This window comes from Oryx dammah, unplaced genomic scaffold, assembly GCF_014754425.2.
Source record: "Oryx dammah isolate SB20612 unplaced genomic scaffold, SCBI_Odam_1.1 HiC_scaffold_2, whole genome shotgun sequence".
In the NCBI taxonomy this organism is placed as follows: domain Eukaryota; kingdom Metazoa; phylum Chordata; class Mammalia; order Artiodactyla; family Bovidae; genus Oryx; species Oryx dammah.
This window is the reverse complement of record NW_024070186.1, coordinates 173,129,540-173,201,628: the sequence shown is the minus strand read 5'-3', so window position 1 is coordinate 173,201,628 and position 72,089 is coordinate 173,129,540.

Sequence of the window (72,089 nt, the reverse complement as noted above, 5' to 3'; positions counted from 1 at the left end):
CCCAAGCAGCCTTCTCCTTTGTGAGATGAACTTGCTTCGCTCACGCTGGTTTAGCACAGGGAAACATTTTCCTGGGGCTGGGATGGGGCTGGAGCAGGTGGGGAGACTTCCAAGAAAATGTAGCAGTTGGGATAAAGAATGAAATGAAGACTGGAGCCTTTTTGGTGGATGCCTTTGTCATGTTGGGGAAGACCTGGGTTTCTACCCAGAATTTGGTAGTCAACAACCTGGGCCTCAGTTCACTCATCTGTAAAGTAAGAGGGTTGGGCTTGATAATTTCTAAGAACTCTTTCAGCTTCAAAATGTCTGTGATTATACAAATATTTACCAAGGGCAATTTTCTAACATTAATACCCAGAGGGAGCACTCGTGTCCTCATCATATTTACTTGAATAACTTGCCTTTAAGAAATACCATCACACTCCTGGTAACCAGACCTTTTCCTCTGTATCTGCATAAATACACACATACATTTTTACATAAGTGGTATCATACTGTAGATTTTCTTCTGCAATTTCCTCCCCCGCCACTATAATATATACTGAAAAGCTTCTATATCAGTACATAAAATTAAACGTTACTCTTTTCTACTGTTACATAATAGTCTATCATATAGATACACTATAAATTATTTAAATACATCCCCTTTGATGTAAATGCAGGTCCCTTCCATCCTTTTTTATTAACAATGCTTCATTGAATAACCGTGTATAAACACCATTTTGTTTCTATGCGGCTATATCTATAAAGCAAATTTCCAGAAGCCAATTTGCTGGGCCAAGGCTATGGGCTTTTGTAATTTTGGTAGATACTGACACATTTCTCTTCATACAGATTATGCCGATTTATCCTCCCATCAATAATATATGAAAGAGCTTTTTTTCCCCTCACACAATATATGATCAACCTTTATAATTCTTGCCACTCTGATAAGGTGAAAATGGCATCTCATTGTAGTTTTAAGTGGCATTTCTCCTTGGTGAGAAAGTCAGCACCTTTTCTTATACGTAGGAGTCCTTTGTGTTTCTTTTGTTCAGAACTGTCTCCTTGTAGGCTTTTGGAAGGAGATGCACTTAGATTATTTTTAACAGATGTTGTTGGATTTGTCTGATGGAGCCACTGAACGCATCACTCGGTTCTCTTTGTATCAGTTTCTGATGTCGCCTATAATCCCTTGAGCAGGTGGGGACACCCTCAGCCCAGCAGTCCACCCCTTTATAAGAAGCTTTGCCTTTGGGTGGACTGCAGCAGGGTGACTGCCAGAGTGGCCTCCTCCAGCTGTGAACTGGCTTGTATTTGCTAGGACAGCACTGGGGAGATGACTGTGTTCATGCTCAGTTGCTCAGTTTTGTCCAACTCTTGGTGATCCCAGGGACTGTAGCTCTCCAGCCTCCTCTCTCCATGGGATTTTTCAGGCAAGAACACTGGAGTGGGTTTCCATTTCTTTCTCCAGGGGATCTTCCCCACCCAGGGATTGAACCTGCGTCTCCTGCTTGGCAGGCAGATTCTTTACCACTGAGCCACCTGGGGTGATGATAGAAAGCACCAAAGCTTCACTCTGAATTCCCCATGCAATCTTGTCTCCCAAACTCTAGAAAAGACCACTTTCCTCTTTTGATGAAGCCTGTTTCTTCATAGTACATTTTGTTATCATTATGGATTTTGTTATTTTTTTTCAGTTACCCATGTGTATATATTCTTTTTTTGGTATTCTCTTCCACTATGATTTATCATAGGATATTGTGTATAGTTCCCTGTGTAATACAGTAAGACCTTGTTACTTATCCATTCTCTTTATGAAAACTTATATCTGTTAACCTTAACCTCTTAGTCCATCCATCCTCCAGCTTCCTGCCCCCTTGGCAACCACCAGTATGTTGTCTGTGTCTGTGATTCTGTTTCATAGGTGGGTTCATTTGTATCATATTTTAGATTCCACATATAAGTGATATCACGTGATATTTGGCTTTATCTTTCTGACTTATTTCAAGTAGTATAATATCTAGTTGCATCCACGTGGCTGCAAACAACATTATTTTATTCTTTTTAATGGCCAAGTAGTACTCCATTGTGTCACATCTTTATCCATTGACCCACTGATGGACATTTAGGTTGTTGTGAATGTGGCTAATTGGCTATTGTGAATAGCGCTTCTATGAGCACGTCTTTTTCAATTACAGTTTTGTCCGGACATATGCCCAGGAGTAGCGCCGCTGAATCACATGATAATCCCATTTTCAGTTTCCTGAGGAACTTCTATACTGTTTTCCATAGTGACTGCACCAACTTACATTCCTATCAACAATGTAGGAGGGTTCTGTGGGTTTTGTCATTAAAAAAAATAAACTTGCTGTCTTTCTAGAAAAAGTCAAATGCTGACCACTTTTATCATTTATTGACATCAGTTTTTCCATTGGTGGTAACGGTGACAAATCTCTTTTCCTTATCACCTCCTTTGTCCTTGCTTTTCAAGGTTTACACATAGAGAGAGATAGAAGGAAAGCCAGATTTGGCTGTGAGCCTAAGGTCACACTCAACAGCACAGTTAATCAGAACCCTTCCTCAGCCAGGGGTAAAGAAGACACTCTGCTTAGATTGCCATATGACCTTAGTATCTGGTGCAGATAGGGTAGGGGGGTCCCTGGAGAAAGAGAATCAGACATAGCTTTCTCGACATAAAGGAAGCCATTTTAGGCTGAAGCCATTTTATATCTGTGCCTGGGCATGGGGCTCACCCTTGCAGAAGGACAAACCTCAATATAATTTTAAGGGAAGAAAAAGAGTGGAAGAACAGACAGCTGTTACCAGGCCAGGGAGATAATGTAGCTGTGTGTGGGGGGGCAATATTTCAGTTGTAAAGGCTTCCGGTTCTGTTTCAATGGTAAAGATGACCCCGAAGCATATTCTTGAGCTGTTTTGCAGGACCCTGATTCCCTTGAGCACTCAATCACCAGACTAACTGGAACCTAAGGAGGGATAATGCTAACCTTGGCTGATGCTTCTGACTTCTGTCAACTAGAGTTTGGACTTTGTGGAAGTTTGCCCCAGTTCTGTGCTGAACTGTCCTCTGCTCAAGACCCTCATAACTATGCCTGTACTCTTAGATGAAAACTTCCCCAATTTTGTTGTTGGGGAGACACTGCTTTGGGAAATACCCCAGGTGTTCTCTTGCTGCAAGTAATAATCCTTCCTTCTCCTGCTCTTTGGCTTGCTTGTGTATTTTGGCTCTGCACCCACCAAGAGGTGAATCCAGTTTTGGGGTAATTTTAGCTAGCTAAATCCTAGAGGGAGGAAAATTTGGACTTAGCCAAGTTCCAGACTTTTTCATGCTCCAGGTTCTGTGTTAGGGATGCAAAAATGAATTGCCCTTAGTCTCAAGTAGCTCAAATGTCAGAGCAGGTCAATCCATTAGCAGATATTAATATATGCAACCATAGTGTGGTAAGTTCCGTGGTAGGAAGAAACTCTTCCCAATCTAAGCCAAAGAAGGATTCTTGGAGGCAGCCCCTCTTGGTCATAATGTTAGTGTGAATTGACAAGACCATGATATGAAATAAGTGGAGAAGATAAATAAAAAGATGTGTGTATGTGTATAATAGAAAGTGATCTGGTGTTTCTAGAGGAGAAAGTATGTCATGGGTAGTGGTTGAAGAAGTAGCCAGAGCATGGTGAGGCCTGTTTGCTCTCCAGAAGCCTTATGATTTACACACAGGTTAACAGCAATCCACACTAGGCTCATCCAGAATTACTAACTCAGTGGCTCTATGTGCACCCCTTTCTCTAGCCAACAAGTGTGTGAAAAGATCAGGTTTCCTTAAGAAACCTGGACTCATCAGGCTTGGAGCCTGAAGAGGAGTTGAGGACAAAGAAAGACAGTCCAGCAGCAGATATAATATCCAAATAGCTCAAACTCTTTACTGTGGAGTTGAATCATCTGTGTATTTTGACTTAATCTAATTCAACTCTTCATGCTCAGCAAAGAACATGAGGAAGTGAGATGGAGCCAAGCAAGGGAGTTTGTGGGCACAGTGCAAATGGTCCAGCAACTTCATTTTCCACTCTCAAGAGCAAAAAGGGCATGAGACGAGAGGACTCACCTTCATGTCCCATCACCAGGCTCAAGTTCCCACATAACTCCCATGAATTTTGGCACTAAACACAAGATAAAGGGCTCACCAATGAACTAGTGAATGGCACAGCCATCACTGGAAGGAAGGCTGGCCAGGTTGGGCATGCACAAAACCCAGCATATATGCCACTTTTAAGAGGTAGTTATTGCTGTTCAGTTGCTAAGTCGTGTCTGACTCTGCGATCCCATGGATTGCAGCATGCCAGGATTCACTGTCCTTTACTACCTCCTGGAGTTTGCTCAGACTCACGTCTGTTGATATGGTGATGCCATCCAACCATTAAAATGAGGTCATTTCAGCCCTAATCTAAGAAAACTGATGATTTTATAAGAAGAGAACATTTGGAAACAGACACACACTGCAGGAAGCTGATAGGAAAGATACAGACAGAACAACCGTCTATAAGCCAGAGAGAGACTGTAGAAGAAACCTACCCTACCAAGACCTTGACCTCAGACTTCTAGCCTCTAAAACCATGAGGAAACAAATTTCTGTTGTTTAAGACAACCGGACTGTGATACTTTTTTATGGCAGAGCTAAGAAGCTAATACATTTTAGGCTTGGGCTTGTCACATTCATTATGACTGTCCCATCTCTCTCCAAACTGTTCAAGTCCTGTACAGAAAGGGAAGCCACTCACAAACATGGTGCATTACTTGCTTTGGTCAAAAACAACTTCTGATGCCACTCACTGTTTATCAGAGGAGTGTGGAAACAGGGGCCATGGGAGAATCAAAAGCAGAGATAAACAAGATGGATTTGAATTGGGGATAGATCACAGCAGCATCGATATTGAAGATGGATTGAAAGAGGGCAAGACTGGAAGTGGAGAGCTGTTAACAACCTTTTTTTTGTGCAGTAGCAGCAGGGTGGAGAGTTTGGGGCAGGTTTGATAAATATTTAGGAAGGAGAATAGTATGTAGTATTGACTAATAGGATGGAGAATGAAAAGAGGGAAGCGAGGTGGATGATTCCTGTATTTCTAGCTTGGGCATCAAGTATATGGCAGCTCCATCAGTGGAAAAGAACTCTAGGAGAGTTTGTTTGCACACAACCTCATTTCAGAGAGAACTAAAGTTTGCTTGCCCAGATACTAACCATGCCATCATGAAGATAAGCAAATAAGGAGAGTGAATCAAGGACCAGGTGAAAGTAGGAAAGAGAAGATGAAGACCGGAGCGAGGCTACTATGCAAATACTCACCCAAATGTTTTAAACACTTGCCAGAGAGGGTCTGTATGTTTTGTGTTAACCCAGTGAATGACATTATTCACAATTGTAGGTTTGGTCAATGCTGTCCACCTCGTCTAAGCATCTGGAGTCTGAAAATTCTACCTTGGTGTGAAAATCTGGCTTTTGGTTTCTGGGTGTTTAGAGGCACCAGGAGTATGGGGAGAAGCACAGCTTGAATCTTTGGAGAGTCCATAGAGAGAGTGTTCAAAACCCATGAGGCATCCGCAGACTTTCCCTGGGGCAGGGTGGCATTGGGGTACTGAGTCTGGAGACTGTGAACACAGGGTATCTGTACTTTGATGTAACCATGGGAAATCTGCTTATTTGGGAAATATGACATGGATGTGTCACATGCCTTCCATGATGCCACTTGACTGATTTGCATAGCATCACTGTTTCTGCTATGTGGATGTGCAGGTTATATAAGCAGTCTGGCAGCTTAAGACTTGCTACTGTCATTTCCAAGGTGGCAGATGGTTCAGAACTAAGGGGACCTTTCCTGCAACACAATTGAGCGTGAATGCATTGCCATCCAGGCACATCTCTATTATCCCTTCACAGCCACACCTTTGAAATACACCCAACCACCAGTCTGAAAGCTCTTGGGTTGGAAAAGGGAAACGGCTGTCCCTGGGCTCTGTTTCCTAGAGAGTCTGTCTTCTGTCAAATGTTAAGGGTGTGTTCAACAGGTTCATGTTCCTGCTGCCTGTGGGTCCCTTTCTCTATTGCAGGAGGGACAGGAGGGACTTTTGAGAGTGGATTGTACAGAGTGGCGATTGACACTCATATTACTCGATATGATTGGGTCCAGAACTGGTTGAAGCCTGATTTGTTGATCTCTGCAGCTCATGAGTGCATGTGTGTGTTCGTGCCTTTGTGCACATATGTGTGTACATTTGCGGTTGACTTGCTTTGTTCCCTGCCATGAATATCTGTTGCTGCTGCCTGACCACATTTATGCCCCCGTCTCCAGTGAAATCACCTTCTCCTACTTTCAGTCCAGAGGTGACTCAGGTCATTGTCTTCCACCTTCCTGCCTTCTGTGACCTGGTTCAGGGGTGGACACAGGGCTTCATCCAGATCACAGAGCATATTGGCACTTTTGGTGGAACTGTTGAATAAGAGCTGTGTTCATTGCTTCTGGGGCTGCTGATTTAGTACAGTATAAGCCTGGAGTTGCTGGCCACCATCTTTTCACCACATGGAGATGGCCCATATAAGGATCAAACCAACGCAAGGGAAACGAGACCTGAGGTTTGGGGAAAGAAAGCCTATATTGAGCCAAAAGTGAAGCCCGATGACATGTGGGTGCCCTAGAGTCCTAAACCAACAAATTTATCATATCATTGTTACTTTGCTTATTTCAGTTTTATTTCTGTCACTTGCAGTTATACATCTTACCTAAGACAATCTCTCTACAATTTATGCCTAACAGTTTCTAGATAGGATCCTAGCTAGAATATTGACACATTTAATTGTAGGCATGTTTGGGGCATCCCCTGCCAATCCCCACAGATATACAAAGTTTAGGAAACTTATGTTGGGACTTAAAAATAAGGGAGGGGCTTGGACCTCAGAATTATTGATACTCTTTCTGCTCCATGATATCATTGTATTTATCCTGCTTGGTCCCTTAGCCTTTGCCCCCTCAAAGGAGGATGCTCTTTGTTACTACTGTATCTTTTTCTAGCCTGAGGTTTGACCAGACTTTTTTTTTTTTTGGCTAGTGCTGTCAAAGTCTCAGCATCTTGTTCAGCCTCCCTGGTAGCCCACAGGGATCTGTGTTCAAATAGGATACCAGGTCTGTCACTTGTGAAAACCTCAAACCTTTGTCCCCTTCCTGTTATGTAGAAGGCAGTGCTTAATCTGCCTCCTCACCACTAATCCCACCCCACCAGCCTATTTTCCCTCCTATCAATGAGATTTCACCTCCTGAAACAAAACTAGGGTGAAAGTTGCCTTCTGGGTGTCTCGTAATTTATGCTTTCGGGCGTTTGGCTAAGATGCTAGTTGCCTCCACTGCCAAGTTCTCCTTCTCTCATGCCAGTGGAATTTTTAGCTGTACAGGTAGCTGCTCAGAATAAGGCTGACATTTACCAGCCTGCCTAATGTCTGGGGGCAGCTGTACAGCTTATTTCTGGCCAGTGGGATCTAAGGAGAAAGGGAGGGTAGAAACTTCTGGGAGTCTTCATCAGGAGACAGTGCATGCCTGTCATTTGTCCCATCTTTATTTCCCTTTTCCTGTCCTGCTGCTTGAAATGTAGGTGGTGCCTACAAGAGCATGATGTTTATATTTTAAAAGATATTAGACCATTGAATAGGGAGGGGATTGAGACTTCAATAATAAAAGATTCACAGAGGAGGACAGCACCTCTTCTTCAGCTTTGTGTCATGATAATGGATAGCAGCTTATATCTTGTGGCCATCAAGTGGTGAGTTCAAGGATCAACTGAGCAGGACAGAGCTGAAGAAAGGAGAGAGTGGGTCCAGCCTCCCACCTCCAGACTTCTTGTCACATGAAATGAGATCATTTGCCCTTTGTTTAAGCCAATTTTGGGGGGCATTTTATTATATAAAGTCACCCTAATTGATGACTATGGGAGTGGATATGAGGGCGCACCATCCTGGAACATCAAGGCTTGGTGACTTGTTCTTAAGATGAAGCAAGGAAACCCACTCTTGGTCTTCTGAGCATCCTTCAGCAACCAGAACAGAACACAAACAGATATCACAGTAAATTATCCCCCATATGTAAAAAGCACAGCATGGAACCTGACACGTTTAAGCAGCCAGTAAAAGGTAGCTATTTTTCTTTTTCTTATTAGCATAATGCCTCAATAAATGTTAGTTTCCGATCCTATCTTCTTGAATGTCTCTCCCTCTGCAGCTAAATTCCCCAGTACCTTTACATTTATCTCCCTTCTCCCCTATTAAACCTGACTCTTGCAAAGACTGTCAACTCACTCTCATTGAGGTGTCAGTGATAGATAAGGCTTAATGTATGACCTCATTCCCCAAACGCTACTGGCTTGCCAGTGAGATTTACATTTAATAGAGGATTAAAGCCTTACGCCAAAGGAATGAATCTTTAATGGTAAAATTTGAGGCATCGGAAAGCTTATGAAAAACTAATACTGTAGGGGAGGGCTCTCCCCCTCTACGATCCTAATTTTATAATGTTCTTCAAAGTCCCAGGTTCAAAAACATCATGCCATAGAACAGTTTACAATTCGTGGTTGTCAGACAGCAGATTTCTGATGAAGCTCTGTGGAACCAGAGTGGGCAGGGAACTTGTGAAATCAAACGCACGAGAAGAGGGCGTGTCAGGTCCAGAGGGAGCTGTCCGTCGAGTGAGTCAGACTGCCTGGCCGTGTGGATGGAGCTTCCCTGGGGCTGGTGCCGTGCTGAGCCACATTTGCTTTCTGATGGAGCAGTTTCTTGCTTCCTCTTGACATCAGTGCTCCAGGGGCTGTATCGCGCTCTCTTCCTCCTTAGCCCCATCCCTACCCCGCTCTAATTTTGCACTTGAACTTCTCTCATCCTCATCTCGAGTCCTCTCTCTGCTTGTTCTGACCTCTTGGGCCAGGCTTCTAGAGCTCTGTGAGCCCGACCTGAGGTCTCTCCTCTCCTTGGGCCCCCTCTGAGTCTCTGGGTGGCCCACTTGGAGCTCCAGCAGTGCAGACGTGACAGGCTGCCTGGATTCCTGGATTCCAGGATTCCTCTCTGAGCTCCAACCTGCACTTCGTTTCCTGCTCAAATCTCCTCTTGGATATCTCTCTGATACTTTAAACTCAACATGTGCATCCAAATATCTTCCATCTGTCCGCCAGATCTGCTGTCTCTGGGAGATGGAGCTATTTCAACCTCATCAGCTCTGGCTGGGTTAGATCTCTTAGGAGGAGGGAAGAAGGAGGCTGCAGGGTTTCTTCCCAGCTGCCTTCCTGAAAGGAGCCTCAGCCCCTTTCAAGGCAGCCTTCTCTGTAAGATGCCCTCTTTCCAAGCACTGGCGTCTTTCGTTCTGCTTGTCCCTGCACGTTGGGGCCTCCTCCACGCTGCTCTCCCTAGATAGGTGTTCCCCCTCACAGCGGTTCCCCTGTACCGGCTATGTCAGCATTGCCTGGGAAATTACTCAAAATGCAAATTTGGGGGCCATGTCCCCAATCCTTATGAAGTTGAAACAAGGTGTGGGGCCCAGCTGACTGCATTTTAAACTAGTATTCTGAAAAAGCATGATTCTGATGCATGCGGAAGTTCGAGAGTCACTTCATTTAATCTTTCCACAGTTTTGTGATTCATAGCAAACTCTTCATTGCTGTTGTTGTTTAGGTGCTAAGTCATGTCTAAGTCTTTTGTGACCCCATGGACTGTAACTTGCCAGGCTCCTCTGTCCATGAGATTTCCCAGGCAAGAATACTGGAGTGGCTTGTCATTTCCTTCTCCAGGGGATCTTCCCAACTCAAGAGTCGAACCTGTGTCTTCTGCATCGCAGGCAAATTCTTTACCACTGAGTCACCAGGGAAGCCCAACAAACTCTTCAAAGTATGCCAAATTGAATGCTATCTCTGTTCCTGATTGAGATTCTAACCGAATAATCATAATGATGGTGATAATGATAAAAATAGAATTCTAATCCTCTGCACAAAAGTGGCCCTTTTCTAGGGATTCCATTTCACTGAATGGAGCACCAGGGGATTTGGTTTTACACATCTTTTCACTCTCAGCACTTACTAGCCTGTCTAGTGCACGGTAGGTGCCCAATAAAGTCCATTTCAATGGGAGTTTTTTTCTTCCTAGATTTGTACTTTTCCCAATACACCATCAACTCACCCAGGCACCACCACATAGGTACTGGGTATGCAAAAAAGAAAAAAGTGAAAGTGTTGCTCAGTCATGTCCAACTCTTTGTGACCCAATAGGCTGTAGCCCGCCAGGCTTCTCTGTCCATGGAATTCTCCAGGCGAGAATACTGGAGTGGGTAGTCATTCCCTTCTCCAGGGGATCTTCCCCACTCAGGGATCGAACCCAGGTCTTCCGCATTGCAGACAGATTCTTCACCACCTGAGTCACCAAGGAAGCCCCACGGGGACTGTAAAACCAAGTACAATATACCATTTGGTGTCATGGGTCTCATGAGTGAGTGGGCGACAGGTCCGTTCCCTGAGCTTCAGTTACATCATCTCTTCACTAGGATCATGACGTTGTGCACTTCATGGGGCTGTCGTGAGAACGAAATGTACTAATGTATGTAGGATGCTTGGCACGGTGCCTGACAACATAACGTTCAATCAGCTTTAGTGTTATTTGTTATGATCACCGTAGATAAATTATAATGCAGCTTAGGCGGAGACCAAGCAGAGATTAAAACAGAGCTCTTGGAGCCTCTTCTAGCCATGAAGCTAGGTGAGCACTTTGCATGTTAGAGAATCATTGCTTTTTAGATTACTTGGAGTTACATACATATAAAGGGTTTACTTACTGGGCTGGTTATATTCCTGTCCTTGTGTGACATCTCTTCTCTACTTTCCCACCTCAAGGCTACTTGTTCGTTTCCATTTGACCTGGTTTTATGCCTGTTGAAAGGTTAACCAGCACACAGGACTATCCCAGTGATTTATTCTGGGTCGAGACACTTTAAATCTCTGAACCTATTTTTTCCCCTCCAAAATGAATACAATTTTATCATTTTCATTGTCTAAAAAATATCTGTGTTCATTGTTTTAAAAAATCGTTATAAGAAGTACATAGAACACAATACAAGTCACTCAGATACTGCTTTTAGCATATCACTCTTTTTAAAGAGCTTCCTTCTGGATGTATCATTATATATTTATCTGCACCTCTATCATACTTAAAATTTTTACTTAAATGGGGTCATTTCATACTGGCAAGCCGCTTTTTAGGCTGAAGCCGTCCGCAGAAGCTCTTGGAAAATTTCCTGGGGAGATGCTCCCTGCCTCTCTTTAATGTGACCACCAGATGGTGCTGGTTCTGAATTTATCAGAATTTCCTGTCCTGGCCGCTGGCTGTCCAAAACGAATGATCAAAGTCACAGGTCCCCAGCCCTGGTCCTTCTCATCACTCTGGCCCTGGGTTGAAGACGGATTTTGTCTTCAGCAATACCTGCGGAGGGCAAAAGCCATACCCGCATTCTGACATGGGATGAATCTCTCACCTGTGTCCCTGACCACGCCTCCACAGCTCTCTTGGACTGAACAAGTTCAGACTGTGTGTTAGCTTGTTGGTGCTGTCCTCTCTTTTCCTCCTAACCTCTTATCCCTAATCAGATTGTGTCATCCCTGCAGGAAGAGAAGAGACCTTTGTGCATAGAAGACATTCGATACCTGTTGGTTTTAAGTTTCAGTGAAGAATAAGGTGGTTTGGAAAACAGAGAGAGGTCAGAAAGGAAAAAAGAAAGCATGTGTTTCAAGGCAAAGGAAAAAAACAGCATGAAAAGAATATTGGACTGAGCATCAGAAAAATTGACTTTTGGGCTTGGATTTGGTATTAAGGGGATGGCTGACCTTGGACAAGCCAACTGACCTCTGTGGGGTCAAGCTGGCTTACGTATGTGAGGAGGAGGTTGGAAGAATGACCCCTAGATCCCCTTCAGCCCTGACATGTTTGGAGACAAAGGTCTCTAGGTTTTTTTTTTTTTTTTCACCTTGGGTCAGACTGTAGACAGACACAAATCTCTGGGTGCTGTCAGGAGCCCTGAGAATCAGGTCCAGTGGTGTCCAGAGCCGGGCCAGCCTGAGCTTCACTCTCCACCCACCCTCCTTGCAGATCCATCAGTGCCAGCCACCCCAGCACAGCCCATACATCATTATTAGATCCCTTCATCGTGCTAATTGACACAGGATGAAAAATACCCAGCGAAGGAAACAGCCAACGCTTTCGCATTCAGCTGGAGTGGCCGGCAAATGGGAGAAATGGCTGTAAAAGCTAACTGAGATTGAAAACGGGCCTGCTCTCATCTTGTAGGGCCAATGTCTCCTGTTACAGGGAACCAGGTCCGGCTGGCGGTGTGAGTGGTGGGGGTGGGGGAAGGCGGCCGCGGTTCCACGTCTGAAGCCTCTCCGGCAGCTGGGATCCAGATCCACGGAGAGCCAGGACAGAACGTGTCCAGAGGGAGCAAGAGGAGAGAGGCGGGGCTGCTTTGATCGCTCCCAAACTGTCCTGGTCATCACGGCGCCTGCTTGGCTTGAAGTCTGCTGAGAATTACTTTGGCGTCAGAGTCTGGTGCCTGGCAGAGGGGAGTGAGGGCGTCCTGGTCTTGGCTTTAGAACTGTACTTCTCAACTGGGGGGTGGCGATGTGCCCTCCATGGGACACTAACTTCTAGTGAGAAGAGGCCAGGGGTGTGACAAACATCAATATACACAGGACAGGCCCCTCAGCAGAGAATGACCAGTCTCAAGTGTCAGGGGTGCTGATGATGAGAAACCCTGTTCTAAAACAGTTTGTGACTCCAGGTCACTGTTTGCTAAGTTATGTTCCTAATTTTAGATGACGTGAAAGACGGCTGGCAAAAATGCTCCAGTTCTCTAGCCTCCTCATCCTGCCCATTGCTGCATGGGTTCCCTGCTCCTGCTACCAAGACCTGGAGCCTGTGTCTGCAACCCTTGGATTGGAGCAGGCCTTGGGACTTGCCTTCTGATAGCGCCGAGTCTGGGCCTCAGGGACTTTGCACAGTTCTGCTGGTTCCTATCGGGCCTGGCTCTGTCATGTGGGCAAGTCTGGACTAGTTTGCTGGAGGACAAGGGGCCTCGTGGAGAACAGCCAAGGTGCCTGAGCTTGGGACCAGCTAATCCCATGAATATGAGACGGAACCCAGCCTACAGCAGAACCACCTACCTGACTCGCAGCTGACCAGCCTATGGACCACAGCTGACCAGACTGTGGACCACAGCTGTGACAAGAAGAACCAGTCAACTGACCCGCTGTCTCATGGTCAAAAAGAGACTCTTACTGTTTTAACCCACCGAATTGTAGGTTGGTTTGTTATGCAGCAAGAGATAACTGATACACATGGGCTTGAACATCAGATGCAATTAATAGTGAACTCTGAGGACAGCAGAGGAACCTCTCAAGATTTGCTTTCTTTCCTAATACTTGATATTTTCTCAAGTCGGATAGCTTTCTTTGGCCCAGGATGCACAGAACTACACCTTTGCCATCCAGTTTATGGGGCTGAGCAAGCTCTATCTGGAGACAGGTTTGCTTAAAGCCAGTTTTATCCACTTGTATCATGAAATCAACTCCAACATGAATAGTAGGTAAAGGTTACTTACGAGAAGGACTCAGGGAAACAGATAAATCAACAATTCTTAGAGACATCAGGAGTCAGGGTCCCTCTGGGAACCTTGACAACAGCGATTTGTGATTTGTCTTTTGGGTTGCATCAAAGGATGACCACAGTGTCCTGACCACCTCCGTCAAGATTGAGGACTAAGACGGGAGACTCTGATGGACTTTCTTGTGCACCTGCCCAGTTGATAGAGGTGGTTATCATTTGATTGGCAGCTCTGCCAATCTCACACAGACAGGGTAAGGAGCATCAGACAGAAGCAAAAGATGCCTTCCACTTTGGTCCTCCCCTTCTCCTGCCCCTCCATCCACAGTGGAACAGATTGGGACACGTTAAGAGAGTATGAGTAGGATTTTTGGTGTAATGTCTGGACATTCAGGACATCTCATCATGGTCCAGTTGGAAAAGGAAAAAGCTTAGTGAGGAAATTGAAAATCAGACTTAGCAATGCTGTTGTAACCTTCCCCGGTCACTCTCGTCTTGTCATATGGATGTCAGAATCCAGGGTGATGTGTTGGAAGTCGATAGGGAGTGAGAAGGGAGCTGGTCTCACTCTGTTAAGATCTCATTTGTTGAGTCAGACTTGGACTGGAACATTCTCTGCCACTTATGCCACAACGGACACCATTTATTATCAGGATCTCCCAAGATTCTCTTGATCAGACATGAAGTTCTGCAGTCCATAAGTCAGCCCAAGATCCTCAGGGGGTCCTGGCTATAGAGATGGATGAGAGTTCCCTGTCTCCCATCTGGAAATTAGGAAGGCAGTAGTTTCCAACTTTGCCTTTAATCTTCTTGAATACCAACAGGTAAATATGGAGCCCTCCTCATGGGGGCAGGTGTGTGTTTTGGGAGCAAGAAGAGCAGGGGGGCAGACTTGGATATGCACTTGGCTTCCTCTCTACTCCACTGTGGCTCCAGAGACATCTCTATGCACAACCCCCAGGGTCTGGGGACTACTCTGGGAAGATAACCAAGCTCCAAGTACAGTTCTCTGTAAGCAGGTGTGGGGACTGACCTTCTTAGATGCCGAGGATAGAAGATGCATATAACAAGGGGGCCGTGGAGATGGCAGGCACTGGACTAAGTTTCAGAGATGAACCCAAGGCAAGCATGTATTTTCCCCAGCGATGAGTGTGGGCTCTCTGGAGAGCTTGAGAGTCTGGGATGTGAAATAGGAACAGTCTCGGGTTTGAGTCCCCCCAGTACCAAGAGAAAGTAGATTTGAATGTAATAATGAGCTGCTTGGCAGAGTGTTAAATAAGCATTAGTGCTTAGTGCTATAAATGTTACTGTGTCAGCTCACAAGTTGATAGTGGGATTGGCCATGAAGCCTTTGCTCTTTTCCTCTCACCATACCACCTCCTGCAAAAATGATGAAAAAGGAGAGAAGCCTCTGCCCACACGAGGGGTTTGCTCTGAGCGCTCTCTCCACCAGGCTGAGATCCAGTCTTCTTTCTTGCTCTTCCAGGGACCATTTTTCTTCCCTTTTGTCCCCTGTTAGGAACACCAAGAGAGAAATTAAAGCAAAAAAGGGCTAAACTGTCTGCCCTGGAAGGACAGAGCATGTGATAATGATATATAAAGCTAAAAGCACTAAGTGGGCAAAGCTGGTGTTCCAAAAGTGAGTAAAACCAAGATAAATCTGTCCCTGGAGAGCTGTAACACATAACTCAAATGACAGGAGCAGCAGGGGTCTGCAATCCCCTGGAAGAACAGTCTACACTCATTTGAAATAGCCTCTGCCCAGCATCCATAATGCCCCGTGTGCTCGGGGCTGAGCACTGCTCCCAGAAACTGGGGTTTCAGCTGCCTGGAGCAGGGCTTCTGCTGGGACCTGCATGCTGCAGACCACGCTATCTGGCAGCAAAGATTCGAGGTCTAATGCCAGCCCCACCATGGAAGGATGAACTGGATGGACCCCCGTAAGACCTGGATTTCAGTTCTGCCTCCACTTCTGTTGTGCTGTGTGACCTTGATCAACTTATTACACCTCTCTGAACTCCAGTTTTTCACTGGAGGTAGAAAGGTCTGCTCTTGTGAAGAAGGGCAGAAGCCCGGTTAGTGGGGTGGCTTCACAGATGAGGTGTTTTTTTTTTTTTTTTTTTTAATGGCCTATTTAGAGGAGTGGATCGCTAAGTGGAGTCCCTGGGAAGAACAGCATCAGCAGCCCTTGGGAACTTCCTAGAAACGCAATGCTTGGGCCACACTCCAGACATACTGAGTCAGAAATTCTGGAAGCGGCTCCCAGCAATCTGTGTGTGAACAGGTCTTCCGATGCATGGTAAAGTTTGAGAACCATCCCTTTGCAGGAAAGCATCCCTAACTTGTTTTCTGATTCCCAAGCATCCTCGGTGCTAACTTAACTCACTGAAGAGGACAGCAGAGACTCAGTGCTCAGGGGTGACCCAGCGGGGCTCCCAGGCAGTTCCCAGGATTGATAATGAAAGTCCTTGTTCCAGGAGACATTTGAGGGGGTGGTGGGGGTCTCCACATCTCTCGGTGGGCAGTTCTCTGTAGGTGTGTGTGGTCTTTTCATCCCAGATCCAACTGACTTTCCTCTTTCCATGCCCTTGGCTTTTTAACCTTTTCCTTTCCCCAGCCTCAATATATGCTTCCAGTAGAGGGATGGGAACTTTTCTCTGTCTCAGCTTAATTTTTATATGCCCTGATTTTCTTTCTAGATACACTTCTAAAGCTCAGAAGCCCCAGTTTTGAGCCTCAAAATATGAGCCAGTTAAAGTTTAGTCTTCTCTCTACTTTTCTGCAACCCCTTCCTTAAATAAATGTTATAAAGTCTAGTTGCCATTAGAGTGTGGGAAGAGTTAGGAGTAACAGGAACACGTGGAGGGGAGAGCCAAATGGTGATTTCAGTGATGGCATCTCACCCACATGCTTGTGAGACAGAGGGGAGGCCACTCCACTGAGCACCGCTGGGCAACCCTACCCTTTATGGAGGAAGCTCTGCACACATCCCTTTGCTGGGAGGACAGTGACTCATGTTGAGAACAGCACTCATGTGCAACTTCTTATCCCACATCCCATGACCATTTAGTACTTTCCATCTTGTACATAACCCGAGTCTCTCTTCCTCTGACCCAACAGAACTTAGCTGGCTGAAGTGATCCATTCCCATCTTTCATGACCCCCATCTGAGCCCTCCTTTGATAAGAGCTGGAAGGAGAAACTGCTTTGCGTCTATTTTAAAAATCTTATGATGCTGGTTTCAGTGTAGTGTTCAGTAGTAACATTCTGAGAAGAGTGGATTTTGTGATGCCACACTTTTAAGTGTGATCTCATGGTTGTATATCTAGTTGGGTAGGGATTTAAAGGCATCACAAGGAGCCCAGCTTCCATGTGATTAGAGATGCAAATATTTGAGGAGGCTGCTCCTGGACAATCCGACGCGCAGCAGGACTGAGGGAGGGGTCAGGTGGCTATTTTAATTTTACATCTGTATAAGGTGTTAGCACTTATAAAATGTGTTGCTATATTAAACATTAAGATGTATTTTTGACAAGTGACTGGTATGAGCTGGCTGAGAGCAAGAGGGGTTGATAAGATTTAAGGACCAGTCAGAAAATCACCAAATAGAACGTGTTTCTTTGCATATTGCCTTCAATTGCATATGATCTGTAGTTAAGACAATATGTGGAGGATTATATTTAACTTTAAAATAAAATGTTCTGCTTTATGTTATATAGAAAAGACATATTAGTGCAGAATACTCTTAAAAATGGTAAGCTGTGGTCAGCCCTGGCTAATTCCACCTTCTAACTACTTTACTTGGGAAAAGCTTTCTAGATGGTTTCCTTATAAAGATTCAGCAATGCTATAAGGCTGAAACCAGAACAGTTGCATGAAGTACAATGAGGTCACCAAGATGATATTTAAGATGACCTTGGTTCCGGTTTTCCCATGGCCCTCTGTCCATCTTGACCAATGTAGTTAAAGGTCTAGGTTAAGGTCTAGGTCAAGGACAAGGACTAGGTCACAGTCAAAGTCTAGATGTAAGTTTAGTTCTAGTCTCTGTACTGACTTGCTCTTCTTGCTCAGCTGAGAAACAGTAGTTACTCCTTCACCTGGGCGGTCATGAAGGAGTAGTTATTCCTTCACCTCCTATTTACCAGAAAGAGATGAAGATGTACAGCAGGTGACAGCCAGGAGCCATTACACTTTCTCTGGATGCCAGAAATGCCAAGTCAGGTCCCAGACTGGCTTTAGTTCCTCAGACCTGTGTCCCTGGAGGCGCATAGTCCCGTGTCCTATGGATGCACTCGACTGCCTTGTTTCGTGGAGTGAAATTAGAGCTTGGCTCTTCTGTCATTTCTGAAGGTGATGAAAGGTTTCCCCTCGTCCTCCGTGCTCTGCTATAACACACCAGCCAGAATGACCTGCAGTTTGCAGCCAAAATCAGACACCAGACAGTCAGTTACTTCCCTCTTGTCAGATAATGAACAGCCTAGATGCCACTGTGGAGGGTGATTAGAATTCAGCGATCATGGGAAATTCTACCTTAATTGCTGTGTGTGATGACAGCAAGGAAGCCAGATAGCAGGGTGCATGGCAGATTCCATTCTTTCCTGGCTCCGCAGGTGTGTGGGTGGAGCCTAGATCAGGACTTACTAGGAAATCCAGTTAAATAGAGACTGAAGAAGGTGAGAAAGGATTGTTGATCAGGAGAGGTGCCTTCGTCATGCTGAAGAAGAAGAGAGGGAACGTTTCTGCTTTGGGATCTTTCTTGGGAGGAATGCATTTCCACCTTGGACCTACAAAGATGGCTTTGAAGTGGGGCATGGGAGAACAAGTAAGGGACTGGGAGTCGGGCGGTCTCTGCTCTGCCGTTTATATCCATCTGATTCTAGGACCCCAGAGCCAGCTTCTGAAATGACTGTGTCCTGGGATAGCACCAATCACTAGTGTGGGATGTGTGTTGCCAGTGAGTGTTTAGACTGCCCCCTCTGATTACTGGTTAACAGCTTCTTTGCCTTCCTGATTTATGGGTATCAGAACTTGTCAGGAGCAAGAAATAGAAAACTCTGCTCAACCTGGCTCAAGCAAAACAGGATATTTGTTGGCTTATGTAACTGAGCTAGTTTTAGGCACTGCTGGATCTAGGGACTCCAGTGGTTTCATCAGGACCCCGTGTCTTGCTAGTTCTGCTTTCTTCTGTGTTAACGCCATTTCCACAGCCTTGCTCCTCCTAATGGTGCAATGACTGCAGAAATGCTCGGCTTATATCCTCAAAGTTTCAACTTTAATGTGGTAGAGAGGCTAACTCTGTCCCAGCATTCTCAGCAAACGTCTTCCTCAGTTTCACTGACTTTGGAGAAGTCACGTGATGCTCCTGATTTGGAACTAAGTCGAATGTTTCTCTACCACCACAAGAGGTGAAGCTCTGCTTGGATCACTTGGGCTAAAAGTCAAGAGAAGGTTGATCTTAAATGAAAAGTAGGAGATGTTGCAAGAAGAGCGACTGGACCACCTGAAACTATCAGAACATTGTTAATCAGCCATACTCTAGTACAACATAACAAGTTTAATAAGGGGGGCGGAAAAGAGGGACTAGATAGATGCTGTGGTACCGTTACGACTTCATCTTCCAAAACGTGGCCCGAAGTTGACAAAGACGCTCTGCTCGACCAAACTTCAGTCAGACTCCTCTGAACCTTCTTCTCAACTAAGCCCTGACCTTGGGCTTCAGTGTTCACCTTTTCATTGTCCCTTTTAGATCGAAACCTCCCACCCCTGTTACCTGATCACCCTTGATACTCGATCAAATTCCTCATTCTTCACCCCAACCTCCGGGTGATGTCTGATCACCCAGACCTGTCTTTGGCAAGGATTCTGTCAAATTGGTTTAGCCAGAAATTCTTTCTTACCCCTAATGTTTTCTCTTAGTAACTTTCCATCCACTGATGCCCACCCTGCTCCTTAGCTGCAAATCCCCACCTGTTCATGCTGGATTCAGAACTGAGCTCAGATCTACACTGAGATCTCTTTCTCTCTATTGCAATAGTCCTCAATGAAATCTATTTTTCCTGCTGTAATTCTTCCCCAGCTCTGATTTTTCCTTGATAAGGTTCTCCAGTGGCAGGGATTTTATAAGACATGGATGTGGATTCTGGTAAGTGGTATGTTGTGAGTTTCTAAAATTAGCTAGAATTTGTAAGAGGTTTTTATTTTTAAAAAATAAGTTAGCATTATCACTCTAACTTATTTTAAAAAATAAGTTATCCTTGGAGTGTTTAGTTAGTTTTCACTCTTAAAAGTTATCCTTTGAGTATTCAGTTATCCTTGGAGTGTTTCTCAGTGATGGGTTATATGGACATTCATTATACTGTTATTCCTCTTTTTGTAAAATTTGAAACTTTTTAAAACAAAAAAGATATATACCCCAAATCATGTCAATTTCACATGCGTGTTTCTCAAGACACTTCCTTGGATGGTGGTGGGGGAAGCCAGGGTGCCTGAGCCTGCCCTGCAGACCTGCAAAGTCTTTCTGGTGAAGTGACACCTAGATTGGGTGCTGAGCGATGAAGTGAGAGGGAACATCCAGGTGAGTGCACATTTCAAATACAAAATAGAAAGGGTTTTGCAAACTGCAAAGGGGCATACAAGTATTGTAATTGTTGGGGGAAGAATGTTTTTGAAACAGAAACATGTTTTTCCCTCACTTGCATCCCCACTCTCTTTGTTTTTTACACCCCCCCCCAGCCAAGCCCTTCTTTTTTTAAAAAACATATTAATTAATTAATTTGGCTGTGCTGGATGCAGGATGTTTTAGTTGGACTCTTAGCTGGAGCACGTGGGATCTAGTTCCCTAACCAGGGATGGAACCCGAAGCATGCATTGGGAACAGGGAACTTTGGCCACTGGACCACCAAGGAAATCCTAGCCAAGCCCTTCTATGTTCACTCTGTGAGGAGAAAAAATAGGACAGCAAAAAGAACAAGGAGAGTCTTTCGAATGTCAGAAGCACAGACTTGATGGGGACAGAAAAGAATCAGAGTTCCCTGGTCTTGGTCTTCTCCATCTCCAGATTAGCCTGGGGAAGGGGGACACCCACAAGTTCTGAGCCTGATGCTTTCTAATGGTAAAACGTTGGGCTGAGGAAAAGACAATATGTGAAAATGTCCCAAACCGTGGGCCATTCAGTTCAGTTCAGTTCAGTCGCTCAGTCGTGTCCGACTCTTTGCGACCTCATGAATCGCAGCACGCCAGGCCTCCCTGTCCATCACCAACTCCCAGAGTTCACTCAAACTCATGACCATCGAGTCAATGATGCCATCCAGCCATCTCATCCTCCGTCATCCCCTTCTCCTCCTGCCCCCAATCCCTCCCAGCATCAGAGTCTTTTCCAATGAGTCAATTCTTCTCATGAGATGGCCAAAGTATTGGAGTTTCAGCTTTAGCATCAGTCCTTCCAATGATCACCCAGGGCTGATCTCTTTAGAATAGACTGGTTGGATCTCCTTGCAGTCCAAGGGACTCTCAAGAGTCTTCTCCAACACCACAGTTCAAAAGCAGCAATTCTTTGGCGCTCAGCTTTCTTCACAGTCCAATTCTCACATTTCTACATGACCACTGGAAAAACCATAGCTTGACTAGATGGACCTTTGTTGGCAAAGTAATATCTCTGCTTTTTAATATGCTGTCTAGGTTGGTCATAATGCAACCATTAAAATGAATGCAGCAGTAAATATATTAATTTATTAGAATGCAAGCACTGTATTGTGTGTTCTACTTCATGATGAAGCAAAATATGGAAAATGTGTCACAAAATCTCTTTTGATAAATCAAATGTTTGCATATATTTAGATGAACACAGACAAAGTTAGGAAAAGATATACCTTGCTTCCTGACATCGTTTACCTGGGGAGGAAATAAAAGATGGAAGGGGAAGAAAGGAAAAAGAAGAGACGTGTTCATTATAACTGCTGAAAATATTCCTTTCTGGCTGGCTAATTTGTCCTAATGATGATGGAAAAGCCTGCCTGACGCCAGGAGCTCTTACCAAACTAGTGCTGGGTGCTTGGAAGGGTGGGAAGGATTTCAAGAGAACCTTAATGTCCTACTTACATATTTTTATATTGCTTCATAGGCTTCCCTGGTGGCTCAGGTGGTAAAGAATCTGCCTTCAACCCTGCAGGAGACCAGGGTTCAATCCCTGGGTGGGGAAGACACCCCTGGAAAAGGGAATAGCTACGCACTCCAGTACTCTTGCCTGGAGAATCCTATGAACAAAGGAGTCCAGTGGGCTAAGGAGTCATGGGGTTGCAAAGAGTTGGACATGACTCAATGACTAAGTGGGTGTGTGTGTGTACAACATTAAGGCATACATTGTACCTCTAATTATAAGAAGTAATACATATTATACACAGAGAAATGTTAAAAATTGTGCATAATAAAAAGCATTAGTGATAATCCACTTATGTTAAGTTATATGTATTATATATAAATTATATGAGAGATCGAGCTGTGAAAACATTATCACCAACTCAAACAGAACAGATACATATAAGAAAACTCAAGATAAATAAAAGTAACATTTTCAGTTATTGAGTTTCCTTATACTTATCTAAATTGTTTAAATTGTTTTTTACAAGGCTCATGGGTTTCCCCACTTTTAAGCAGGCAATAACAGCACCCATCTTAAAGATAACACACGTAGATTTATCAACACGCAGTAGGCACATGGTAAATGACTGAAAGGAAAGTAATATAACTCTCAGAATCCAGTCAAGCTGTTGTCATTGTGGAGACAAAAAGAACTTTGCTCGGAGAAGCCAAGGCTAGCCAGAAAGAAGATCACGCACCATCCTCTTGTTAGAAAGAAAAGCAAATGCAGATTTGATTCATGAGGTCCAAAAATGATGGCGAGGAGAAGACAGATTTTCAGCCTGCTATCTGACAACCAGAACTTTGAGCTGTGGACCTCATGCATCAGGTGTGCTGATAATTGACCTTCCAACCAGGAGCAAAGTCAAAGGCACGAGATGGGCCTTCCATTTCTTGCAGCTGCTTTGAGTTTGCAGTGCTTGAAGGCTGCAGAAATTAATAGCTAATAGGGCTGTTATCCTTATGCCTTGGCTAAGCTGGGAGCCACTCTTTCATCAGTCTTCTGTCCATCTGGGTGAGGAGAGATGGGATTGTGTGCATCATTTTATTCCCAAGGGCCAAGTGGACCATCTGGCCCAACGCAGCTTCTCAGTAACTGTTCAGAGAATGCACAAATAAGTGAGAAAACTAGGGAAGAGAGGGTTGAATGGATGAATGAATAAATTTGTGTCTAAGAAGATGACACCACCCTTATGGCAGAAAGTGAAGAGGAAATAAAAAGCCTCTTGATGAAAGTGAAAGAGGAGAGCAAAAAAGTTGGCCTAAAGCTCAACATTCAGAAAACGAAGATCATGGCATCCGGTCCCATCACTTCATGGGAAATAGATGGGGAAACAGTGGAAACAGTGTCAGACTTTATTTTGGGGGGGCTCCGAAATCACTGCAGATGGTGATTGCAGCCATGAAATTAAAAGATGCTTACTCCTTGGAAGAAAAGTTATGACCAACCTAGATATCATATTCAAAAGCAGAGACATTACTTTGCCGACTAAGGTCCATCTAGTCAAGGCTATGCTTTTTCCTGTGGTCATGTATGGATGTGAGAGTTGGACTGTGAAGAAAGCTGAGCACCGAAGAGTTGATGCTTTTGAACTGTGGTGTTGGAGAAGAGTCTTGAGAGTCCCTTGGACTGCAAGGAGATCCAACCAGTCCATTCTGAAGGTGATCAGCCCTGGGATTTCTTTGGAAGGAATGATGCTAAAGCTGAAACTCCAGTACTTTGGCCACCTCATGCGAAGAGTTGACTCATTGGAAAAGACTCTGATGCTGGGAGGGATTTGGGGCAGGAGCAGAAGGGGATGACAGAGGATGAGATGGCTGGATGGCATCATGGACTCGATGGACGTGAGTCTGAGTGAACTCTAGGAGTTGGTGATGGACAGGGAGGCCTGGCGTGCTGCAGTTCATGGGGTTGCAAAGAGTTGGACACAACTGAGCGACTGAACTGAACTGAAGAAGAAATCCAGACACAGCTTTGAGCTATTCCTCCAATTGCAGGTGGGTTTGTGGAAAGCCATCCATCATCCTTGCCCAGTCTCTCCTGGCACAAAGATCCAATGGAGGATAATGATTTCTTGGCTCTCAGCATGCAGATGGCAGCTATAGAAGGAGAAAAATTAACTAGCCTCCATCAGCCTCCTTGTCAAATACTCCTGAACCCTTATCATGGGCAAAGCATTAACCAGAAACATTGTGAGAGATGGGAGGAGTCCTAGAAGCTCTTGACTCTCAAGGCGTTATCAGACTTACAAAGTAGCTATTAGACAAAGACATAAAATTATCCCCTCCTGAAATGCAAGGCTATACCCAAATAGATGTGTAGATAGTCATCTCTACAGAAACTGTGAGGAAAATGACACCATGGATCACAAATGGCTCCCCCCCAAAAAAGGAAGAACCAAGCAACACAGCAGTAAAGAGCATGGACTCTGAGGCCAGCTCACTTGCCTTGAATTCCTGCTGCCACCACTGTCTGACATGGGCAAGCTATTTAATTTTCCCCAGAGGGTTGAATGGCACCACTGACTCAATGGACATGAGTTTGAGCAAACTCTGGGAGATGGTGAAGGACAGGGAATCCTGGCGTGCTGCAGTCCGTGGGGTCACAAAGAGTCAGACACGAATGAGTGACTGAACAACAACCATCTGTAAAAGTGTGAAAGCATTAGAAAGCATCACTACAAACAAAGCTAGTGGAGGTGATGGGATTCCAGCTGAACTATTTAAACTCCTAAAAAAAATGATACTGTGAAAGTGCTGAACTCAATATGCCCGCAAATTTGGAAAACTCAGCAGTGGCCACAGGACTGGAAAAGGTCGGTTTTCATTCCAATCCCAAAGAAGAACAATGCCAAAGAATGTTTAAACTACTGTACAATTGTTCTCATTTCATATGGTAGCAAGGTTATGCTCAAAATCCTTCAAGCTAGGCTTCAGTAGTATGTGAACCAAGAACTTCCAGAGTACAAGCTGGATTTAGAGCCAGAGATCAAATTACCAACAATTGCTGGATCATAGAGGAAGCAACAGAGAAGGCGATGGCCCCCCACTCCAGGACTCTTGCCTGGAAAATCCATGGACGGAGGAGCCTGGTGGGCTGCAGTCCATGGGGTCGCTGAGTCCGACACGACTGAGCAACTTCACTTTCACTTTTTACTTTCATGCACTGGAGAAGGAAATGGCAACCCACTCCAGTGTTCTTGCCTGGAGAATCCCAGGGACAGGGGAGCCTGGTGGGCTGCCGTCTATGGGGTCGCACAGAGTCGGACACAACTGAAGTGACTTAGCAGCAGCAGCAGCAGCAGAGGAAGCAAGGGAATTCCAGAAAAACATATACTTCTGCTCCATTGGCTATGCTAAAACATTTGACTGTGTGGATCACAACAAACTGTGGGAAATTCTTAAAGAGAAGGGAATACTAGACCACTTTACCTAAGAAACCTGTTTGTATATCAAGAAGCAACAGTTAGAACCTTACTTGGAAAAACTGGTTCCAAACTGGGAAAGGATTCCGTCAAGGCTGTGTATTGTTACCCTGCTTATTTAACTTATATGTAGAGAACATCAAGCAAAATGTTGGGCTGAATGAATCACAAGCCGGAATCAACATTGCTGGGAGAAATATCAACAACCTCAGATATGCAGATGATTCTGAAGGAGGAAACAGAACAGGCTCCATCTTGAAAGCAGGACTACATCTTGGGCTGGACTGCAGACTTTGAGCTATATGTCCAGTATCTATGGAAAGGACATACCAACTGGAAAACCAGAGCCCCAGATGGAAGCGCTCAAGGGCTCATACCTAGACTCTCCATCACCTAAAAGAATACCCTAATTATCTGTGTAACTGAATAGAATAATAAATTCTATTATGCTTTTTGGGGTATGACCACAGGCCTATTGATAACTGTCCACTGTTAATTACCTAGGCCTAAGGCATGTGAATCATGGGTTAGCTTTGATTGTATCTTTCTTTTCCTTTGTTCAGACTAGTTTCAGGGAATTTGGGAAGGTGGGTTTGGGCACGTACACTTAGAGTATACAAGGTTTTCACAAAAACTGGTCGGGGTCCTTGGCTAAGAGGAGATTCTGCCTTGGGCCCTCCAGTATAATAAACTGCACTCCACCATCTGCATTGTCCTTCTGAATGAGTTTGTTTCCTGGAACGCGTGGCTACAACATTACCACTCTAACAGCAGAAAGTGAAAAGGAACTAAAGAGCTTTTTGATGAAGGTGAAAGAGGAGAGAGAAAAAGCTGATTTAAAATGCAACGTTCAAAAAAACGAAGATATGACATCTGGTCGCCTCACTTCATGGCAAATCAGGTTATTTTCTTGGGCTCCCAAATCACTGTGGATGGTGACTGCAGCCATGAAGTTAAAAGACACTTGCTCCTTGGAAGAAAAGCTATCACAAACCTAGGTAGTATATTCAAAAGCAGAGACATCATTTTGCCGACAAAGGTCTGTCTAGTACAAGCTATGGTTTCTCCAGAAGTCAGGTATGGATGTGAGAGCTGGACCATAAAGAAGGCTGAGTGGCAAAGAGTTGCTGCTTTTGAATTGTGGTTCTGGAGAAGACTCTTGAGAGTCCCTTGGATACTAAGGAGATCAAACCAGTCAATAGTAAAGGAAATCAATTCTGAATATTCATTGGAAGGACTGAAGCTGAAGCTCCAATATTTTGGCCACCTGATGCAAAAAGCCAACTTATTGGAAAAGATCTCAATGCTGGGAAAGACAGAGGGCAGGAGGAGAAGGAGGTGACAGAGGGTGAGATGGTTAGATAGCATCGTTGACTCTGTGAACATGAATTTGAGCAAATTCCAGGTGATAATGAAGGACACGGAAGCTTGGTGTGGTGCAGTCCATGGGATTGCAAAGAATTGGACATGGCTTAAATAACAATATCAATCTGTAAATGGGGCTAATGAAAGTAATGATCTCTCAATATTGTTATAATAATTGTGACTATTAAATAAGCCAATACATACGAAAAGCTTAGAACAGTGCCTGTGTTCAGTGGCTCAATTGTGTCTGACTCTTTGTGACCCCATGGAGAGTACCCGCCAGATCCCCTGTCCACGGAATTCTCCAGGCAAGAATTCTGAAGAGGGTTTCAATTCCTTTCTCCGGGGATCTTCCCATCCCAGGGATTGAACCCAGGTCTCCTGCATTGCAGGCAGATTCTTTAGTCTCTGAGCCACCAGGGAAGACCCAGCACATCATAAATGTGACCTCTGTGAACTATTAGCTTTATTTGTACTCTACTCTAAAGAGATGAGCTAGTTAGGTGATATGGGAGACTCTCAAAGAGGAGAGCATGGGTACAGTCAGGTAGCATAGAGAGCTGGGAAGTGTTTGGGAAGTTAAGTTAACCTGGTTCAAAGCCTGGTTCTGCCATTTTATACCTGCATGACCTTGACTTAAACTTTCTAAAGCTCAGATTCCCCACTTAGAAACTGGTAATAACAACACCACTTTCATTGAAAACATATGTTAACCATACCATGATAGATGGTGATTATTATTAAAGAGAAGCACAGTAAAGAGAATCCCAGAGGGAGGTGAATAAATTAAGCCTGATGACATGCCTTGCTACTTCCCCATCTTTCTCTTCCTCCCCCAGATCTCTTGCAGGCCTCATCATTACCAGTTTGCATTTCTATTTTAATCATGTTATAGGTTTACAGTATTTTTCCCCCTGCATCTTTATGTGCTATAATTTGGGTACTATTTTTACCCAACGAGGACATTTTTAACCAAGAACAGATTCAATTGTCTTTCAGCATATATCATTGTTTATCTTAATTAATGCTAAAATATTCTTAGGGGGAAAAACACATCCCACAGAGTATTATGCAAGGAAACTTAGCATTCATTTTTGCCTCCCTCTTGTCTGGCATATCAATTTATAAAGGTTTTAGCATCCTGTTATTTCAATGACAATAAGGCGTGCTCTTAAACACAGACACCCATCTGTGGAAATTAAGTCACAAGGTATCAACAATAGGTTGGAGGATTAGCATCCGCAAGGTGTGTGTTGCGGGGATGAAAGACTGACAGCTGAAGGAAGAAGGGAACTGTGCTGGTGAGGAGAATGATGCCAAGTGAAGTCTGAAGTCATAAGTTTCATCTCTGATTGATCCACAGGACCATTCCTTGAGTGGAGTTGAGCCAAATCTGACTCTGGGCTTGGAGTGTCTTATCAGGTTGTTATAACTCCCAACCAGTTTGTGCATCTTTGTTTTTGCTCAACAATCTCCTTTCTTCTAATCAGAGCCTCAGCTTGACCCTGAGGAATCGCCCATTCCTCACTCAGTCCAGGTGTTTTGAGGGGGCCTGATTCTCCCCTCAGTGCCAGGGGTGGACATACAATGCAGATCTGATCAATCAAAACGTCCTATCTCCCTGGCCACAGTGATTGGGTAAGGGCTGACCAGAGCAGGACGCTAGGGGGCCTTCCCTCGACAGAGCCTCTCCCCCACCACATCCTCAACCTGTGTCTTCTTTGCAGAAGAACTTCAGCTTCCTAGACCCTCCTCAAATGGAAAATTTAATCAGAGAAGTGAGAAAAGGCAGCAACAAAGGGAAACAGCCAAGCAAGACAAAATAATAATAGGTTAGCCATTAAACAAAGTCAAAGGCCTTTAGCTTCTCCTCAAGGGCTGTAGATGATATTCTGAGCCATATCCTTAAGCTGTTTTGCAAATACTGAAACCCCCACCAGGTGGAAGAAGTTAACTGCTTGCTGCCCGCAAGCCTGTAGACCCCAGACTGGTTGGAACATGAGGTTGATGATGTTGACTCCCTATTACCTTACCATCAAGTCAGAAAACTATCCATAAGCTGATCATGCACCCGTGTCTTCAAAACCTTTCCCTGAAATCTATTGGAAAGTTTCGTTCTTTGGAGCATTAGCTGTCTGTATTCTTTGCTTGGCCTTGTGATAAATGCTACACTTTCCTTCACCACAACCCAGTGTCGGTAGATTGGCTTTGCTGTGTGCAGACACTGGATGCTAAGCTGGTAGGGGTGTCTCCTGGAGCTGCTGTCTTTACTGTGAACAGGGAAGGGCTTGTCTCAAAATAAAGCCAATAAGAAAGAAAGAGTTGAGAGACAGAGGTAGATTTCTGATGCTCTCTCCTGGACTCTGGATCAAGTCTTGCTCAAAGCCAGACTGGCCTCTGGTCCTTTGTGTGCATGCTAAGTCACTTCAGTTGTGGCCAACTCTTTGTGATCTTATGGACTGTAGTCCACCAGGCTCCCCTGTCCATGGGGATTCTCCAGGCAAGAATACTGGAGTGGGTTGCCATTTCCTTCTCCAGGGGATCTTCCTGACCCAGGGGTTGAACCCTTGTCTCCTTCATTGGCAAGCAGGTTCTTCATCACTAGTGCCACCTGGGAAGCCCCCTGGACCTTTAATGTAAGCCAATTAATTTACTTTTCTACTTAAGCTATACTGAGTCGGGTTTCTGTTACTGGCAACCAAAAGAGTTGTGAGGAGTCAGAGTCTCACTAGAGAACCATTGATTTGAGGGGAATGATGTGATGCTGACTTGGTCTGAGGGCATCTTTCACCCTAGACCCGCCTGTCTTCCTAATAATATTGGGCAATGGTTTGGTACCTGGAAAGTACCAAGCAGTCTTTAAAGCACACAGTCTGGAGGAACCCTCAAGAGGCTGAATGACATTGTGATGTAACATATGGAAGCTTTATTAGGTTATACAAGAACCTCTGAGGGGGATTGAAAGAAAGGAAGAATGCCAGGAGTATAAAGGACCCAGGCTGGGGGAGTTAACCTGGCATGAAAGGGATGTGGTCAACTTGGGCTGTATCTGCTGCAGGTGATGTCGAAGGGGCTTGATCTGAGTGGGGATGTGAGGGTTGAGATGATTAAAAGTGTCCCCAGGAAGTGATTAATTTTTATTGACAGTTTACTATGAACCAAATACTATCCTAAATGTTCTATATACAGTGTTATGTTTAATCCTCTCAACAGCCCCGTACGTAATAGGGCTTCTTATTTCCATTTCACAAGTAAGAAAACTGAGCCTTGGAGAGGTGGAGTGACTTGATCAGTCATAGCCAGAATTTAAACTCATGTCTATTTGACTCTGAAGCATCTGGTGGGTGGTGACTTGCATTCTGGCTTCCATGTAGGACTTGGGCTAACAGCTCAGAGACATGCAAGAGTGGGCAGAGTCTAGCCTCCCATGATCAGAGGGCTGCTAAGACCAAGCTTGGTTGTAGACTCGACAATACAGGGAGACCCTGATTCCCCTGGGGGAATGGAGTATGACAGGAAAACAGGACTGTTCTGGGAGGTCAACAGGCATCTGGGGGGTTGTGGCAAAAGATACACCCAGGACTCCAGGCTGAATTCCAAACTCCTACCAGAGCTTGTTCAGGATTGGTTCAGGGCTAGGAAAGGCTGAGGGATGACAGAGACTGACAGAGAAAGGAAAGAAGAGTCTTGCAGTTTTGAAATAAAAAGAAATATGTTGTAATAAACTATAATGGAAAAGAATATGGATAAGAACATACATGTCTATATATACATTATAACTGCATCACTTTGATACATACTAGAAGCTAACACAACATTGTAAATTATACTAAAAGAAAGATGCTTTTTATTCACTAAACAATGAGTGTAAATTACACATGACCACCACTGGACTAGACTATTTCACACACCAATATCTGAGGTTCAGAGAGATTAACTTAGTTGCCCTGGGTCACACAGGAGCTGAGCAGGCATTAGAAGTTCAGTTCAGTTCAGTTCAGTTCAGTTCATTTCAGTCGCTCAGTCGTGTCCGACTCTTTGCGACCCCATGAATTGCAGCACGCCAGGCCTCCCTGTCCATCACCAACTCCCGGAGTTCACTCAGACTCACGCCCATCGAGTCAGTGATGCCATCCAGCCATCTTATCCTCCGTCGTTCCCTTCTCCTCCTGCTCCCAATCCCTCCCAGCATCAGAGTCTTTTCCAATGAGTCAACTCTTCATATGAGGTGGCCAAAGTACTGGAGTTTCAGCTTTAGCATCATTCCTTCCAAAGAAATCCCAGGGCTGATCTCCTTCAGAATGGACTGGTTGGATCTCCTTGCAGTCCAAGGGACTCTCAAGAGTCTTCTCCAACACCACAGTTCAAAAGCATCAGTTCTTCAGTGCTCAGCTTTCTTCACAGTCCAACTCTCACATCCATACATGACTACTGGAAAAACCATAGCCTAGACTAGACGGACCTTAGTCGGCAAAATAATTAGATGTGCTTAAATGTAAAGATCTTTCCATGGGGCCAGACTGAGTCTACATCTGCTTGGGAATTAAAATAATGAATTCACCATCAATTCTGAACTATGAATCATGAAGAGTTCATATTTATTGACAGGTACTTTATGTGAGGCAGGATGCTAAGCACTTTACTTGGATTATCTCATTTCATCCTTGAAACTATCCCATTGACAATTAGCTAGGTACCATCATCATCATCACTCACTCAATGGACATGAGTTTGAGCAAGCTCCTGGAGTTGATGATGGATAGGGAAGCCTGGCATGCTGCAGTCCCTGGATTCGCAAAGAATTGGACATGACTGAGTGACTGAACTGAACTGATCACCACCTCCACCATCATCATCTCATCACCATCATCATCATCACCACTACTACCACCACCATCATCATTTCTATTTTACTAACAAGGAAAGTAGACTCAGCAAGTCTAGTTTCTAACTTGACCCTCTGTTTGGTCAAGATCACAAAGCTAGCAAATGCAGAATCAGAATCTGTACTGAGCCAGCCTGCACTTGCAAAAGCCTTCAGCTTTTAACCACGACACTTCAACCTACAGTTGTGCCTCAATTTTTCCATCTGTAAAATGAAAATAGTGGTAATATCCACTTCCTATGGCAGAAAATGAAGAGGAAATAAAAAGCCTCTTGATGAAAGTGAAAGAGGAGAGCAAAAAAGTTGGCCTAAAGCTCAACATTCAGAAAACGAAGATCATGGCACCCAGTCCCATCACTTCATGGGAAATAGATGGGGAAACAGTGGAAACAGTGTCAGACCTTATTTTGGGGGGCTCCAAAATCACTGCAGATGGTGACTGCAGCCTTGAAATTCAAAGATGCTTACTCCTTGGAAGAAAAGTTATGACCAACCTAGACAGCATATTCAAAAGCAGAGACATTACTTTGCCGACTAAGGTCCGTCTAGTCAAGGCTATGGTTTTTCCTGTGGTCATGTATGGATGTGAGAGTTGGACTGTGAAGAAAGCTGAGCACTGAAGAATTGATGCTTTTGAACTGTGGTGTTGGAGAAGACTCTTGAGAGTCCCTTGGACTGCAAGGAGATCCAACCAGTCCATTCTGAAGGAGATCAGCCCTGGGATTTCTTTGGAAGGAATGATGCTAAAGCTGAAACTCCAGTACTTTGGCCACCTCATGTGAAGAGTTGACTCATTGGAAAAGACTCTGATGCTGGGAGGGATTTGGGGCAGGAGGAGAAGGGGATGACGAGGATGAGATGGCTGGATGGCATCATGGACTCGATGGGCGTGAGTCTGAGTGAACTCCGGGAGTTGGTGATGGACAGGGAGGCCTGGTGTGCTGCAATTCATGGGGTCGCAAAGAGTCAGACACGACTGAGCGACTGAACTGAACTGAACTGAAAGGCTATTGGAATGAACTGATACAAAGAACATGGAACAGTATCTGGCACACATAGCTCAACCTTGGCTTTCACTGTGGTTACTTTCATTTTTGCATCACCCTCTCTGAAAGGGCACTTCTCCCTTTCCCACGGCTAATCCGTAGTGCTCATGAATGCTAGGGGAAATGGGAGGTGTATGCATGTGCACAGGCCTCTTTGGGTAATCCTGAGGCAAGAGATGCTCATTTGACATAACTCATAAACCCGTTTTAATCCAAATATTGGTTTTCCTTTGGAATAATCCCTATCCAGTTCACATATACAGTCTCTCTATGCCTCTAATACAAATATATCAATAACGCTATTGAGATAAAACAGTCACCTCTTCCTTATTCCCTTTATTCATCAGTCACCCTGGACCTATCTTTGTCTTTTTTCATCCTCTGCTACCCAGCATCATTCACAGGAGTGCCTTCCTGTCCCTCACGAGCTGTAACTCATGGTGAAGATTTCAAATAATGACAAGGAGTAAAATATGACAGATTTAAGCAAATTCAACTGGAAATAATGTGAAAAAATATTATTCGCTTCGGACACATGCCTCTCTTTTGAGCTTCCTTGTCCAGGATACATTAAAAAAAAAAAAAGTTCCTTTGATAGCAAAAGCGAGGAGATGCAAAAAGAAATCTCATCTCTTTGTTGGGAAATAATTAGTCTGATCCAGTGGCTTGCTTTCTGATGGACAAAAGAGTCTTTAAAGAAAATCATTTGTGTTTTCTGAGCCCCTTTTGGCAGCACGGCTTTCTTAGATTTGGGCTTTTTGATGAGAGTTGGGGAGAGGAAAATTTCCCTGAATAAGAAATCAGAAAGTTTGACCTACACAGTTACCTCTCTCTTAACATGACAACAATTGGCAATTACTTTTTGATCTGAAGCGTGAGGGTGAATACGGAGAGTTAGGGCAAATCATTCTCCTTCTTCTAAAACCTCTCTTTCTTTAGCTCAGCACCTGAAGCTGATTTCCCTTTTTTTTTTCAGTCCCAAAGATTCAATATAATCTATAGCTGGAAATACCTATATTAGCTGCAGCTGGGGGAAAAAACAGTTTATTTTGTGAAGAATATCTGTTCTGAGAGTTCAAAGATGACTTGGGATCAAATGTGAGCTGGTTCCTAGTGTTAGTACACTGCAGAGGTGCTTCAGTCAGCTGGTCTATAGCAATGGGTGGTGTCCACCCGTGGTCCCACAGTCTCGGAAACACCGATGGCTTGAATGAAGACAGGATGTTATATTGATGCATTTGTTGTTGTTATTGTTCAGTCACTCAGTCATGTCTGACTCTTTGTGACCCCATGGACTGCAGCACACCAGGCTTCTCTGTCTTTTACCAGCTCCTGGTGTTTGCTCAAATTCATGTCCATTGAGTTGGTGATGTTATCCAAGCATTTCATCCTCTGCCACTGTATTCTTCTCTTGCCTTCAATCTTTCCCAGCATCGAGGTCTTTTCTAATGAGTCAGTTCTTCGAATCAGGTGGCCAAAGTATTGCATCTTTAGCCTCAGTCCTTCCAATGAATATTCAGAGTTTATTTCCTTTACGATTGGCTGGTTTGATCTCCTTGCTGTCCAAGGGACTCTCAAGAATCTTCTCCAGCACAATTCAAAAGCATCTGTTCTTCAGTGCTCACCCTTCTTTATGATCCATCTCTCACATCTGCTCATGACTATGTGCAGATGAAAAGTTATGGAAAAACCATAGCTTTGACTATGTGGACTTTGATTTGCAAAGAGATGTCTTTGCTTTTTAGTACACTATCTAGGTTTGCCATAGCTTTTATTTCAAGGAGCGAGGTGTTTGATGCATATGCTGATGTGTATGCATGATTGTTTATAGGACTTGGTGGAGAGAGAGGCTCTGAAATCTGTAAGTCTTGGTTTCAGATCCTGCCTCCTCTGTGATTTGAGCTGATTATTTCATTCCTCTGGTAATCAGTGTCCTTGCTTATAAAGAAGAAACAATGAGTAGCTATGTTAGGGCTTCCCTGGTGGCTTAGTGGTAAAGAATCCGCCTGCTAATGCAGGAGACACAGGTTTGATCCCTGATCCGGGAAGAAGATCCCACATGCCACGGAGGAACTAAGCCCTGCTCCACCACTACCGAACCTGTGCTCTAGAGTTCAGGAACCACGACTACTGAGCCCACATCCTGCAGCTATAGATGCCCGTGCACCTTAGAGCCCCTGCTCAGCAGCAAGAGAAGCCACTGCAATGAGAAACCCAAGCACTGCTGCTCAAGAGGAGCCCTCACTCCCTGCGACTAGAGAAAAGCCCACAACAGCAATGAAGACCCAGCATAGCCATAAATAAATAAATACAATTATTTTAAAAAGAGTAGCTATCTTACTGGAGAAGGCAATGGCAACCCATTCCAGCACTCTTGCCTGGAAAATCCCATGGGCAGAGGAGCCTGGTAGGCTGCAGTCCATGGGGTCTCGAGGAGTCAGACACGACCGAGCGACTTCATTTTCACTTTTCACTTTCATACATTGGAGAAGGAAATGGCAACCCGCTCCAGTGTTTTTGCCTGGAGAATCCCAGGGACGGGGGAGCCTGGTGGGCTGCCATCTATGGTGTCGCACAGAATCGGACACAACTGAAGCGACTTAGCAGCAGCAGCAGCAGCTATCTTACAGAGCAGAATTCTCAGCCTTGGCACTATTGACATTTGGGGTCAGATATTTGGGCTGTCCTGTGTGTTGTAGGATGTTGAACGGCATTCCTGGCCTCTACCTGCTAGATCCCAGTAATGCATTCTCCCCACCCCCAACCCCAGTTTTGAAAACTAAAACTGACCCCAGACATTGCCAAAAGTCTCCTGGGGGCACAGTGCCTCCCCCTCCCCTCTCCTCCAGAGAGTCACTGCCATGGACTTATTAAGAAGGTTGAATGAAGTGACCCGTGTAAAGCTCTCAGATACTGCTGAGCAGATACTACATGGTAGAATCTCAACAAATAGCTGTTACTATACTAGTAATACTGTAAAACAGAAAACTAAGACAATCCTTTTTTTTTTTTCCCCCTCTCTTGAGGATTCTCATGGAATTCCTGGATCTCTGAGATACACAAATTTCCTGGTATTAGATGGAAATCCCCAGTTGCCCCACCTGCTGCTGGTTAAATATTTTGCCCTGTAGCAAAGCCACCAGCTGCTAAGTGTAGCGAAACTGATTTTCAGATAGTTTTGTGGATGAGTGGTGTTACCTCTCATTGGTGCCAGGGAGGAAGAAAAGAAGGTTAGCAAACATTCAAGTAAGGAGAAAGCAGATTCCACATCAACAGTGACTGAAGCCTCCATAGCTGGGGGAGGACACGGCTTGTCTGGAAGGGGTGACCACAGCTGTTTTTTGGTTGCTGGAGGGGAAGTGCAGAGGGCAGGAGAACCATGGAATCAGCTTTCTACTTTTGCATTAATATTTTAGTTCCAGCTACTTCCCTGAGTGGACTGCTCAAAATAGTTAGTGTTGTTTGAACACGTTTATAGGCTGAACTATGTCCCACTAAAATTCATACGTGAAAGTTCTAGCTCCTGTGCAACTACTTGGAGAGAAGTTCTTCAGGGAGATAAATAAGGTTAAATGAGGTCCTAAGGATGGGGCCCTAATCCCATAGGCCTTATGCCCTATAAGAAGAGGAAGACACCCCAGAGTGCTCCCTCCTTCCCTCTGTCTCTCTTCCTCTCTCTCCCCCACCAAGGGCACAGAGGAAAGGCCACATGAGCACAGGAGAGAAGGGAAGACTGGAAGGGAGCTCTAACCAGGAACTGAACTCTGCAACATTTTGATCATGGGTTTCTAGCTTCCAAAACTCTGAAGAAAAGAATGTCTGTTTTTTATGCTGCCCAACCTGCAGCGTTTTGTTATAGCTGCCCTAGTGGACGACTGTACCCACCACATGCCTAGCATAGTCACTCACTTCATCTTCACAGCAGCCCTTTGAGGCAGGCACTGTCGTCTCCCCTTCCTCCAGTCTTCCCACATTTTACAGGAGAGGAAACGGCCTCAGGTTGCAAACTTGCCCAGTGTCATGCAACTGGAAAATGGACCACTGGGATTTGAACCCAGGCCCGTCCACCCCTAGCCCAGGTCCATAACCCTAAGCCAGCTGAATGCAGGTGTGGCAGCCCCTCACTGCCACTTATAGAATATTTACAACATGTTGTTGTTGTCCTTCAGTTGCTCAGTCATGTCTGACTCTGCAACCCCAAGGACTGCAGCACACCAGACTTCCCTGTCCATTGCCAACTCCCAGAGCTTGCTCAAACTCATGTCCATCAAATCGGTGATGCCATCCAACCATCTCATCCTCTGTCATCCTCTTCTCCTCCTGCCTTCAATCTTTCCCAGCGTCAGGATCTTTTCCAATGAGTCAGTTCTTCGCATCAGGTGGCCAAAGTATTGGAGCTTCAGCTTCAGCATCAGTCCTTCCAATGAATATTAGTCTATTGTAAAGGTTTTTAAAATGAATCTGCTCTTTTAATGCCCACCACAATCTCACGAGGAGGCCTCCATTCTTGTCCCCCTTTTATAGATGATGAAACTGAGGGAGGCTTACAGCAGTTAACTTTAAGGGCTGTGGTTTATCTGTCTGGCTCCCGAGCCTGGTTTGTAGCTCCTGAGGAAGCTCTAACCAGCTCAATATCTTGCTTTAGAATCTCTGGGCAGGACACTGTTGCTGGGAGAAAAAAGCTGATACTTAATCTTTAGATGTCACAGGAAGAGTTGCTGAATTTTACCATCTTTATAATTTTAATTCTACCAAGGGCTCTGAGAGTGAGCAGCAGGGGAGAAGCTTGGGGATGAAGGATGCAGGGAGACTTGAGTGGTGGTGAGCTCACTCCAGGGTGAGAGGCAGCAAATGCTGTTAGTGGCTGTAGGTTTACTTCTCAGGAATATGCATTTATGCAAATGAAAGGAAGGATAGTGACCCCCTTGCCCAATCAATTTTATCCTATGTCTTTCTCCAGCTGCAGGCTTAGCAATAAATTGCTTCTCCTACCTTCATTTCTCTCCAAGGACAATGAATAATAATAATTCAAAGCAGAGCAAGAGAGTCTGTATTTGCATGGTGCAGAACTCCAGTGTGTTTTGAGATTGCCTGATTTACCCTCAGATCCCCACTGGAGGCAGGTTCTTTCTAACAGATGAAATCAAAACATAGAAGTCAGGACACTGGAGCTCAAACCAGTTGCAGCGTTTGTGTTGGTGGTCGAGCTGTGGCAACTTGGCATCCCATGGTGGTGAAGGGCAGATCTGGGCTTGAATTCTACCCCTAACCACCGCCCTGGCTTTGTTTCCATTACCTGACTTTTTTGAAGGTACTTTAGATAAAACAGACATGGAAATTATAATGATCTCTCAAGGTCAGCCTCACACAGATTGAAGTTATCCATGGAAATCCCATAGTAGATGGTTAGTAGTTGTTTTCATTGTTCTCAGTGGATTGAGGACTTTCTAGAATGCTAAGGTCAGTACTTTTTCTAGTTCTCATGATCTTTATGTATTTCCAGGGCTAAGCCCCCTTACAGTTTCCCTGAGGGACCTTGGACATCATTCTGATTTTGTCTGGGCCTCCCCTAGGATAGGGAAGATGTCACAGTTCTAAACTGGGCAGCATTTGATCAGTGGTCATCCAGTCACCATCAGCCAACAGTTCTGTTGTCTGAGAGTCAATGTCGCACATTGTCTGTGAAACCCAGGCTTAACGTCAGATTCAAGACCCAGCTCAGTACCTACTAGTTGTACAATCATGGGCATATGTCCCATTGGGTTGCTAGAACTGAATGGGACAAGGCATGTGATGTTCTTAGCATGCCTGGAACACAGTAAATTAACAGACTTACTCAGTCTGCCCATAAGTCCCTACCTCTCCGTTTCCTCCCAGTGGAGATGAGCATAAGTACCCCCACAAGTAGGTCAGATTTCCTTTCTGTTTCTCCCTGTCTTCCCTGCTGGTGGATGACTAAGAGAGAAGTCACTTGGTTGGGGAATTCCCTGGTGGTCCAGTGTTTAAAACTCTGCACTTCCACGGCAGAGGGCACAGGTTCCATGGCTGGTCAGGGAATTAAGATCCCACATGTTGCCTGGTGCAGCCACAGAACAAGCAAATGAAAAGAACAATGGAAAAAAAAAAAAGAGGCAATAATGACTAAGGTAGGCACTATTTAAAAAAAAAAAAAACAACAAAAAAAAACCACTTGGTTTTCTTGAAATGGCCCACAGTGGTTCCTGTACTAACCCCAGTGGTGTCAGTATTCACCTTTCCTTCTTACAAAGGAATTTTCCATCAAGAAGTAAAGTTATTCCCCTCCACAGTCACAGCTCTGAGCATAAGAGCAAATTTAGAATTTTTTTTTGGATTTTTGACCCACTTCATAATGACTCAGCACTTAGACTTTAGTTATGCTCATGATACAAGCATGATGTCTGGTGTCAGGAAACCTGGAGTTCCAGGCCAAAACTTGCCTCTTACTATGTGTAAGTCGAAGGAGCGCATTGTCCCCACCCTGGACCTCAATTCTTATGGGCCTGAAAGAGAAGGCAATGTCTCAAGTTCATCCTCTTTTGGATATTCTGTGTTTCTGCCAGTCCCTTGATAACCAGGAAGAAGCTCAATCATTCTAAAGACCTAAGATCATGAAGTGGACTTCTCTGGTGTCTTGGATGGTAAAGAATCTGCCTGCCCTGGGGGAGACCTGGGTTCGATCAGTGGGTCAAGAAGATCCCTTGGAGAAGGGAATGGCAACCCACTCCAATATGCTTGGTGGAGAATTCCATGGACAGAGGAGCCAGGCGAGCTACCGTCCATGGGGTCACAAAAATCTGGACACGACTGAGCAACTAACACTACTACTATTACTACTACTACTAAGACACTGAAACACTGACACCATGTCTTGTGTGTTGTCCTCTTCCCTGTCTCCTTAACCTGTGTGCATGCTAAGTTGCGTCAGTCACGTCTAGCTCTTTGCGACCCTGTGGACTGTAGCCCGCCAGGCTCCTCTGTCCATGGGATTCTCAGGCAAGAATACTGGAGTGGGTTGCCATTCCTTCCTCCAGGGGATCTTTCCAACCCAGGGACTGAACTCGAATCTCATGTCTCTTGCATTGGCAGACGGGTTCTTTACCACTAGCGCCACCTTGGAAACCCCTCCCTTAGCCTGAGTCTCTGCTTTTGATTGGGAAGATTTATGACAGTGATGGTGTGTTCTGATCACATCTTTCACCATGCGTTTTACAGTGGTTGAGAGAAGAGGTTTGAAGTTCAAATCCCATTCCTGCCACTTACTCTCTATGAAACTGAGACCTGGCACTTCTTTAATATGCATTCACTCCACAAACAGATACTGAGGGCTGCCTTTGGTTTGTGGATTCAGTGATGAGCAGGGCAGATGTTATCCCTGTCTTCAAGGGTACAATCTAGTGACAGACAGCCCTAATAAAGCATGACTGTGCTAGCATGTGGGAAAACCGCTGCTATGAGATCACAGAGCAGAAGCTGCAGTGTAACCCGGGCAGGGCGGAAGGTCAGGGAAGGCAACCATGGAAGCGGTGTCCAGGCGGAAATTGAAGAATGAATAGGATATAAAGGAGGCAAACCTTGTGTCAGGCGCAGAAAGCTCCACGTGTGGAAGCCAGGGGACTGGGAAGAGTACGGGACCCGAGATTCTGAAATACAGAAAAGTTCATATGAAGGGAAGTAGAACATGGAATGTGAGGTGGAGAGTTGGGATGGGGAGATGGCAAGGGCCAGGTCATAAAAGGGATTTGTAAATCACACAGAGGAGGATAGACCTCAGTCTTTACATTAATTGTACAAGGGAATGACCTGATCACATTTTGATTTCGGGAAAGTGAGCTGCACTGTAGATAATGGTTTGTGTGGGAGGAGAGGAGATCCAGGCAAGAGATCTAGGTAACAAAGCCTTCTTGAGGGCTGGGATCTTTGCCCAGTGTGGTTTCTTCATGTATCTCTTTGGAACAGGGCTGGGTAAACACTGGGCAACCGATGATTGCTTGTTGGGTGATAGTGACCTAGACAAGGATAAAGGCAGTGGGGATGGAGGGATGCATGTGGATTTGAAACCTAATTTGGAGACAAAAATAAAAGAGTTAGTAATTGATGATTTTGGAACTAAGAAGAATGCCCAGGCTTGGGCAACTGGGATGGGGGAGGGAAGAATGACATTCTCTAAGACAGAAAATCCTTAACTTCTTTGAGCCCCCGTTTCCTCCTCTGTAAGATGGCATCAATAGCCCACGTGTGAAAAGTCTGTAAAGGGAGTATTCTGGTGTCTGGTACAACACACGAAAGGAAATCAACGTGTCAACCACGTCTCCTCCATGCTCAGACCTCACCTTGGCAGAATGCAAGTTCCCTCAACAGGTTAAGAACCAAGACCCACATGTTTCCCCAGGGCCTCCAGGTCTGAAGTCCCCACAGAGATGTTGGCAGCAGCAGCAGCAGCAGCAGCACAAGTGAAAAATGAACAGCCAGGAAATGAAACAAGCAGCTGAGATTGCTAATTGGAGTTTATTTTCTAAAAATGAACTGCGATTCTCAGTACAGCTCAGTCACCTGCAAACCTGGTCCTTGATGAGCTATTTTGCTCTGTGTCAACGTGAAGAATTTTATTGGACAGAGGAGTGGGTTGGTGGCGAGGCTTTCTGTAGCTAAGGAGATTGGGGGTTGAGGGGAGAGGGGAGAGGGGAAGTAGCTAAAAGGAAGCGTGTTTGTTTTTCAAATTCACAGTCCTTCCTGGGACGCAATTACTTAGGGTCACTTCTCCAGTTCATTTTCTGCAGAGGAGGAATCCACCCGGTTACCGTCCCAGGCAGGGGTGGTGCTGTTGGGCTGGTTTCCCAGGAGAACCAGTGACATGAGAGAGCCTGAGAGGGTCCTGTGGAGCCGCCACCAGCCTGTTCCTCCTGTCCACTCAGGGAGCAGAGACCAAACAACAGCTCTGTCAGGCACCACTCTGTCCTCATCCTGGGGTTGCTGAGATGCACAAGTCATGCCTTCACCTTTTGCAGGGAAAATAGACCAGCAAACAGGCAATTATGAACCTTGTGATCGGGGTATGTATCAGCTTCCTGGGGCTGCCGTAACACATAATCACAAACTTGGTGCCTTAAAACAACAGAAGTTTATTCTTGCACAGTTCTGGGAGCTAGAAGCTCCACACCTAGGTGTCGGTAGGGCTGTGCTCTCTCCAAAGGCTCTGGAGAGTCCCTCCTGACCTCTTCCCAGCTTCCGGTGTTGCTGGCATCCCTGGTGTCGCTTGGTTTGTTGATGCCCCCCTCCAGTCTCTGCCTCTGTCATGACATGGCCTCTCGCTGAGTGTGTCTGTCTTCTCTGTTCTTATCAGGACACCAGTCATATAGAATTCAGACTCCCACCGACCCCTAGATAACCACATCTTTACTTGCAAAGACCCTATTTCCCAATAAGGTCATGTTCACAAGTACCAGGGTTGAGGGTGGAACAGAGAGAGGGTTGAGAGAGAGCCACAGTACAAAATACAAGAGCATAAGTAAGGCAGTGTTTGATGTTCTAGTTCATCAGATCTCCCCTTCTTACAAGTGTCATGGGAGGAAGCCCAACAATGTGCTCTGGTCTGCCTTCCTTCCGGACTCCCTCCCTCCCCTTACTTGTTTACTTCTTTCTTCCCCTTCAGTGGCTTGGTCAACACATACTTGTGATGTACCTTTTGTGTATTAGACAGTATACTAAGCATGGAGGTTGGGGTGGGGAGCCAGAACAGACCAATTCCCACCCTCTGAAGCCTGCTGTGCTATAGGGGAAAGAGACAGTAACTGACCAGCCACACCAATACATGTAAAATGACAATGGAGATGATTGGAAAGAGACCCCTTCTGAATATTCAAGCCAGCATATTGAACTGACTTCCTTGGTTCACAGGACTTCTAAGGTCATAAAAGACAGTCTCCAGCCATGGACTGTCCATGTGTTTCTGCTCCATAAGCTTCAACATCTCCTTATTGATAAGCCACAGGACAAGAGGAGATAGAAGTTCATTTATTTGGGAGTGACCATCTGCTTCCCTGGTAGCTCAGATGGTAAAGAATCTGTCTGAAATATGGGAAACCCAGCTTTAGTCCCTGGGTTGGGAAGATCCCCTGGGGGAGGGCATGGCAACCCACTCCAGTATTCTTGTCTGGAGAATCCCCATGGACAGAGGAGCCTGGTAGGCTTACATTCCACAGTGTCGCAAAGAGTCAGACACAACTGAGCAACTAAGCACAGCACAGCACATCTGCATGGAACCTTCAGACTGGAGAATGAGTGTGAGAAAAGGGTCTTCCATTTAGCAGACTAAGTGCAGACTTGGAACGTGGTAACCACAAGAGGCCCTCTGCAAGGAGCCACCAGGACATAATGATAAACTGACCATCAGATTAAAACCAGGGGCCAGGACCTTAGAAATGATGCGGCAGCATCCTGGGTAGTGGGAACACCCACAAATCTGGGATTTCCTCTGGGCACCCTTGGGAAGCCTTTGGGAAAACCACTGTTAGTGGTGAGGATTACAGTGGTGGTGTGTATGGCGTGTGGAAGCAAATCCTAGGGTTGGTCTGGTTAGGGGAGGCCCTTCCTAGGAAGAGATACTTGCTTTTTTCTTGTCAGGCCCATGATAACAAGGCTGGCAATAAAAGAAAGGCATTATGCCTGCATGGCACCACAGGCATGGATCTCTAGGTATTACACACAAAGGCGCTCATGTTGGATGATTCCAGCACATGAAATTCTAGAAAAGACAAAAGTAATCTATAGTGATAGAAAACACCAAGGGAGGATAGTCAGGGAGGGAGACAGGGAGCGCTTTGGAGAGCTAGAAATACCCATATTTTGATCATTGTGGTGAGGACAAAAGTTGTGTTTGTCAAAACTCACCAAAATGTACACCTAAAATGGGAGCATTTGATCATATGTAAATTCAGTTCAGTTCAGTCGCTAAGTCGTGTCCCACTCTTTGTGACCCCATGGACTGCTGCACACCAGGCATCCTTGTCCATCACCACCTACCTGAGCTTGCTCAAACTCATGCCCATTGAGTCGGTGTTGCCATCCAACCATCTCATTCTCTGGCGTCTCCTTTTCCTCCTGCCTTCAATCTTTCCCATCATCAGGGTCTTTTCAAATGAGTCAGTTCTTTGCATCAGGTGGCCAAAGTATTGGAACTTCAGCTTCAGTATTAGTCCTTCCAGCAAATATTCAAAACTGAGTTCCTTTAGGATGGACTGATTGGATCCCCTTGCAGTCCAAGGGACTCTCAAGAGTCTTCTCCAACACCACAGTTCAAAAGTATCAGTTCTTCGGTGCTCAGCTTCCTTTTTGGTCCAACTCTCACATCCATACATATGTAAATTAGAAATAATTAAAATGGATCTTGAAAAATACTGGCCATAGCCTTTCTTGTCTTAATTCTGAGTCAAAACCATGATAGACGTCTTCCTAATCTTCCCCTTAAGTTATCTGATCTTGTGATGACATAGTCAGTAGAGAACCTGCAGATAGTTAGGTTCAAACCCATCATCTCACATATGAAGGATTGAGTCTTAGGGAGAAGAACTGATGAGGCCAAACCAGAGAGGTCAGAAGGATGCACTACAGATTGGAAAAATCCAGATGGTGGGAAAAGGGTAGTCTGTCATGTTCTTGGGTGATGTAGCCCACCACTGAGATTATAGGAATTAAATTTGAGGTTATCCAGTCAATCATGAGAATCCTGGAATTCCTGGGACTGGAATCCGAAATCTGGGCAATCCCAAATCTGAAATCCTTTATTTTCTGGTCCTGCACTTCTTCCTGTCCAGAGCATGCTCTGTGAGGCTTTCCATTGGCCCATTCAGATTCAGTCAACCTCTCGCACCTTATCTATCACAGTCACACGCACAGTTTACATGTATTGTCATATGACTTTGCAAAGGTTCTTCCACACTAAGCATTTGTCTTGATGCGGTTCCATTGCCTCAGTGAGCTGGGTGACTATTTACAATTAGCCCAGCCACAGAAATCAGTTGGGGGCCATCATCATGCAGTGGAGGAAATGACAAGTTGAGAATCATAGTAGAGAGCAGAGGTCTTCAAATTTTGGTGCATCTCCAAATTAAAGTCCAGATTATCGGGATTTCTGTTCCTATGATTTTGATTCACTGGGTCTGGGTCGTGCCCAGGAATCTGCATTTATAACCCACCCTCCAGGCGATTCTGATGGACACAGTTGGTAGACCAGGCTTTGAGATGCACTGTCCTCTAGGTAACCTCTGAACAGAGGAGACAAAAAAATTGACCGGGTTGTTGACTGACCAACCAGTTCTCAAGGTAACTCAGGTTCAAAAGTAGATTTTCCCTTCGTCCAAAGTCAAATCATGGGAGAACAACAGTGACAACAAAAGCTGATCCTGAACACATATTTACTTTTGGCAGTTTCCCAGGAGTGTATTATTTTCTAATGATTGAGTTATTTGTTTTTCTTCTTCTCTGTTAAGCTTCTTTTTTCAAAACGAGTTTTATTGAGCCATAATTCACATACCATACAATTCATCCATTTAAAGTGTACAATTCAGTGTTTTTTAGTATTTTCACAGAGTTGTGCAACCATCACCACAATCGATTTTCAAACATTTTCTTAACCTCCTCCCCGCAAAGCCCATACCCATTAGCAGTCTCTACTGATTTCCTCGCCAAACCCCGCTACCTCTAGACAACCACTGATCTACTTTCTGTCCCTATACATTTGCCTGTTCTTGGTGTTTCATATACATGCAGTCAAACACTATATGGTCTTTTCTGACTGGCTGCTCTCACCTGGCATCATGTTTTCAAGGTTTATTTATATTGGTGCCTGTACTGGTAGTTTATTTCCCTTTATTTCCAGGTTATATTCTTTTTTTTTTTTATAATTTATTTTTTTTACTTTACAATTCTGTATTGGTTTTGGCATACATTGACATGAATCCACCACGGGTGTACATGCGTTCCCAAACATGAACCCCCCTCCCACCCCTCTCCGCACAACATCTCTCTGGGTCATCCCCGCGTACCAGCCCCAAGCGTGCCATATCCTGTATCGGACATAGACTGGCAATTCGATTCTTACATGATATTATACATGTTTCAATGTCATTCTCCCATATCATCTCACCCTCTCCCTCTCCCACTGAGTCCAAAAGTCCGCTATACCCATCTGTGTCTTTTTTGCTGTCCTGCATACAGGGTCATCATTGCCATCTTTCTAAATTCCATATATATGTGTTAGTATACTGTATTGGTGTTTTTCTTTCTGGCTTACTTCACTCTGTATAATCGGCTCCAGTTTCATCCATCTCATCAGAACTGATTCAAATGTATTCTTTTTAATGGCTGAGTAATACTCCATTGTGTATATGTACCACAGCTTTCTTATCCATTCATCTGCTGATGGACATCTAGGTTGTTTCCATGTCCTGGCTATTATAAACAGTGCTGCGATGAACATTGGGGTACATGTGTCTCTTTCAATTCTGGTTTCCTCGGTGTGTATGTCCAGCAGTGGGATTGCTGGGTCATAAGGCAGTTCTATTTGCAATTTTTTAAGGAATCTCCACACTGTTCTCCATAGTGGCTGTACTAGTTTGCATTCCCAGCAACAGTGTAAGAGGGTTCCCTTCTCTCCACACCCTCTCCAGCATTTATTGCTTGCAGATTTTTGGATCGCAGACATTCTGACTGGTGTGAAGTGGTACCTCATTGTGGTTTTGATTTGCATTTCTCTAATAATGAGTGATGTTGAGCATCTTTTCATGTGTTTGTTAGCCATCTGTATGTCTTCTTTGGAGAAATGTCTATTTAGTTCTTTGGCCCATTTTTTGATTGGGTCGTTTATTTTTCTGGAATTGAGCTGCAGGAGTTGCTTGTATATTTTTGAGATTAGTTGTTTGTCAGTTGCTTCATTTGCTATTATTTTCTCCCATTCGGAAGGCTGTCTTTTCACTTTGCTTATATTTTCCTTTGTTGTGCAGAAGGTTTTAATTTTAATTAGGTCCCATTTGTTTATTTTTGCTTTTATTTCCAGAATTCTGGGAGGTGGATCATAGAGGATCCTGCTGTAATTTATCCAGGTTATATTCTTAATGATGGATTTAAAAATGTTGGCAACTCTCTGTCTTATTAACATTTCTAAAAATTAAGCAGTGTTATTCAAGGCCCATGTTTCTTTTCCACCCCTTTCCTGGTTGTTCTTTTTATTTTATTTATTTATTTACTTTTGGCTGCATGGGTCTTTGTTGCTTTGCACGGGCTTTCTCTAGCTGCAATGAGCGGGGGCTACTCCTCACTGTGGTGCACGGGTTTCTCATAGTGGTGGAGAACAGAGCACAGTCTCTAGAGTGTGTGGGCTTCATAGTTGTGACTCGCAGGTCCTAGAGTGTGGGCTCAGTAGCTGTGGAGCAGGGGCTTAGTTTCCCTGAGGCATGTGGAGTCTCTCTGGGCCAGGGAGTGGACCCGTGACCCCTGCATTGACAGGTGGATTCTTAACCACTGAGCCACCAGGAAAGCCCCCTTCCTTGCTGTTCTAACCAGACAAAAGGCCTCCAGGTTCCCTCCTATGGGCCTCTGCTTGGGATGACTTGCCCCCTGTTCTCTATAGTCAATGCATGATCTAATCCTGAATGCAAGCATCTCTTAGCATGGGTCTTCTCATTTTTGATCTTCATCTTGATATACATTATACCTCTTTTCATTTTGTGTTATGATGGGTGATGGTCATTCTCTCTGTGCTGGTGACTCTTCCAAGACAGAGCCTGAGTCTTATTTTTGTGTTCTAAGTACTGAACTAGTTCTTGGCAACTATGAGGTTCTTAGGGCTTCCCTGGCAGCTCAGCTGGTAAAGAATCCACCTGCAATGCAGCAGACCTGGCTTTGATCCCTCCAGAGGGAAGATCCCCTGGAGGAGGGCATGGCAACCCACTCTAGGATTCTTGCCTAGAGAATTCCCATGGACAGAGGAGCCTGGTGGGCTACAGTCCATGAGGTCACAAAGAGTCAGCTACAACTGAGTGACTAAGCGCAGCACACACATGAAGGTTCTTGGTTCATATTTGTTGAATGAATGAATGAATGAATAAATGAATGGAAGATACCCACAGAAGCTGGCATATACAGTGTGGAAGCCATTTCTCCCAGCAGGTTTTAACACAGCAGTTTTAGCTCCTCCTGTTTGAAATGATTTGTTTCAAAGAGAGTGAGAACGACAATTTATAGAATATTAAGCTACATAAGCATGAAGTGGTTATTTCTGGAGGTGGGATGGCTTTAGTTTTTCTTTCATTATAGACTTCAAAGGAAGAAAGTGGTGTGATAATGGGTAATTTTTACTCTTATGGTTTTTTTGGGGGGGTATTTTTTCACATAAAGAAATATAAAGGGAGCAAATGAATAAATAAAAAGTACTGTTTTATATTGGATCTGAATACTAGGCTGACTTTGGGTGATTTCGGGTAAATCACCTTTTCCCTCTGAACACAGACTCCTCGCCTGTGGAAGAAGAATGAGAAAATTTCCCTTGTGGGAATATTGTGCCGCTTGAAAAGCATGGTGCCTGGCACAGAGGAGGCATCAGACACATGACAGCTGTTGCTACTGTTATTAGCAATGTGACAACAGCAACACACAGGAAAATGATAAACCAGGGTGTGCCGAGGTCTGTTCCATCGGGGACAGTTCTTGAATCCTATTTTATTTATAGCATCTCTCTGTATATTGGGTGACTTATATTGATTCTCTGAAAACCCCGTGTCACCCCTGGAATGGAGGCTCTGTTAATAAATTCCACTTGGGTGATTATGTAAAAGTCAGCCGAAATGACCTCGGTGACCAAGAGAAGCATTGTGATGCCAGCCGCTGCCATTTACTGAGCCCTGACTGTGAGCCACTTAGTCTTCAGTTCACTCCCATGAGATCTTATAATCCCCATTTTGCAGATAAGAAAATGAGACAGAGATGGGTTAAATGCTGTAAGGCCATACGTCCTATAAGGGGCTGAAGTGCAGTGAAGTGAAGTCGCTCAGTCGTGTCCAACTCTTTGCGACCCCATGGACACCAGGCTCCTCCGTCCATGGGATTTTCTAGGCAAGAGTACTGGAGTGGGTTGCCATTTCCTTCTCCAGGGAACTTCCCAACCCAGGGATCGAACCCGGGTCTCCCACATTGTAGACAGACACTTTACCATCTGAGCCACCAGGGAAGTCACCAAGGGGCTTAGCAAGATTCAAATCCAGGTTTTCTGGACCAGAGTTAGTGATCTTTCCATTAGACCTGATGTCTCTCAAGCTGCAAAAATAATAAATATAGTGTAAGAAAATGGAGGGGGGAGACGATGCAAAGGGGCAATAGGGCTTTGAGGAAAGGCTTACAGTTTTCCCATCTGATGGCTCATGTCATGCCCCACTGGGTCCTGGAAGTCTTGGGATGAAGCGTGGGTACCTTCTGCTGCTGTCACTCATGTCAGGGAGTTCTGTGAACCCTGACAGAGAATGCAGACTGCCTAGGTAGAAGGGCTTGCAGTAGATATCTGAGGACGCAGAGCAAAGGACTACCAGTTGTCCCTCCATATGGAGGCTCCCTTTCTTCCAGAGTAAAGTGACTTTTCTAGGCTGCCTCAAGATTACATTTCCCAGTCTTCTTTGCACCAATGTGTGACCACACGTCTGAGTTTCGGACAAGGGGATATGAGTGGCAACACTCAGTTTTTACTTTTGAACAGAGCCTCTTGGTTTGCAAAAACAATTTCCCAGGAGCATCTTGGTTAAACCTGAGCTTTTTTCCCCATTCAAAAGATTATCCTTCACTGAATTTTGTTGATAGATTTTGGAAACTCAGAGTGGAAAAGGATGATATCAGGCAAATCTTATCTCCTACCTAGAGGCCAGGGTGGGGTAACAATGAACTCCTCTGAAGTCAGGGTTCTAGTTCCTCTGTCTGGTGGTTGGTTTAAGGCCAACTTCTACTTGACTTAAAGTCAGATGTGTGTGTGTTTTTTTTTAAACATTTCTCTTTCTGGATCCTATCCATGGAAATGTCTGGATATGAGAAAAGGATGGTACCTTGTTCTGCTTCCCCTTCCCCCACATCCATATATCTGACTTCTATTTAACATTCATTTAAACCAATATTTTATAGGCATCTACGATGTGCCATGCACTGTACTCAGCCTGCTGGTAGAGTATATTTTTATTTACTTTCTTTTTTATTTTATTATTTTTATTTATTTATTTTTTATTTTACTTTACAATACTCTATTGGTTTTGCCATACATTGACAAGAATCCGCCATGGGTGTACATGAGTTCCCGATTCTGAACCCCTCCTCCCACCTCCCTCCCCATATCATCTCTCTGGGTCATCCCAGTGCACCAGCCCCAAGCATCCTGTATCCTGTATTGAACCTAGACTGGCGATTCGCTTCTTACATGATAGTATACATGTTTCAATGCCATTCTCCCAAATCATCCTACCCTCTCCCTCTCCCATAGAGTCCAAAAAACTGTTCTATACATCTGTGTCTCTTTTGCTGTCTTGCATACAGGGTTATCATTACCATCATTCTAAATTCCATATATATGTGTTAGTATACTGTATTGGTGTTTTTCTTTCTGGCTTACTTCACTCTGTATAATCGGCTCATCCACCTCATTAGAACTGACTCAAATGTATTCTTTTTATTTATTTATTTTTTTTAATTTATTTATTTATTTTTAATTTTAACTTTACAATTCTGTATTGGTTTTGGCATAGATTGACATGAATCCACCACAGGTGTACATGCGTTCCCAAACATGAACCCCCCTCCCACCCCCCTCCCCACAACATCTCTCTGGGTTATCCCCGCACGTCAGCCCCAAGCGTGTCATATCCTGCATCAGACATAGACTGGCATTTCGATTCTTACATGTTATTATACATGTTTCAATGCCATTCTCTCAAATCATCACACCCTCTCCCTCTCCCTCTGAGTCCAAAAGTCCGCTATATACATCTGTGTCTTTTTTGCTGTCCTGCATACAGGGTCATCATTGCCATCTTCCTAAATTCCATATATATGTGTTAGTATACTGTATTGGTGTTTTTCTTTCTGGCTCACTTCACTCTGTATAATTGGCTCCAGTTTCATCCATCTCATCAGAACTGATTCAAATGTATTCTTTTTAATGGCTGAGTAATACTCCATTGTGTATATGTACCACAGCTTTCTTATCCATTCATCTACTGATGGACATCTAGGTTGTTTCCATGTCCTGGCTATTATAAACAGTGCTGCGATGAACATTGGTGTACACGTGTCTCTTTCAGTTCTGGTTTCCTCGGTGTGTATGTCCAGCAGTGGGATTGCTGGGTCATAAGGCAGTTCTATTTCCAGTTTTTTAAGGAATCTCCACACTGTTCTCCATAGTGGCTGTACTAGTTTGCATTCCCAGCAACAGTGTAAGAGGGTTTCCTTTTCTCCACACCCTCTCCAGCATTTATTGCTTGTAGACTTTTGGATCACAGCCATTCTGACTGGTGTGAAATGGTACCTCATTGTGGTCTTGATTTGCATTTCTCTGATAATGAGTGATATTGAGCATCTTTTTATGTGTTTGTTAGCCATCTGTATGTCTTCTTTGGAGAAATGTCTATTTAGTTCTTTGGCCCATTTTTTGATTGGGTCGTTTATTTTTCTGGAATTGAGCTGCATAAGCTACTTGTATATTTTTGAGATTAGTTGTTTGTTAGTTGCTTCATTTGCTCCATTTTTCTTCCATTTCCTCCAGACCTTTAGTCTCCAGTACATGAGACATCCCTGAGGGCTGCACATGGACAAAGCACTTGGGAAGGGCATGCAGATGTCAAGAGAGACAAAAGTTAGGTAGATTCCATTCAGATTCAAAGTTAAAACTAGGGTGGGGAACTGGAGCTTTACACACAATACTGAAATTTAGACATTACAAAATTGACTGGAGACAACCAGGCATTAAGTAGGAATCCATCTGGCCTGGGACACCTTTGAATGGTCAGTTCCCCTGATTGGCGGCTGTGTTTGTGCTCTTTGTCTCGAGGAGCCTGTGAATATTCTAGGGCTTCCATAACGAGGCAGCACAGCGTGAGTGGCTTAACCAATGGAAATGTACTGCTTATAGTTCCAGATGAGGGAAGTCCAAGATCCGGGTTGGCTTCTCCTGAGACTTCTGTCCTTGGCTTGTAGATACTCCCTCTCCCTGTGTGGTCTTCCTTCTGCGTCCCAATTTCCTCTTCTTCTAAGGACACCAGTCATACTGGATAAGGGCCCACCCTGATGATTTCATTTCACCTTTGTTGTTCAGTCACTAAGTCGTGTCCGACTCTTTGCAACCCCCATGTTTTGCAGCACACAGGCTTCCCTGTCCTTCACTATCTCCCAGAGTTTGCTCAAACTCATGTCCATTGGGTTCATGATGTTATCTAACCATCTCATCCTCTGCCACTCCTTTCTCCTCCTGCCTTCAATCTTTCCCAGCATCAGGGTCTTTTCCAATGAGTCAGCTCTTTGCATCAGGTGGCCAAAGTACTGGAGCTTCGGCTTCAGCATCAGTCCTTCCAAACATTCAGGGTTGATCTCACCTTAGAAAGTGAAAGTGAAGTCACTCAGTCGTGTCCAACTCTTTGCGACCCCATGGACTGTAGCCCTCCAGGCTCCTCCATCCATGGAATTTTCTAGGCAAGAGTACTCGAGTGGGTTTCCATTTCCTTCTCCAGGGGATCTTCCCGAGCTGGGGATTGAACCCTGGTCTCCTGCATTTCTGGCAGATACTTTACTTTCTGAGCCACCAGGGATTTCACCTTAATCACCTCTTTAAAGAGCCTGTTTCCAAAGACAGTCACATTCTGAGGTCCTGGGGATCAGACCTTCAACATATGAACGGGGGAGGGGATACAATTCAGGGCATTTTGTTGTTCAGTCACTCAGTGGCATAGTGCCCAAATGTCTTTTTTATATAGTGAGTACAGACAAACTGCCAGGGAACCCAAAAGCTATGAAAATTCTTGCTGAAGTTTATCCCCAAACTAAGAGTCCCCGACTGAAATAGATTTGCTGCAACCTTGCTTGTGGCAACCTATTCTTGTTCTTTGTCTCAGCTGCGATGCGCTGCTATGGAAGAGAGGCGAGCTACACCCAGGTCTCTCTTTCTTCACTACTTGGCTGAGCAAGTTTTGCTATGGCAATCGCTGTATGGGAGGAGATAACCCAGGGCTGGCCGGTCAGCCCATACTCTTCTACTCTTCTCAATTTTGGATGGCAGACAGACCCAGCTATTCTCTACCTGCTGCATAAACCTCCAGAATGGAGTTCATGGCTAAGAGTTTCAAGTGTGTATGTGAGAAAAGTGAGACCTTTTAAGAAAGCAGTCTCACAGACCATTAAGTGAAAAAGTGAAAGTTAAAGTCACTCAGTTGTGTCTGACTCTTTGTGACCCCACACACCTGTCCTCTGTCCATGGATTTCTCCAGACAAGAATACCGGAGTGGGTGCCATTCTTTTCTCCAGGTGATCTTCCAGACCTAGGGATCGAACCTGGGTCTCCTGCACTGCAGGCAGATTCTTTGCAATCTGAGCCACCAGGGAAGCCAAATAGGGTTCCCCAAAGAGGGAAGCCAGTCTGTCATTGACTGATGGGCACCCTGGCTTTCCTACCTTGTGCCAACCTGCACTCTGGGTATTTTGCAGCCGTTGCTTCAGTGACTACCTGGGAGTTTGTGATGGGACTCCTCCTGCCTCCCCTGCACCTAGAGATAATGATCTTCAGACTTCACAGCCTCACTCTCCTCTAGTCCTTTGAAGGTGGGCTTCATCCACAGTGCCCCTTGAGGTTTGGAGTCTGGGTCATTCACAGCAACCCCTGTGAAGTGTCAAGAGTAGCAGTTCAGCTGTAAGTGAGTGAGTGAAGTTGCTCAGTCATGTCCAACTCTTCACAATCCCATGGACTGTAGCATACCAGGCTCTTCCACCCATGGGATTTTCCAGGCAAGGGTACTGGAGTGGCTTGCCATTTCCTTCTCCAGAGGATCTTCCCGACCCAGGGATCGAACCCTGGTCTCCCACATTGCAGGCAGATGCTTTACCCTCTGCGCCACCAGGGAAGCCTTAGTTCAGCTGTCGGAGGCCTTCGTTCAGAAGGATATGACATTCAAAGGGGCAGGTCACTAAATGGCTCACCTTCCTAAGAGCTGTCCTCAGTGTCCCCAGGGCCCTTGGAGACTTTACAAGGCAGGTCTGTGTGTATGGGGGTGGATGTGCAGAGCTGGTAGAGTTTGCTCAAGACTGCCAGCATAACCCAGATCCCTGCTGAGTAGTCCCAGGAGTCCTGAAGCCTCTGGAATCAGCTCTGAGTGCCAGGATCTCTTTTGAGGGTCTTCCATTTGCCCGGTGATGTTAGCTGCTGGCTTTGTGCAAAGTTTTCCTGCCCAGCTCGGCTCCTCTGCTGCAGTTTAGGAAACTTGTTAGTTGACAGGTGTAGCCTTAAGCAGTCCCTGCGGCTCCCTAGGCATCTGTCAAAAGCAAACCGTGTGCACAGAAGCTGACAGAGGTCTTGAATCTTCTCCCTCTTATCCTCAGGGAACCATGATGGACACTTAATATCTTCAGCCTGTTTCTTCCCCTTCCTCCTGGCCCCATTTAGATATTTCCAGCATTTGTTACTCATTCATTACCTCCACAGGTACTTATTGAGTACCAGTGGTATGCTAAGTACAGCTTAGACTTACCGTTGTTCATTTTACATGTCAACTTGACTGGGACACAGGATGCCCAGATGCTGGGTAAAACCTTATTTTGGGGTATCTGTGAAGGTGTTTCTAGATGAGATTAGCATTTGAATCTGTAGACTGAGAAAAGCAGGTTGCCCTACTTGATGTGGATGGGCCTCATCCAATCAGCTGAAGGCCTGAATAGAACAAAAAGGCTAACCTTCCAGTAAGAGGGGACTCCTCCTGCCTGTCTCCCTTTTAGCTGTGGTATTACTCTTCTGCTTTTAGCTTCTGACTTATTCCAGGCTCCCCTGTGTGTCCAGCTTGCCAGCTGAAGATCTTGGGACTTCTCAGTGTCCATAACCTTATGGGCCAATTCCTTATAAGAAATCAGTCTCTCTACTTGACATTCTCTCTCTCCATAACCTGTTGGTTCTGTTTTTCTGGAGAACCCAGACTAATACATCTGGGAACACAGAATTAAACAAAGCTTCTACCATTGAGTGCTTACATTTTGCTACATGGGAATGGGGTGCGGGAAGGCCTTACACTTGGTTTGTCATGTCTTATGACAAATTTGCACATTATACTTTCTAACTAGAAAAGCAATTCCCTTCCCTGAACATACACCTGTTCACATATCCATCGCACTGGTCCCAGAACTCTGTCTGTGATGGGGAAGGGATTATAAGGTGTGGGTATATGTCTTTATACTGTTTCTCTTCTGCTTAAAGCAGGGTTCTTAACATGTTTTTTACTAGGAACCCCTTTGGCAATCCTATGAACCCTTTCTCGGAATAATGTTTTAAGACACGTAAGATAAAATATCTCTGATGGTAAGGAATCTGCCTGCAATGCAGAAGACCTGGATTTGATCCCTGGGTTGGGAAGATCCTCTGGAGGAGGGCATGGCAACCGACTCCAATATTCTTGCCTGGTAGAATCCCCAAGAACAGAGGAGTCTGGCAGGCTACAGTCCATGGGGTCACAAAGAGTTGGACACAACTGAGCAACTAAACACAGCACAACGCAACATAAAATACAGATGGTTATAAAGAAAAAATCTCAAAGTTTTGAAATGCAATTCTCAAAGTATTTAAAAAATTGTGACATAAAAAAAAAATTGTGACATAGTAACTTTTTTTTTAAGTGTTAGTCACTTCAGTCGTGTCTGACTGTTTGTGACCCCATGGACTGGCTCAGACCCTTCTGTCCATGGAATTCTCTGGGAAGGAATACTGGAGTGGGTAGCCCTTCCCTTCTCCAGGGGATATTCCTCACCTAGGGATTGAATCCAGGTCTCCTGCATTGCAGGCAGATTCTTTACCACCTGAACCACCGGGAAAGCCCCCTCTGTGCTCCTGTATTAACATGTTTGGCAGCAGGTTTAATAACATTTGTGTTTCAAAATACTGATGAGCATAAATGATATTCTGGAATATCTGTAGTATTCAAAACATGATATGAAGATATCTGTGATTCGTTCTGGTGACAATGTCTCTGATACTACAAATAGTATGGTGATTTGTTGCTCACTGTATTGGTTTGCTAAAGCTGCTGTAACAAAGTATGACAAATTAGCTGGCTTAAACAGCAGAAATGTACTCTCTCTCAGTTTTAGAGACTGAAAACCTGAGACCAAGGTGTTGGTAGGTTCACGCTTTTACTGAAAGTCCGAGAAAGTGACCAAGATGGTACAATGACCTACACATATGCCCCACACACAGGAAAGGGAGGTGGGAATTGTGTTTCTAAGAAAAAAAAGTACAGCAGAATCATCTTCAACTAGCCCACAGTCTATTCCTAGGGTTATGCTTTTTCCCTGATAGCCTATTAAGCATCTGCTTCACTCCCAGTTCTCCAAAAAGCAATAAGCAACTCAAGTGATCCAATTTTCTAGCCCTGAAACCACCATTCTCAGGAATATCTGATGAAGAGGAATTACTTGTGTTTTTAATCTACAAGTCAAATGTTATCATATCAGCCCCAGCACTACTTATTTTATGATCTTCTCTTCATTTTCAAAATCTTTAAAGTGGCATTCAAGACCTCCCCATAAACTGGCCCCTGCCCACCTCCCTGACCTCGTGTCTCTTCCCATTAACCCTGTGGCACTATGGCCACCAACCTTCTCTTAGGTCATTGAACACAACTCGTATCTGTTGTGCCTCCAGCCTTAGCTTGTGCCATTTATCCCACTGTGGCTCCAAGGATCTAAGATGTTGGGGAATATGTCTTTCTTGCTTCTGTGGATACACAAGGGGAAATGTGTGAAATTCCAGGAATTTAGAGACCTGAGGAAGACATTTTGTGTATGAGTGAGAATTCTGTTAAACTAAGGCACTGCATTAAAAAAAAAAAAAAAAAAAAAAAGGAAACTACCAGTTTCTTTCTTTCAGCCTTCAATTGGGCTTAAAACTTATGTTAAGGTGTCTGTATTTGTATGTGTGTGTGTGTAATGCCTGTACTCCTTGGTAAAAATAATTTCTAACAGCCTTGAAATAATGAACTCCCAGATGTGCAAGCTGCTGGAATAATAACCCACCTGTGCTATGTAAACTGGAGTCTGAAATGTTACCTGCTGAGACAAGAACATTCTGAGAGGTGGAATTTGACTTTGTGTGTGTGTGTGTGTGTGTGTGTGTGTGTGTGTGAAAGAGGGAGAGAGAAACACTTCAGCCTAAAGAAGTGTTTCCTGAATTTCTTCATTTGTGTATTGCCTTTGAAATTTGTTTTCTACTGTCACCTATAGTTTCTTATAGGGATTTCCTATTTTTTCATATCACTTAAAAAAAATTGATCTATTGTTTGTAAACTTAGATTTGAACTAAAATGAATATCCAAAAACCATAGACTGGGAGAAAATAGTTGCAAAATGCAATGATAAAGGTGGGCATCCAAAATATGCAAAGAAGCTTTAAAACTCAGAAGCAAGAAAACAATTAAAAACAGGACAAAAGACATCTAAATAAAAATGGTATATAGATTAAAAATATGCATAGGAAAAGATGCTCAACGTTATCCATCATTAGAGAAATGAAAATTAACAAGGAGACATACCTTGCTATAGACAATATTCATTGCTACATACCTCGCTATAGACAATATTCATTTTCCCCCAAATTTATATATTGAAATCTTAACCCCCAAAATGATGGGATTTGTAGATGGAGCCTTTGGGAGTTGATTGATTAGGTCACAAAGGTAGAACTCTCATAAATAGGGCAAGTGCCCTCATAAAAGAGATACCAGTGATTTCCCTCACTGCCTCTGCCGTGCGAGGACATAGGGAGAAGATGGCTGTCTATGAATCAGGAAGTTGGTCCTCACCAGACACTGAATATGCTGGTGCCTTGATCTTGGATGTCCCTGTCTCCAGAACTGTGACAAATTTCTGTTGTTTATGAACCACCTAGTCTGTGGTATTCTGTATGGACCTGAATGGACCAAGACTACCGATTAGAATAGCTAAAATCTAGAACACCAAATCAGGTGTTGTCACCTCACCTTCACCTAGTGAGAATGTGGAGCAATAGGAGCTCTTATTCATTGCCAAGGGGGATGCAAAATGGTACAGTTCTTTGGAAGATAGCTTAGCATTTTCTTACAAAACTAAACACACTCTTAACATAAAAATCAGCAATCATGCTCCTTGGTACCTACCCAAAGGATCTGAAAAGTTATGTCCACAGGAAAACCTGCCCACAAATGTTTATAGCAGCTTTATTCATAACTGTCAAAACCTCGCAGCATGCAAGATATCCTTCAGTAGATGAGTGGATAAACAAACTGTGGTGCATCCAGATGATGGAATACTATTCAGCTAAGAAATGATCTATCAAGCCATGAAATGACATGGAAGAAACTTAAATGCATATGACTAGATGAAAAAACTCAATTTAAAAAAGCCATATACTGTATGATTCCAATTATTTGACACTCTGGGAAAGGCAAAACTATGCAGACAGTAAAAAGACCAGTGGTTGCCAAGGGGTTGAGAGAAGGGATAAATTAGTGAAGCACAGGAGATTTTTAGGGCAGTGAAAGCTCTTCTGTGTGATACTGTAATGATGGATACATGTCATTATACGTTTGTCAAAATTCATAGAATGGACAACACAAGGAGTGAACCCTAATGTAAATTATTAACTTCAATTAATAATAATTTGTCAATATTGACTCATCAGATGTAAGACATGTACTGCATCAAAACAAAATATTAATAATAAGGGAAAGAGGACTTTCAGTTTCTAGTTCCACTTGTAAGGAGCTTGAGAATTACCTCTCTGTACTAGCAATAAGCAAAAAAGATGAACAGCCTGGAAAATTAACAGCTCTACTTGGATCTGTAAGAGAAGGGAAGACACCAGGCAACTGCTGCCTTCAAGACTGTGGAGACAGACAGGCAAACATAGGGAGTTGTGGCTTTACTGGAGCAGAGACTCTGGAGTGGAAACCACCAGAGGAACCTGAGCTGAGGCAGGAAAGCCAGAACTGCAGTGGATGAATTACTGGAGGCTCAGTGTAGACAGCTCTGAGCGTAAAAACTCTAGAAGGACGCGGTCAGGGTGGGCCCTCCACGGCTTTGTGAGGTTTACCTCCAGGAGCTTGACCAGGTTCCTACAGTAAACACTGGAGAAAAATCCCCCATGCTTCCAGCAGTGGGGAAGGGAAAAGAGACTGTTCTGAAATATGCCAGAATATTCTCTCCTTTAAAAAGCTACCATATGACCCAGCAATCCCACTACTGGGCATATACTCTGAGAAAACCATAATTCAAAAGCACACATGTACCCCAGTGTTCATTGCAGTACTATTTACAGTAGCCCGGACAAGGAAGCAACCTAAATGTCCAGCAACAGATGAACAGATAAAGATGTGGTACACACATACAATGAAGGATTACGCAACCATAAAAGGAACAAAACTGGGGCATCTGTAGAGATGTGGATGGACCTGGAGACTGTCATACGGAGTGAAATCCGAAGTGAAAAACAATTATCGTGTATTAATGCAAATACATGGAATCTAGAAAAATGGTACAGAGGAACCTATTTCCAGGGCAGGAGTAAAGACACAGATGTAGAGAATAGGAGCGTGGACATGGGGTTGGGAGGGTGGGACAAAATGGGAGATTAAGATTGACATATATACCCATGTGTAAAATGGAGAGCTAGTAGGAACCTGCTGTAAAGCACACGGAGCTCAGGTTGGTGCTCTGTAATGACCTAGATGGGTGAGACAGGGGGTGGGGTGGGAGGAAAGTTCAAGAGGGAGGGGATATATGTGGTGTGTGTGTGTGTGTGTGTGCACGTGTAACTGACTCAATTCTTAGTACAGCAGAAGCAAACACAACATTGTAAAGCAATTATACTCCAGTTCAGTTCAGTTCAGTTCAGTCACTTAGTCGTGTCCGACTCTGCAACACCATGAATCACAGCGCGCCAGGCCTCCCTGTTCATCTCCAACTCCTGGAGTTTACCCAAACTCATGTCCATTGAGTTGGTGATGCCATCCAACCATCTCATCCTCTGTCATCCCCTTCTCCTCTGGCCTTCCATCTTTCCCAGCATATATAAAATAAAATAAAAATTGAAACTAAAGCTTGCCTTTGGGAGAAACTAGTTAATCAGAGCCTAGGCTTTCAGGGTTTCTTAAGAGCCTAACTGACCTGGGGAAAGAAAAATAACTCCAATCAACTCTAGCCTTTCATGTGGGAGTAGGGAAGTGACCAATCCTTAGGTGGGAAGGATGTCTTGATTACTGTAGCCTTATAGTAAGTTTTGAAGTCAATTATTGACAATCCTCCAGCTTTGTTTTTCTCCTTCAACATTATGTTGGCTATTCTACATCTTCTGTCTCCACGTAAACCTCAGAATCAGTTCATCAATATCCACAAAATTACTTTCTCAACTTTTCATTCGGATTTCATTAAATCTATAAATCAGACTGAGAACTGACATCTTGACAGTGTTGAGTCCACTTATCCATCAACATGGAATAATATCTCTCCATTTATTCAGTTCTTTGATTTCTTTCATCAGAGTTTCATAGTTTTCCTCATATAGATCTTGCACATATTTTATTAGATACATTATTAAGTATTTCATTTTTAGGGGTACTAATTGTAAATGATATTGTGTTTTTAATTTCAAATCCTACTTATTCATTTCTGATATAGGAAAACAGTTGAGTTTTGCATATTAACGTATTCTACAACCTTGCTTTAATCACTTATTAGTTTCAGGAGATTTTTAAAAAATACTTTCAGATTTTCTGCATAGACAGTTATGTCATCTGCAAATAAAGACAACTTTAGTTTTTTTGCTTTCAACCTGTATTACTTTTATATCCTTTTCCTGTCTTATTGCATTAAACAGGACTACCAGTACAATGTTGAAAAGTGGTGGTATTAGGGGAAATCCTTGCCTTATTTCTGATTTTAGTGGGAAATCTTCAAGTTTCTCACCATAAAGTATGAGGTTAGCTGTAGATTTTGTATATATTCTTTATCAAGCTGAGGAAAATTTCCTCTATTCCTAGTTTATGGAAGGTTTTTTTTAAATAATAAATTCATAATGTATTCTGTCAAATTACATTTCTGCATCTATTGATGTGATCATGTGATTTTTCTTTTTTGACCTGTTGGTGTGATAGATTACATTCATTTGATTACATCACATAATTGATTTTCAAATGTTGAACCATTATTGCATACTTGGGGTTAATCCCCCCTCAATTGTGATGTGATCTATATTCTTTTCATGCATTGTTGGATTTGATTTAGTAATAAGTTGTTGGTGATTTTTGCTTAAGAGATATCAGTCTATCAGTTCAGTTCAGTTTAGTCGCTCAGTCGTGTCCGACTCTTTGCGACCCCATGAATCGCAGCACTCCAGGCCTCCCTGTCCATCACCAACTCCCGGAGTTCACTCAGACTCACGTCCATCGAGTCCGTGATGCCATCCAGCCATCTCATCCTTGGTCGTCCCCTTCTCCTCCTGCCCCCAATCCCTCTCAGCATCAGGGTCTTTTCCAATGAGTCAACTCTTCGCATGAGGTGGCCAAAGTACTGGAGCTTCTGCTTTAGCATCATTCCTTCCAAAGAAATCCCAGGGTTGATCTCCTTCTTTATTTGGGTTTAGTGTTAGGATAGTGCTGGTCCCATAGAACGAGTTGGGTATGTACTCTCTCTGCTTCTATCTTCTGAAAGAGATTATATAATTGGTATAATTTCTTCCTTAAACTTTTGGTAGAATTTATTAATGAATTATCTGGGCCTGATGCTTTCTGTTTTGGAAGGTTATTAATTATCCATTAAAAACATTTAGTTCCCCCCTTTTTTATTATAGGTTAAAACAAAGATCATGGCACCCAGTCCCATCACTTCATGGCACATAGATGGGGAAACCATGGAAACAGTGAGAGTCTTCATTTTCTTGGGCTCCAAAATCACTGCAGATGGTGACTGCAGCTGTGAAATTAAAAGACGCTTGCTCCTTGGAAGAAAAGCTGTGACCAACCTAAAGCATTTAATAGAGACGAGACTTTGCCGACAAAGGTCTATCTAGTCAAAGCTATGGTTTTTCCAGTAGTCATGTATGGATGTGAGGGTTGGACCATAAAGAAAGCTGAGCACTGAACTAATGCCTTGGAATTATGGTGTTGGAGAAGACTCTTGAGAGTCCCTTGGATTGCAAGGAGATCCAATCAATCAATCCTAAAGGAAATAGGTTGTGAATATTCATTGGAAGGACTGATGTTCAAACTGAAACTACAATACTTTGGCCAGCTAAAGAAGAGCTGGCTCTTTGGGAAAGACCCTGATACTGGGAAAGATTGAAGGCAGGAGGAGAAGGAGAAGACAGAGGATGAGATGGTTGGATGGCATTACCGACTTGAGGGACATGAGTTTGAGCACTCTCTGGGAGTTGGTGTTGGACAGGGAAACCTGGCCTACTGCAGTCCATGGGGTCGCAAAGAGTCAGACACAACTGAGTGACTGAACTGAATGGAACTGATGTTATACAGTAGGTCCCTGTTTGTTTATCCATTTTTTATATAGTAGTGTGTATATGCCAAACTCCTAATTTATCTTTCTCCCACCCTCGGCTATGTTCCCACTGGTAACCATAAGTGAGTCTACTTCTGTTTTGTAAATAAGTTTATTTGTGTCAGTTTTTTTTAGACTCCACATATAAGTGATATTCCAGTTGAGCTATTGCAAATCTTAAGATAGATATCACGACTGAGAGACTGAACTGAACTGATAAGTGATATATGGTATTTCTCTTCCTGTGTCTAACTTACTTAGTGTGATAAGCTTTAGGTTATCACACTTTAGGTTCATCCACGTTGCTGCAAATGGCATTACTTCATTCCTTTTTATGGCTGAGTAATATTCTATTGTCCTTTATCCATTCACTTGTCAATGACCTTGAGGTTGCTTCAATGTCTTGGCTATTCTAAGTAGGGCTGCTACAAACATTGGGGTGCATGTATCTTTTTGAGTTGGAATTTTCCCCAGAGCCCTCCATTCTTCTTTTTTCCTGCAGATAGTTCTCAGCCTGAAGACAAGCTAGAGCAGAATTTCTTGGGTTGAGAGGAAGAGTAATGGTAGCCTGGTACTGCCATCCATGTTCTCGAGTACCTGCCACGTGTTATCTGAGGCTTGTAGTCTCTCATCAGTGTCCTCTAGGTGTGCCCCTCTCACACTGCCTAGATACCTGTCTTTCTCTACTTTGTTTTAAGATTTGTAGGAGGTGAGTTCTCAACTTTTTCACTGTTCCTCTCAAGCTCCTAGCCCATCATAAATAAACAGCAAACGTTGATTAAGTGGATGGATGAACTAAGGTTTCTGGAAGCCTCTCTTTGCAAATGTTTTGCTTAGGGTCCTTGCCTTTGAGGACTCCACTGTATTTGACATCATCCAGACCACTGGCACTGAATAGATGGGAAATCAGCTCAATCAGTAGAAAAATTAAAAAAGATTCAATAGATGTGGAATATTTCTTTTCTAAGGGCTGTGCTACTCCCTCTGTGTGTGGATGGGTTATTCAGTGAAAGTTGTAATGTTTTAGGTAAATACCTGGCCCTCCTCACAAATCCATTTCTTTTCAAAAAACAATAAATTAGGTGTTTTTTTTTGTTTTTTAATGGCCACACTGGGTCTTTGTTGCTCTGCACAGGCTTTCTCTAGTTGCGGCAACTGAGGGCTACTCTTCATTGCTGTGCGTGGACATCTCTTTGCAGTGGTTTCTCTCATGGAGCATGGGCTGTAGGCATGCACAGGCTTCAGTAGGGCAGCTCATGGGCTCTAGAGCACTGGCTCAGTAGCTGTGGGGCAATGTAGCACGTGGGATCTTCCTGGATCAGGGATCGAACCCATGTCCCCTGCATTGGCAGATGGATACTTAAGCACTGAACCAATAGGGAAGCCCACAGATACATTTCTTTCGCCAGTTAATTCCCACACCACTTCCGATTTCAATTTAAGTGCCACTTCTAGACGCCTCCTCTGTCCAACCCAACCCTCGCTGCTGCTTTTCTGCTGCACATCACCATTTTCTATATTTAAAAAATTTTAAATTTATTTTTTAACTGAAGGATAATTGCTTAGAATTTTGTTGGTTTCTGCCAAACATCAACATGAATCAGCCATAGGTATACATATATTCCCTTCCTCTTGAACCTCCCTCCCACCTCTCTCCCCATCCCACCCCTCTAGGTTGTTACAGAGCCCCAGTTTGAGTTCCCTGAGTCATGCAGCAAATTCCCATTGGCTCTCTATTTTACATATTGTGATGTAAGTTTCCATGTTACTCTCTTGATACATCCTCCTTCTCCTCTTCCTCACCTCTCATGTCCATACGTCTGTTCACTATGTCCGTGTCTCCATCGCCGCCCTGAAAATAATTTCTTTGGTACCATCTAGGATAATTTCTAGATTCCATATATATGTGTTAATATATGATATTTGTTTTTCTCTTTCTGACTTACTTCACTCTGTAAAATAGGCTCTAGATTCATCCACCTCATTAGAACTGACTCAAAGGCATTCTGTCTTATGGCTGAGTAATATTCCATTGTGTATATGTATCACAGCTTCTTTATCCATTCGTCTGTCAATGGACACCTAGGTTGCTTCTGTGTTCTAGCTATTGTAAATAGTGCTGCAATGAACATTGGGGTACATGTGTCTTTTTAAATGTTGTTTTTTTCTTTATTTTGGTTTCTTCTAAATTTTGGTATTTTCTATGTTGAACTTATCACAACTTAAAATCATATATTTATTTGTGAATTCGTTCTTTCCAGTGTTTCACTGCCCCAGGAGACTGTAAATGCCAAGACATTGAGAATCATCCGTGCTTTGTTCACACCCTGTCTCTAGGACCTGGCACAGAGCCTGCTACATAGTAAGAGCTCATTTGTCATCATGGGATGAATCTTGTGGCTTAGCTGAAAGGTGTGCTACTGGGGTTTCCAAAAAAAGGGGTTTTTGACATCAGAACTCCTTTCATTAAATGAAGTTGTTTAGACATCTTTATATAAACCAACTTATTTCTGTGGTTAAATTGGGGGGGGGGGAGTTGGTTAACTGGGGGATATCTGCTTGCCTTGTCCTTCCTGCTCCAACAGGATCTCTGAGGCATCTTGCAGACTGCCCCTTGGCAAGCTTTTCTGAGCTATCCTTTCCAAAATGCCAGAAGGCTCTCTTCACCAAGGAGGCTCCTCTTTGTAGGATAAAAGGCTTAATGATGCTGCCTCTTCTCCTAGCTCCCTACCTAAGCCCCATGGAGCACTTTTTCAACAGAGCCATAAATCCCCCTCTAAACAAGCATCCTGATTTGATTTTCTCTTCAGATGACCTCTTCCTGGGGAAAATGCTATGCCTTCCCTGAGTTACAGCAAAGACTCCAGAGTTCTGTCCTACCTCTGCCACCTAATAGTCTCATTCCTCTCCAATTTATGTCTTGTCAGGTCTTCAGGCAGCTCCCACTTCGGCATAGCTAAACCAGTAGCAATATTTTCCTGTAGCATCTTGCTCAGACACACACAGGCTTCCTTGCTGAGGAGGCAGCCATCTCAGCCCTGTCATCTCCATTAGCATGGTCGGGGCAGGAAGGACAAAGCATCAGAAGGTACAGCAGGTGTGGCTCCCACAGCCAGTGATGCTCTCCTTCTTGGCCTGAGCATGACTGTTTCCCTGCTGAGAAGTCTCAGGATAATTCCTGCTGCCTGCCCTTGGCCACTGCTTCCTGCAGGGTCTCCGATGTCCCTAAACTTTCCTTCTGGAATGCTGGCTTGTTCATTCCACGGCAGGTCAGGTGTAAACTCCTTGCTTTGAATTTGACTCCAAGAGCGGCAAAAATGGAACTGGTTGTACTTTTCCTGGCCTCTGTAATGGACACAGTTGCATATCTCACACCACATTCTGTCTTATTACCTTGGGCAGAAAGAGAAAACACTTATACACACACACATTTTGCTTGTCATGTCAAGGAACTGACAGAAGCTGTGAAGTCCACCCTCTAGCCCCACGTTAAAATGTGATGGGCTAGACAAAACTTGAAAATAACCTACAAGTCCATCAACTGGTAAATAGATAGACAGATGTGCAAAATCCCTATGATGGAATACTATTCAGCACTAAAAAGGAACCATCTATAGATAACGCCAAGACATAAGTGAACCTCATAGATATTACGCTCAGGAAAAGAAGTCATAAGCAAGAGACCATACATTGTATGTTCTATTTGTAGGAAGTATTCAGAAAACGCAAAACTCTGAAGATAGACAGTAGATAAGTGGGTGCATGGGACAGGATAGGAACTAACAGTAAGTGTGGATGGGGGATCATGTTGGAGTGATGAAATGTTAGAAAACTGATTTATGGTGGTGGTTGTGTAACTTGGTAAAAATACAGGCATATCTTGGAGATATTTTGCACTGGGTTCCTGGAGATATTTTGTGTTGGGTTCCAGACTGCCACAATAAAGTGAATATCACAATAAAGTGAGTCATACAAATTTTTTGGTTTCTCAGTATGTGTAAAATTTGTGTTTATACTCTACTGTGGTCTATTAAATGTGCCATAGCACTATATCTAAAAAAATAATGTACATTACATACCTTAATTTAAAAGGACTTTAATGCTTTTGTTATTCAGTTGGGGGGGGGTGTATGATTGTCCTAGGGGTTGGAGGCATAATGGGCTTTCAGATGGAGTGGGTGGTGGGGTTAGAAGTTCCAAAACCTACAAGGAGTTGCAAAAATGTAAGTATTTCAGGTTATTGGGTCACTGTTCTCTCTCATGCATACTTCACGCTGCTAATGCTGTGCAGAAACATTGTAGGGTGTCACTGCCCCCTACATCTTTATTTTAAAAGCAATATGTCATTGTTAAAACATGCTAACCATCAATGGAGCCTGCAGGCAAGTCTTAGCAGTGACATCAAAGATCACTGATCATAGATCACCATTATACAATAACAATGAGAAAGTTTGAAATATTATGCAAATCACCAAAATGTGACACAGAGACACGAAGTTGGCAAATGCTTTGGAAAAAATGGCTCTAAATAGACTTGCTCAACACAGACGTGCCACAAAACTTCAGTTTATAAAGAACGCAGTATCTGTGAAGTGCAGTAAAGCAAGATGTGCCTGTATGTACATGCCTCTCATGGGCTCTGAGAGGGAAGTATGAGATGCAGGCATGAAGGATTGTGGAGTGAAGGGTCATGAGGGCAAGCACTTTCAAATGGTTCAGCCTATGCTGACAGCTCAGTCAACATCTGTGTGTGTGTGTGTGTGTGTACGCACGCACACGCGTGCGTGCACACATGTGAAGTTGCTTCAGTTGTGTCCCGCTCTATGCAACCCTATGGACTGTGCCCCACCAGGCTCCTCTGTCCATGAGATTCTCCAGGCAAGAGTACTGGAGTGGGTAGCCATTCCTTTCTCCAGGGGATCCTCCCCATCCAGATATCAAACCCAGGTCTCTTATGTCTCTGGGATCCGCAGGCAGGTTCTTTACCACTAGGGTCACCTGGGAAGCCCTGTCAATATCCATATCTATATTTAAAGCTGTGTTAGTTTCCTATCATGGCTGCAACAAATTGCCACAAACTGGAGTTTGAAAAAACAGCAGAAGTCTACTTTCTCATGGTGCTGGGGACCAGAATTCTGAAATCAAGATGCTGACTTCAGATGTTGGCAGAACCTCGATCCATCCAGAGGCCTAGAGGAGACTTCTTCCTTGCTTTTTCCAATTCTGATGTCCTTTGCTTTCCTTGGCTTGTGGCCACATCACCCTAATCTCTGCCTTCACTTTTCGCTAATAGCTCAGTTGGTAAAGAATCTGCCTGCAATGCAGGAGACCCCGATTCGATTCCTGGGTTGGAAGATCCATTGGAGAAGGGATAGGCTACCCACTAAAGTATTCTTGGGCTTCCCTTTGGCTCAGCTGGTAAAGAAGCTGCCTGTAATGCAGAGACCTGGGTTCGATCCCTGAGTTGGGAAGATCCTCTGGAGAAGGGAAAGGCTACCCACTCTAATATTCTAGCCTGGAGAATTCCATGGACTGTACAGTCCATGGGGTCGCAAAGAGTCTGACACGACTGAGCGACTTTCACTGCTACTGCTTTCCCAATGCGCCCTCTTTTCTGTCTCTGGGTCTCTTTTAAGGACATTTCTCATTGGATTTAGAGCCCCCTGGATAATTCAGGATGATCTATGTACCTTAAGATCCTTAAGTAAATCTGCAAAGAACTTTTCCGAATAAAGTAACATTCACAGCTTCTAGGGATTTAATACGGTTATATTTGGGGGGAAGGGTTTACAATGGGCTTTCCTGGTGTCTCAGATGGTAAAGAATCTGCTGGCAATGCAGGAGCTGTGGTTCCATCCCTTGGTCAGGAAGATCCCCTGGGGAAGGGAATGGCTACCCACTCTAGTATTCTTGCCTGGAGAAGTCCAGGGACAGAGGAACCTGGCAGGCTACAGTCCACAGCATCGCAAAGAGTCAACATGACTGAGCGACTAACAGAGGGCTAAAACGGTATCTATATCTATAACTGATATTATCTATATAGACTTCCCTGGTGGCTCAGACGGTAAAAGCGTCTGCCTACAAAGCGGGAGACCCAGCTTCGATCTCTGGGTCAGGAAGATCCTCTGGAGAAGGAAATGGCAACCCACTCCTGTATTCTTGCCTGGAAAATCCCAGGGACGGAGGAGCCTGGCAGGCTACAGTCTGTGGGGTTGCAAAGAGTCGGACACGACTGAGCAACTTCACAACCAACCAACCAATATCTATATCTGTTTCATTTATGTCTTCATCATCTACATCTATAGACTGATGGAAAAGCAAAGATATCAAAATGCTAACAGTTTCTAAATCTAAGTTGCAGGTATATAGGTACTCATTGTAGATGTATAGAATTCCTTATCCAAATCTTGTTTTTGAAGTCTGATGTTTCTAGATTTTAGAAAGGCATTCGGGTACATGCACTGTATATTATTACATCACACCCTTAATGGGCAGTACCTTATAATAAAATATATTAATATGTCTGCAGTGATATTTTTGAATAGTCACACAAAGTGAATTAAATAAAGACATGGGTAATTTCATTCTTATTTGGGTCAGGTTTTTGCTACCAGGTGAGTTTTAGCACCAAATGTACGATAAACTTCTGGATTTCAGAGCTTTTTGAATTTTAAAGTCAGGGAGAGTGGGGGGCCTGTGTTATTCTCTCTCCTTTTTCATATGTTTGAAAATTTTCATAATAAAACATTGTGGAAAATGCAACTGTGCATGCAGCAGGCTCAGCCCAGTGCCTAGCACATAGCAAAAACTCAAAAATGTATAACCATTCAAATTAATTGTATTCTTAATGGCAGTGTTATAAGTCAGGCAGTTACGAGCTGTTGAAGATTTTTATGCAGGGGGTTGACTTGCTCAGGGAAAAGAGAATCTAGAAGGATCCGTAGACTGGTGGTGCAGGAATGGATTGGATGGGGCAGGGATGGGAGGGAGACTGGTTAGGAAGCTCTTGTATGGTCCAGACAGGAGATGATGAATAGAAGAGAGGAAAAAAGCTTGAATCAACCTGATAGAGCCTGGTGAACCTTCTGCAAGAGCAGGAAGGATTCTTGTCAGCATCCCTGATAGGCTCTGAGTGACAGCAGAAGAGAGACATACAGGGTGTTCTGTGCATTTAGGAGGGAAAATACACATCAGTCGATTCAAAAACAAGTCATGGTGGGACTTCAGAGCTGAATCAGCCTCCCCTTCTGGACGATAACCTTAGGAAATAAGAGCAACATTTTCAATTGTAAGGGTTAATTTGAGGGAGTGGACTTGATTATCAGGTCCACTTGGACACAAAGCACCCAAGGCCAGTGCTTCTCTGCAGAGGAAATGTTACCTTAGACTTTCCTTCTTTTAGCCCTTCGGATGATGTCACGTGGATTATAGAGGCAAGGCAGGGCTTCACAATGCACACTCTGCATTAGAATCACTTGAAAGACTTTAAAACACTCTCCACTATAGAAATTCCACTAATGTTATTAACTATACCATTTGTATTTTGCTTGTTTCACAAGATTATTATTTCCTGTATTACCAAGTATATGACTGAGCCTTCAACGGAAATGATGACTAAACTTGAAGCAGTTGATCAAATGTATAGTTTGATATATGATCAATGATTGTAATAGTGTAACTCTAGAAGGCAATGGCAACCCACTCCAGTACTCTTGCCTGGAAAATCCCATGGACGAAGAGGCCTGGTAGGTTGCAGTCCATGGGGTCTCGAAGAGTCGGACACGACTGAGCGTCTTCACTTTCACTTTTCACTTTCATGCATTGGAGAAGGAAATGGCAACCTGCTCCAGTGTTCTTGCCTGGAGAATCCCAGGGACGGGGGAGCCTGGTGGGCTTCCGTCTATGGAGTCGCACAGAGTCGGACACGACTGAAGCAACTTAGCAGTAGCAGCAGCCACTATAGACAAAATATATCAGAGTCTTTGGGAAGCGGGTCTTGGTATCATATTTTTAAGAAACTCCTCCATGTGATTCCAAGATGCAGCAAGGATGGAGACCACCAGGTTTCAGTTTCAGAAGGAATGACGCTGCCACCCTGAGTGTCTTTGGTAGTATGGAAACAGTGACCAACTGGGAAATGATTTGAAAAGTGATGGGGTGTGTGGGGTGAGGTGGGAGGGAGAGAAGACTAGCTGAAATTGGATGATTAAGCAGGAAAGCAATACTGTCAATGGTTTCCATGGTACACATGATGAAGTATCCCAAAGACACAACTGTAGCCTTGGGGGTGATGGAGAACAGAGGAGGAGGGAAAGGACAAAGAGTGAGATGGTCTAAACAGTAAGTGCAGCTCTTCCTCAGTATACATGGAGTGAGTGTATTCTGGAGCTGGGATTAAGATGTTAGGTACATGACAAGGGGTGGGAAATATGCTGCTGTTGTAAGAACTATGGTTCCTGGGAAATTACTCTGCAGCCTCTACATCTCTGGAGCATCCCTGAGGGCTCCCGTGTGGAGAGCTGTGAAAAAGCAGGTTCTGTGTCTTCACACTTCTTACAAAACTCAAAAATAGCTTCCAGTTATTTTCTTTAAAATGGTTTGGTTATTTAAGAAAGCCATATTTTTCCTAGAAGAACTTGAGACCTACAGATAAGCAAAACAAGACCAAAGCTACACTCAATGGTCACTCAGAAGACCATCACAGCAATTTCTTTCCTGTCATCTTTCTTCTCCTTCGAACATATTTTTCTTTTTAGACAAAAAGATCATACTAGATCTAGTGTTATAATTTTTGAAATTTAACAATAGCTTGGCAACATTTTTCCTATGTGTAAAAAAATCTGCACTATCCTTTCCAAGGGTAATGTTTCATTGTATGCATGTTTCAACACTACTCCGTTCTCTCTTAGTAAGCATATAGGCAATTTCCAGTTTTTCACTTATAATCATCATTGCAGTAAAATCCTAGAACATCCATCTTTATACTGATTTTTTGCTTTAGGATAAATTGCTCAAAGTGGAATTGCTGTGACAAAATGTATGTACATTCTAAAGTGTTTTGATAAATAGCACTTAAACCACCTGCGATGGGCCCTTCCTTTGACCAACCAATTCAAACTACTTTATATATCTTAACCTCTTACCACCTTCAGGCATATTGTCCAAGCAGCAAATTCACAAAAGCAGCTATCCCATCAGCTCAAAGAAAATAAGACTCCTTTCATGTGAATATTCTTCCCTGCCAATGCACTGTTTAAATCATCACTTTCAGACAATTTGTTTTATAATCACGAGACCTAATAAAAGAAATTTCCTAGAAATTAATCAACTGAGGGAAAACTGCAAAGGTTTGGTTTGGTTTTGAGTGTCCCATGGCATGCAGACTCTTAGTTCCCTTACCAGGGATTGAATCTGCGCTCCCTGAAGTGGAAGCATGTAGTCTTAACCACTGGATGTTCTTAAAAAGTTCTTAAAAATGTACCCATTTTAAGTGTATAGTTTAATAAGATTCAACAGTGAGGATACAGAATGTTTCTATCTCCTCAAAGATTCCCTTGCACTTCTTTCCAGCTAATCCTTAATCCTCTCTTTCTTTTTTAAAAATTAAATTTCCAGACCTTTCACAAGCCGTAGTGAATTTCACATCCTTTGACCCTTGTTTTATACCAACCAGAGGCGGAGCTCAGGCCTGCAATCTACCTAACAAACCTCACTCCCCTGCCCTCTAAATCTTGGCTCACAGGGGGCCTTTCCTCACCTGCGATTTCCT